The sequence below is a fragment of the Electrophorus electricus genome, chromosome 1, assembly GCF_013358815.1.
Source record: "Electrophorus electricus isolate fEleEle1 chromosome 1, fEleEle1.pri, whole genome shotgun sequence".
Lineage (NCBI taxonomy): Eukaryota > Metazoa > Chordata > Actinopteri > Gymnotiformes > Gymnotidae > Electrophorus > Electrophorus electricus.
In genome coordinates, this window is record NC_049535.1 from 27,275,933 (window position 1) to 27,348,021 (window position 72,089).

A 72,089-nucleotide genomic window follows, 5' to 3' on the forward strand; every position below is an offset into this window, starting at 1 on the left:
TAAATTAACTGTTAAAAATGACAGAGGACATACATCTTTTCTCTACCTTTTATAAAATAACAGAAACAATTTTTAAAAGTACACTGAAATTACTAAACGGCTGTGCAATAAAATGTTAGCAGCTACTTCCTTCGGCGACGTTTCCGCATAAAGACGTCCTATGGTTTTGGCTTTTTATACTATTTGGTGACGCAAGAACCCCCCCCCCCCCCAAAAAAAAAAAAAAAAAAAAAATGCTGGTATCCACCCACTTGCTGGTTTCCGGTCGGAGCTACATATTTCGGGGTACTAGCGCGGGAAATTAGCTGCCTTGTGAGGCAGTATGCCGCATGGAGCTCAAAGGGAGCAATATTTATTTATTTATTTATTTATTTATTGCGAGGTTTTTGCACAGACTAGTTAGATATAGTTGTTTTTATAACTGATGTTCTATCAGTATTGGAATTTTCGGCTGAATTTTGTTCATGAATGAAGTTTAGTGGACGTGAAGTGAGATGAAAGAAATGTAATATTGAAGGTAAGAACATGATGTTGTTAAACAAATAGTATGCGCTGGTTAGAATAAAACTGATGCAGTTAGAGAACTTGCTTTTGTACCATCGGAAATAGTATCTAGGTTACATCTGATACGCCTAATATAATTAGTACCAAGAACACACTCGATTATGTTGTGCCCATAGACGGGTAGTTTAGGACGGAGGTTTATCTTAACATGGAAGATATCAAGTGCTTCTCTGCACAGGTAACCAATTCTATGTAAAGGCACCTTTGATAGAATGATGTGCCCCGAAGATGGTATCTGCACATTTCTGTCTGAAATTACTTTACTTTATTTTAAATGTACCTTGCTAGGTACATGAGGTAGCTAGGACTTCCAGCCGTAGTTGTCGCCTGGGCAACACACCAAGCCTCATAATGATCTGGGTTTAAAGAGTAAGAGAGTCACTACATCAGTTTACAATCCTCTACCCGAGTCTTCATGGCATTTAATCGTGGGCTATTGTTATGACCAATCACTTCGCAAGTACGGCAATCACGTGGTTTGGAAGTATGGGCAGACTCAAAACGTCCGCGGGAATCTCATGCATAGACCGGAGTGGAATGCACTTTTTCGTGTACGCCATATTCTAACTGAGATGTCCGACTGTATAGGTGAGAAATTAGTTGTGATTGGCGTTCGAATGAAAACATTGTCAATGTTTGTATGGCAATGTAATTTAGTCACATTGTTTAGCTTTTGTAGCTGTAGTCAGTTTCCCGAAAATCTTAGTTAGCCAGCCAGCTATAACGTGGCTAGCCAGCTGGGTGCCTTGTATTATTTAGCTAACTGTTCGCTTGAAAGTCGATGTTGGAATTGTTTGGCTTGTTAGCTAGTGACATTGTGTAGCTAGTTACCTTACCCTACCGTAATAAGTCGTGCGTCCTCCATTTGATCGTGCTATTAAAGTGGTTAAAGGACTGACGTAACAATATCGTCGACATTCGTGCCATCACGCTTTGGCAAAACTTGAACGTCGGCGTTGGCTTGTTAAACGCAGCTTTTAAAACTACTAGATAAAATTTGGTTTCTTATTTCTTAAGGTCTTATTTGGTAATGGTGCTAATGCTAACAGCAGCATATACTCCACCTACAGCAACTATTGGTGTCAGTTGTAAGCTCATTTAAACATGTTGCTTATTTTAATAAACAGACTTGTGAAATTGCATTGTGAAAGTACTGGAAATAGTACGGATGTGCTTAGATTGTAGTTTTGCAGATGGAGTGTGCTGTTGACATGGCAAACAACTCCATATTCTACTGTATTCTACTGTTTTAATAAGAACATCTTTAAAGTCAAGGGGTAAGGGTTGAAATTGTGTGTGTTAATTTCATAAAGAATTACATTGTGTGCAAATTAATAATTAAATTATTAATTGTTAGTTTATAATTAAACTGTCATGTCCCATTACAGGTGTCTTGGCAGCTTGGCTTCGCAGAAGTCTCCAGGCTACCTGCAGGGTTTGTAGATGCTGTGGCTGGCATGCCTCAGGTAGGCGCAGTGGAAGAACTTCCTGTTTTCACAGCCGTTTAACACAGTGCTGCAGGTCACTATGGGCTGGGGTCAGCATCACAGGGTTGAGTGATTTTTATATTATTATTAAGGTACTAAATCGAGTTCCTTATGGGTAGGCTTGTAGTGTTCAAATGAAGAATTCTACCTGCTACTTGGTATTTAAATGTCATTAACATTGGCCTAAATTCCTGAAGATTCTCATGGTACCACTGAACTAGAACCTGTTCCTGTCAGCAAATGCTTAGCAAATTAAAGAGGAATCTGATGCATGATCAGCACTGTTAGTCTGAGAAGCTTCACTAATGTGGCCGATTATTCTTAGCCATTTTGCTTTACCATCACAGTTTGGTTGGTGTTGACCATGTCCACATTGTGTTAGCAGTGAACTATGACTTGAAAATTTCTGTGGCGGAAACGCATCCCCATCAGAGTTCTGTTCAACCCTGGAGTTTTCCCAAAGGGCAGAATGGGGAAATGTTTTTACACCATGTTCATCGCTTCATCAGAACAACCTAACCAGTGCACCATGTAACAGGCAATCAGGCAAGTTCCATTAATAAAGTTGTTTGCTTGTCATGCCTGCACTGCCTAACATTTGGGGCCATGCATTCAAACTTGTGCGGTTTTTTAATTTAATAGTGTCTCTCTCAGGGATAGCTCACACTGTTCTTGGACATACTCCCTGAAGAGTTTAGTTCCAACTGCATATTGGATCTGGCTAAGGAATGGAACGTCAGGGCAGCAGATCTCCAGGAACAGTTGTGCCATCTTGCTATTATTGGTACAAATGGCAGTTTGACTTTGATTCATAACTCTGGAACTTCAAGTATCTTGGAGAGTAAAACTTATTCAGTATAACAGTGGTTATGCAGTATGCTTTCTGTTTGAGCCAGTTATTGGGAAAAGGTTTAGATTGATGACACAGATCTCTCTCAGATGAAATAACTGATTTCAGTTTGCTCTCCAGAGCAAATACCTTTCAGTGTTACTTTATTTAGCTTTGTGCTCCTGCATTTTATGGTGTGTTTGTACTTGTAGTTTGGTTCCATTGGTCTGGACTAAACAAGAAATTATGTATTGATGCATTTTAGTCCTGGTTTGCTTAGCATTCACACACTCAAATTTACAATTGTACCAAAAGTATTTTTTTAAAAAAGGTGACGTGATGCACCTATGATGCAGTCTGTGCTTACTGCACTTATGGTTTTATATACCTGGTATATTTACCATCTGTAACACAGAGGTGGTGAAGTCAAAACTGTGCCAGAAATTACTCTGCTGAACATACCAAAAAGTACATTTGAAAAGAGAAGACAACATGCATTTCCGATACCTGTACCAGGCTGTAATGGAAAACATTTTTTGTTCTGTCATGCCACGTTTAGTCTCTCATCGTGTGACTTCAGGTCCACTTTTATTCGAACACAATAGGAAACAAAGAACCGCACCGTTTTGGTTTAGGAACAGACTGAGATCATCTGCTCAAGTGGTCTTGGGCTGCTTATTTGGTTCCCAGCAGAGTTCAAAGAAGTGTTCATGCTTAATCTAATGAACCACACTAACACAGCAATCACACCAAAGTTTGTTTTAATCATAGCAAAGCTACCAAGTCTAAACACAACCTTAAACTTGCACAGTAATTTCAGACTGAAAGACAGACTCCTCTTTTGATATAGAGAGTATTTCTTACTGAAACAGTTGTTGGATGATCTAGTTCAGAATTACAGCAATGTTTGATTACTGGTAATTTCTCCATTTGTTTTTCTGATATAGGTGGATTATATTCGATTAGGCCAGGAGCTTTTCATTGGCTGAAGAATTTTTATATTTTTATCCACCAGCTGTTATGTCTTGTCTGCTTTTTCTGTGTCTATGCACTGGTGTCAATGTATAACCAGTAAATAGTCCTTCATCTATTCAATCTAAACATTTCTGTTGCATGTCAAAGTGAAAGTCACTGGCACTGTTATTCTAATTTATGATAGTTTATGCATTTAGCAGGCACTCTTAGCCAGAGTAATAGTTAGAGGACTCTTAACGAGGACTCTTCTTGGTATAGTGTGGTGCTCTTGCTCAGATTGGGGGCTGGGGGTCAGCAGTTGCTTAGCATGGCACCCTGAAAACGAACACTGATGTCTGTCACAATAGCCTATCCATTTCAATGAATCAGGCTCTGTCTTCGAGGGTGTGCAGTGCTACAGGGTCCTAGCATCTTAATGACCTTGATTTTTGTGGCCAACACGTGTGTTGGTTGAGCATGCAATGGTCATGGAGAGTTCTGTGTCTGAGGTTGCACAAGTGCAGGTGTTTGGTATTTTTGGAAATGTTAAAGCAATAATTATTGAACCACCGTGGCAATGTGCTTCTCCAGCTCTCCTGGTATAGCACACTAGCAACAAATAATGACTAATTTCCATGTAGAGAGTTTTAGACAAAAGTGTCTGCTAAAGGCTGTAAATGCATTTGTTAATGGAACCAAACACTCGTGTGCTAGAAATGCACAGTAGTTGATCGTTTATTTACTGCCATAACTGTGATAGTTATGATATTGTTTTACAATTTCATTGCTCATACAGATAGAATGCTATATGCACTTAGAAGTGACAGCCTCTTAACTTTTCCCAGGACCTATCTGAACTCAAGACAATAACACTAGCCTGCTGGGTTCTGCTGTGGTCCTTCTGAAAGACTTAAATGGGGAATTCTCACTGCACTGTTTCCAGTCAGTTTAGGTTGATATGTTTCACTTGTATGCAACATCAGAAAACCACTGAGTAGGGTCTATATTATAAGATACTTCAGATCCTTTTCCTGCAATCAATAAAAGCCCCAAAATTGCTTTCCTATAGCTCTAACCCCTTTAGATATGGCCTCTAGCTTTGCTGACCAGTTTGTAGCTTCATTCATCCCTTTATTGATCAGATCCCTACAGTTCATCAGCCCTTCTCTGTTTGGTTAGCTTTGAGTTGTTGTTGGGCTGCTCTGACATATCTGACCAAGCTGATTCGGGGATGGTCCTAGTCAGGTTTTGCCTTTTGTAGCAAGTAAACCTAATCCTGCCCTCCCCTGGCCTTGATCTTGACCTTTCTCACAAGAGCTCCAAAATGTTGTGACTGCACTACCCAGTTGAGAGATGCAGTGTAGATTTTAATTTTAGTATTATTTAAAGTGATAATTTACAGCTAAATGGCATTACTGCTGTACTGTAGACATAGTGCTCTATTGTGCAGTGGGCTATGCATAAAGTAAATAACTTTTTTTTTTTTTTCCCCCTTATTTAAACTTTTTTTTTTCCTTAAATTTATTTTTTCCTGTGCTTGATTTTGTAGTACTGTGTAAGATTTGCCTTTATCATTTTCATGTTTTATTCAGAGCACAAAATATTCTAAAAATGTCAGATTTGCAATCACTGTTTTGGCATACATGTCTAGTACATAGGAATGACCGCCCACGCCCCCCAATTCCCCTAACTGTAAATATTTTATTGAATTGTCTACATTGTTTGGCTGACTGTATCTCTAAATAAATATCCACAACTTGGTTTCCTATTTCTTTCTTTTGACTTGGTCTTTTTTTGTGTGCTCTCGGCTAATGGTCTAAACCCCATCTTTTGTTTTACATCCTTCTGCTTAAAAGTTTGCTGTATTTGCTCATTTGTTTGTTGTTCCCCATCCAATAATAGTTTTGTAGTTTGGCCCAGTTTAAATCTGGTGCCAAAACCTACCCTGAGCCCAAGTCTTCCAGGAGGCAATTGTGTGTTCTGCAAGCTCACAAACACACAGTAGTATAACACATTCATCTTCAGTGACTACCTCCGTCCCACTACCTGTTCCTACCAGTGTGCATCACATGTTCCAGGTGTCCCTCATCCAGGGTTACACCCATACCCTTCACCTGGGGCTTCACACTGGGCTTCAAACCATCCCACAGCAGGGGAGGGCCTACTAATCATATGACCACTCCTACTGGTCTCTCAATATAATTTGACACCATTTGTAGCAAAGACAGAGAGTCACAGCCTAGCCTGGTCATCCATGTGGCAACCATATGTTCTGACCATCAAAACCAAAGTCAGCTCACTGGCATGGTAAGCAGAATCTCCTTGGTGATGGTGTGTCATACAGCATAGATGATGAGTGAGACACTCACTCACTCACTCACAACTAGCTAATCAGTGTACAGTCTTGGCCAAAGGTTTTGAGATGGACATTTTGGTTTTCAAAGATTCTTGTCAGATGTTTACATGGTATAATAAAGTACAATTATAAGCATTTCATAAGTTTTAACTTTTTGACATGCACCCAGTTTAAGCAAAGACTTAATATTTACATTGTTGCCTTTAAAAAAAAAAAAAAAAAAAAAAAAGACTTCTGCAATTCACCTTGGCATGCTGGATACCAGGTTCTGGGCAAAATCTTGACTGATGGCAACCCCTTCTTGCCTTATGAGTGCTTGGAGTTCATCAGTTTTTGGAGTTTTGTCCACCCTCTTTCTGAGGATTGAGCACAGGTTCTCAATCAGATTGAGATCTGACAAGTTTCCTAGCCATGGACCCCAAATTTCAATGTTTTATTCACCGGGTTACATGGTTATTACTTTTGCCTTGTGACATGGTGCTCTGTCATGCTGGAAAAAGCATTGTTCATTACCAAAGTGCTCCTGGATCACTGGGAGTAATTGCTCTTGGAGGATGTTTTGATACCATTCCTTATTCATGGCAGTGTGTGTGTGTGTTTTTTTTTTTTTTTATACCTCATCCCCTCCCCTCCCCTCCCCTCCCCTCCCCTCCCCTGCCATTTGTCCATATGTTCCAAACAGTGTGAAGGGGGCTTCATCAGAGAAAATAACTTTATCCCAGTCCTCTGCAGTCCAATCCCCATACTGCCTACAATTGTCAGTCTGTCCTTGATGGTTTGTTTTGGAGAGAAGTAGCTTCTTTGCTGCTCTTCTTGGCACCAAGCCAACCTCCAAAAGCTTTCATCTGAATGTGCATGTAGATGCACTCACACCTGCCTTCTGCCATTCCTGAGCAACTCTGCACTGGTGGTGACCCGATCCTGTAGCTGCATTCTCTTAGGGACAGTCCTGGAGCTTGCTTGAGTGTCCTGAAGCCTACTTCACTACAATTGATCCCCTCCTTGAAGTTTTTGATTCAAAAAATGGTTCATTTAGGTGCTATCTTCCAATGTCCTTGCCTGTGAAGCCCTTTTGATGCAATGCAAGGATGACTGCATGTGTTTCTTTTGAGGTAACAATGGTTAACAGAAGAAAATGTCAAGAACCACCACCCTTTTAAAGCAACCAGTCTGTCATGCTGATTAGAAGAGCAGAGTGATATCAGCTGCCTTGTTCTCGCTAACACTTTCTCCTGAGCTAACGATGATCACTGAAATGAGGTTAGCAGGCCATTTTGTGGCAGGGCTGAAATGTAGTGACTGGAATGCAGTATATATGTAATTAAGTTAATTTTCAGGGCAAGGAATGACTTTGCAATTCATCTGATCACTCTTCACAAGCTAGAGTTAATGCAAATTGTCACCATAAAAACTGAAGCAGTAAACTTTGTGAAAATCAAAATATGTGCTAGTCTCAACTGTACAGCTTCCAACTACAGCTGTACAGCTTCCAGTTTTAAATATTGTGGGACAATGAAAGAGCAACTTCCCCAATCCACCTCTAGAGGGTGACACATCCTTTCATGAGCGTATCTGGGATGGCCATATAAATCCCTCGTGCAGGAATGCTGTTGGATCTCTCCTGACCCCTTTGTTTTGATTCCTGTGCTTATACCAGTTGTTCAAGTGTATCCTGCAACATAATTAAATCACTCTATAGGTCTACATGAACCTCTCACTATAACATTAGCATATGTGAGGGGTTTTTTTGGGGGAGGGGGGTAAGTAAGTAGTGCAGTAGTAGTATGTTTGTTTGCATCACTGCAACTATAGCATCTCTACTTCTTGAGGAAATGTACCTTCAAATTTATAATTTCCTTCTACTGGCAATAGACAATTATAGAAATGAGTGACCATTGTCACACGAGGCAGCTTAAAGTAATTAGCAGGCTAAGGTACTGATTCTCATTCCTGTCCCACACCTCTGGAATAAACTAAATATACCTGTGCTGTTGCCATTTCTACACTAGAACAGCATGTTTCTTGCACAAAAAGTGCAAAAGATTATTATTACCTCCCACGGGAGAAATGTTTTCACTTAAATATACTTGAACTCTTATGTAGAGTGTCTAATAATTGACTGTGATGTAGGGGGATTAAATCCATCACCTCAACTTCAATTATAATGTACAGTTTACCTTGGAGAATGTCTATTTCATCTGAAAATATGCTTGCCATGCCATCTCAAATTAGTACAATGAGTATCTGTAAATGTACAATGTGTGGTGATATAATTGCTTTGTCTGAGTGCATTTTGAGAATGTTCCTGTGAAATAAAAAGTCTAACTCTCTCCAGTGGATGCACATGCAGAGCAGCAGGATGTACTGGCATTGTACAATGGTTATTCCTGGAAGAAAGTTTTTTGTTTTTTTGTGTGTGTGTGTGTGTGTGTGTAATGGCAAAATTTTAGTTCTAAAAATGTTTAAGATGTGGACTCTGCAAGTGCAGGCCCAGCACCCAACATTTGTGTGGGTCTGAGTTTCATAAGATCTTGTGGTGTTAGTGAAACAAACATGCTGTTGTGTCTGACGGCCACTAAATATAGAGGCTACCCACAGACTGCTCAAAACAAACAGCCTGTAAGGCTAAACCTGAAGACCATTTCTGTGGATTAAAACATTTCTCTCACAAGCTCTAAATAAATGTTGCTTGTAAGCTTGTGTTCCAGTGTTTAAATTGTTAATGTGTATTAAGAGCTTAAACCAACAAAACAAATCACCAAATTTGAACATGGGTTTTTTCTAAGCTCAGGTCTGCAGTATAGAAGTTAACCAACCAGCCTATTCCAGCTTTTTCAGTGTGTGTCCTGCACATGTATGGTGCATGTGAGGCTACACTATAGAATGAAAGCTTCACAGAAGAGTGTGATGCAGCTGAAACATCATTGCTCTATAAATGGCAAGTGGTGTGCTGGCCCAAGGCAGCAGACACACCCTTGGCTCCACACTTACCACCACCCCGCATCCTGTCACAACCAGCAGACCAACAGCTGGGCTCCTGATTTACCCTAACAGTGGGCAATCACTTTATTTTTTTTTGCTTAATTCATAAAACATACACACACAAATGGAATTCACAGAGCTGGGTGGCACCCCAAACAATGTGCCTCTTATTGTCCCTAAAATAAAGTGTCAAAAGTAAAATGCTACCCTGGAACAACTGGAATTGCACCATCCAGATTGTCAAGATCTTCTAAAGGGATTCTCGGCAGATTTATTTTGGCTATTCCTAAACTGCAATAAACCATACATACATAAATCTGTCAATATTTTGTTTAAAAGAAGAGACCCACTCAGATTGTATATTTACCTAAAAAAAAAAAAGTTTATTTTACATGTAAATTTTTATAAATATTGCAAATGGATACTTAACATATCAGTAACATTTATATAACACTGTTCCTCTGGCACATAAGGAAAAATAACATGGTCTTAAACATCACAAAATGTTTACATCACAAAAACCAATCTGTAATACCTGCTGCCAAATAGACAAGGCTAATGAGATGAGTGACGCCTCTGGTTCCATGTTATCAGAAAGAAAGTAATAGCTCTGACCAGAACAATTACACATTTTGAAACAAATGAGACTTTGGTTAATATATATATTTAAGAAATAATGTTATTTGTTCTAATCTGATGTATAGGTTTTGCAAATGTATGTTAAACATGGTTTGAGCTTTAAAAGGCTAAAAAGTCCCATCATCTTACAAATACAAGCTAGTCTGAGACTGAAGTAGACCAATGACTGCAAAGAGTCAATCACAGCTTTTCACCAAACCAAAGCCACGGTGCACTTAATGCAGATGACTGAAAGGTAAATATATACCTTAATAAACACTGATTTAAAAAAGTTACTTAGTATACATCTTTTCAACCAGAAGAGCGAATTGAGACTTCACCTTTGAAGGCAGTAAGAGCAGTTCTCAATTTGAAAACCCAGGTCTCAATTTGTTGGAGGAACCTTGCCACTAGAGTCTTTGGTAGATTTAAATGTCAACTGCTATCATCTTAAAGATAGACAGAATCTTAATATCAACTCAAACAGTATGCTGATATTAGGGAGAGACATTTTTCCCTTTGCTTTAGTACTCAGTACTTGCAGTGCCTATATCTGAGATCTTCACCTCAGAAGCCTAAAAGAAAATGACCAGATAATCCAGTTAGGAGGAACCCTCAGCATGCAGTCTTTACAGCTCTCCATTGCTTCAGCACCTGGCCGTGGAGCTCCTGCCACTGCTCCCGGCTTCGGTTTTGGCTACCAGAAATCGCAGGCAGTCTCCTGATGTCCAGATGATTTCCCTGCCACTGGGACAAATGAGGGGTTAGGGTTATGGGAGCATGGGAGGGATATTTTGGTCTGGATTGTGGTAACTGATCCACAGTGCCAAAATCTCCTGTCGCATCTCAACTGAGAAACCTCAAGCTTCTTCCTGTAGGCTTTTATTTTGGCCAAGGACAGGCCAGGCCAGGCCAGGCCAGAAGAGTACTCATTCATTCCTTCATTTATTTATTTCAAAAGGTTTCACTAGGTCAAATGGCAAAATAACTTAGCTGTGTTAAATGAAGCTGTATAACTTTCAAACTCACCAAAAATTATACCTCGAACTTACAGTACATAGTATAGTGACTAAATAAAAAGAACACCCTGAATAAACTCCCAACAAGGCCCTTTTATAAGGCTGATGCCTGTATTGACAGTTAGTGCTGCCTGAAACAGTATACTTACGTGTGGTAGTCCAAGCCCACAAGACTGATTCCATTCACAGCCAGGATACGATCACCTAGTCTGAGTTTTTGACACTGGCCGGCAGGCGACTCTGGCACCACTGACTTTATATAGATTCCACTCATCCTCAGAGGGGTTTTCTATATCCAGACAATACAAGCAGGCACCAAAATAAGGACCTTCAGTAGAGAGTAAATCTAAGCACCTCATATATGATCCTGCTTCTAGTTTCATCTGCCCTTAACAGCAAAGGAAAGCTAAAAAGGATCTATATAAACAGCTATATACTGTAAAAATTGTACCATCTGGTTTTTAAAAAAGTGCATCTGTAGACAAAATATAATGAGTAGCTTAAAACACTGTTTTATTGTCCTTTATTAATTAGTAGGTCATTAGAACAACGTATTCTTGTGTACCTCACTGTCTATATTAAATTACATTTATTAGAGGTTCTGGGAAAATCAGAGGACCACGTCACTCTCATTCATAATCTCAGTACAGCCACCATTAAAAGAACCTTGGTGAGGCCAAAGCAAAGCCATTACCACCCACTGAGCAATTTCCCATAAAACCTGCCACCACCATCAAACCCCCATACCATGCTCCTCAGTCAGCAACCACAAAGTGCTTAAAGGGCCACAGCAGGGGAGTGAAACAATGCAGCAATTTTTGTCTACACATACTTTACCAATGTACTGGCCCAACCTGCCATTATTTTTAGGTACAACAACTGCTGATTGGTCTAGTTTTGGAGTTATTAAGGTGTTGGTGATTGCTTGCAATCACAATCAGATGGGCTACACATAAGACTCAGACTGAAGCAAGGCATGTCCACAAAATTTGCAGACTGGCAGATGAACTACATTAATCACCATATTAAAACACAAAAGTAACCCATGTATGGTTTATTTATTTCTTTGCTTTCAAGCCACATAAAAAAATGGATTATTTATCTGAAAAGGAACACTAATAATGGTGAAAACATGTTTTATCTTTTCAAAACAAAAACATTCTCCTCACCAGTCCATCCACAAGTGCCAGGCCGAGGCCATGAGGTCCTCTCCTCAGCTCGATGGTGAACACCTCATCTTGTTCATCCTCATCTTCCTCTTCATGCTTTCTCCTGAGGTCTTCACTTTCTGTAAGAATGTTCCCCACTGAAGAAACAGCACACAAGAAGCAGCTAACTATGTGAACACACCATATTCCTTTATATGATTTGAAAATGTAATTATATATTTGAAATTTAAGTACAGTTGATTGACTAAAGATGTGGTCACCTGCCTTTAACAGTGTTGAGAGATCGAACTGAAAGATGATGAGGGTGTTTCCAATAAGGAACACATTATGCTTGTTTTGTAAAGACAGGTCAACAAAGTAGTTGACTGCCCCTTTGTATTTTCAAGGAAATCTCATAAGTCCTGTTTCATATTTTAAAACAAAGAACCCAACCAGCCTACAGAGAGCCTTTCCAAAAGCTCTGGTAATTTTCAAACCATCAGTCACACAAAGATGCACTGAATCAGGCCAACTGGAACACAGGGGGCCTAGTCTGCCCCACCCCTAACACTCCATCCGCTCCCCAAGCACAACAGCACCGTCAGCAACAGTAACACTCCACCACTGAAGTGTGTTCACACCCTACTACCTCTAACAATGCCTGTCCCATTAAGATTCCACCCAGCAACTCGACTGTAAAAGTCCCATGACGCTTTAACCACTGCTCTTTTCGCTCCTGACATCACCACCTTGCTGTAATTCTTACTCCAGATTATATGATTAGCCTAGCTACCAGAATAGTGTGATGTGTTATTAGGGTAAACCAATGTAGTTGAATGGGAGTCTCTGATACTGAAGGGGTGCAGACCTAGTCCACAGGGGGCTGTTGAGAGTTGGGAAAAAGTAAGATGAGTAACGTTCAGCTCTTTTCTGTGTACTTCTGGTTAACAAGTTGGAATGTCTAAGAAAACAGAGGGCAATTATTCGCCTTTAACGTCAATGAATTGGGGTCATAATCTTTTATAAAAGAAAATTGACCCATGACCTAGTTCAAGGGAAGTCCCCTGTGACCATACGTAATGGCTAATCCCCTCTAGTCATGTGCTGAGGGGAGCGGACATGTTGAGTCTGAACTATTTGGAAAGGCTTTCTATGCCAACTTTCCATGTGTTACCTAAATGTTTTCAACCTAGAGATTAAAGATGGCCATATATATATATATATATATATATATATATATATATATATATATATATATAAAAATATAGTGTGTGTTTATTCCAGATGCCTCCTGCTGAACAAAAAAAGATCTGTTCAGGTCCACATCCACACTGTTAATCATTCTTTAATGTGACAGAATGCACTGGTTCACAGAGGGGAGAGCTCAACCCATGGTGATATGAACTAATTAGGCCCTCTCTTCATGCTCTCAGCCTCCTCAATCATAACACCAGTCAGGCCAGAGCACACAAAACCCCACTTTCATATCTACCCTGCTGCACCCGCATGACCTCACTACTCTGGCTTCCAAAAACAACAGACCTGAGGAGGAAACGGCCCATCCTTTGAACTTGGGTAACAACCCACAGTGCGAGCATGCCTGAGGCACTCGCATCAAGTCCAGCTCGAAAGTGAAGAGAGAGCTGGCAGGGGTGTGGGAGACAGGCTCACGTTAACCATTAAGTCAGCAGTGGCCTGAGGTCAACTCCCTGTTCAGAGTGCTTCCCTAATGAGTTTCTGTGTAAGAAATCACCATAGCAGCTTTAATGACTCAGAGCAGTTATAGTGTTTTTGATCTGAACCTGGTGTAGATAGATCATGGGTCTTTGCATCCACACACATCACACGCAAAATTGACCAGGCTACCTTCCATGTGCTGGCCAGCCTGCAATGCTGCCTCCTCCAGCTCAGCTAGCTCCAGGCCCTGCGGTGTGTTGGGTGGGGTGAGCAGGCACGAGGGGTCCAAGGCCAAGCGCTTGTGGTAGCCCAGGTCCGTTTCCCCGGGCAGGCTGCTCTGGATCTCCAGGCTCTTCAGCTTCTGGGTCAACACTGCTTCGCATGAACTCAGGTCGCCATGGGACTCCCTGACCTGAGGGGGAGACCCAGACATGTACTGGGGCTCCTCAGTTTCACAACTAAGGTGAACAGTAGGTCCAGAGCTTGAGACCGGACTGTGCCACTCTGGTTCTGAGCCTGATGGAGAGGAGAGCGACTGCACATCCTTAGTAAGTCCACTGCTGGAGCCCTGATTGAAATGAGCACACACAAAAAGCACATTCAGAATACTGGTCCAAAGCCACCATCTATAACAAAACACTATAAATGTGGATCCCACAGATGGGGGAAGTTTTAGGAGTCAGCAGGGGGAGAAGGGCACCTGCACAGATTGTTCATTTTGTGCCTGGCTGTTGGCGGCAGCATAGATGAACTCCTGTAGGCACTGGAGCTGGGAGAAGAATGTGGGCTCAGTGATGGGCTTCCCCAGCTCCAAGTGAAAGTTGCTGTTGGGCAAGATGAGTGGAGGGTGGTTGTCGAAACTCTCCAGGATTTCAGCTAGAAGAGAACATGAGCTGCAGATTGGAATGGACACCGGGCTCCACATCACCAGGTTTGAGTTAAGGGGTGGCAGAGGGATGGTTTGACTGAGTCACTAGCTGCATTATAAAATGGTTTCTGTACAGGTCTTTACTGTTGATGACTATGACAAATTCTTATACAAGGTAGATTGAAAGATTACAGTAAAGAAAAATGATGCCTTGACAATAAATACACCAAGTGAGACATGTCCCCATGTAGATGAAGCTCACTGTGCAACCAAGAGGACAGTGAGAGGCTGGGTGTGAAGGATAAGAGAAAGAGAGAATGAATTAAAGAGTAAGATAAGAACAAGAGAGATTCTGTATGAAGTTCTGGCAGAAGCTCATGCCTCTACACAGTTTACACTGGCACAGATGTACGTGTGTATTTTGCACTACTCACAAGTTCGGAGCGCAGCGTCTGCATCCTCTGGGGAAGGGGTCCAGCAGGGCGGACATGCCCTGCCTGGGTTATATTCTCTAAGCATGTGATGAAGCTGTGCTGGGTTAAGGTGGATGAACTCGGCTCTGAGAGATGCCCAGGACGCCTACACATACACATGCACAGGCATACACACAAAAGAAAAACAGTAAGCAATGAACTACTCTTTCATTTGTTGATTTTAATACATGAATCTACCATGCAGTGACTATACACTCCAACACAACTTTCCACACATTCACGGATAAGGGATGAAAGGAAACAATATACCTACCCAAGCTATTTCTAACCAAACAAAACACTAAAATGCCACATATGAAACACTACCAGACAGCTCCAACAACAAAAGGCAGGGTGCAACAAATCTTTCTGCACTTTCACACTGTATTGTTACTTAAGGAAAGTAAATGACAGCGTACTTAGAATGAGTACTCTATCCACACTCACAACATAGCCTCATTATAATTATAATCTAACGGAACCCAAAACATCTTCCAGGACTAATCTGTAATCAAGCGGCCACTACATCCACAACCTAAAATCAGGTTGTCTGTGGTGCCTTTGCTGAGTGTTCAGAGGTCTATTCAGACCCTAACACAGTTTGACCTTAAACAGATAAGGTGATGACAGGGCAATTGATCAGAGGAGCAGGGCCACTGTAGGAAGACCCATCATGCTGCCTCCCAGTATATAAGTGTGGTTCATAAGTTCATAAGTGTGGAGGACTCCTCCTCGCTGGCCGTTAGAAGGGAGCCCTTTGAACACAGGCTTTTCCTGCCAAACACTTTCATGTGTGTCCATGGTGCATTAATGAGAAAATACCCGCATTACCTCTTCTTCAGATGAATTTATGTTTACACCTGACAACAGAGCATCCACAGGAGCTGTCCCTTTTCTGCTGACCTTAGAGCAGCTGTGAGCTTCCACTTATGTAGTTGAAGGTTGAGATTTGGGTAAAAAAAATACTACAGCCAGTGCACATGGACTAACCCTATGATAAGGATCAGATGGGCACTCTGGCTAAACCTCAGCGCATCACTGGCAGATGCCAAAAGAGGCAGCTTAAGGAGCTGAGCAAGGTGGGGCAAGAAATGGCAGCTGAGAAAAGAGGCAAGCACAAGTGGTTGAGCAAACCACAATGTGGGCCCTGGTGCCATGGGTGGAACACTTTATATAAGTCTCCTAGCAACTGCCCAACTCAGCTGGTATTAATTCTGAACTGAGCAAGCCAACTTGTGCTAAGATGCAGCAGGGTTCAACAATAGCGATTGCACGAATTTTGGGGGCAAGTAAAACGTGACGTTGGGACAGCAGCATGAAAAATCACTTGCCCGATTGGGCCAGTTCATTTTGGGTTGGGTGGCGCAATGTGTTAACAATGTGACTGACATAAAACTCAACTCAGTTGAAAATTGAACCCTTTGTATCTGTTGAAAATCTACGTAAGAGCGTGGTGTACAGGAAAATGGCAAAGTGCAAATATGAAACAAAGCGAGTCAGCAGCTTCAATTCCCCATGGTTCGATTTTGACCTCTGTACCCGAGTTGTTCTGCAAAGTAGGGAATATCCTAACAAGCCAGACAAGTCACTTTTCTTTTTGGTTGGAAATACAAATGTTTGCGTGTCTGGACATGCATACATAAGTTGAACAGCGAAACCGATTCTAAGTTGACAAAGTTAGTCACAAAAGCATATCACAGGGTTGAAAGAAAAATATGTTTCTTATGAAACTTTTAGTTGTAAATAAACAAAAGTAAGTAAGTTAAGTATATTGTCAGACTGTACACTTATTTAAGAATAAGTTAACCAACTCAACTAAATGTACTAACTGTGTGATTATTTATATATGAATAACACTAAAATACAAAGATTTGATTCGGGACAGTGAATTGGTCTGTCGCTTGCTCCAACAGGCAAGTTGGAAAGAAGTTAATGCTGAACCCTGACATGAGGCTGTACTGGGTAACATGATTTAGAACAACAGGTGACATTGCAATGAATAAATACACATATTGCAGTGCTCAGACCATTTTGTAAAAACGTGTACATTTGTAAAACAGGTGATGTTCTTATGTGGTAAATAAGTTCAAATGCCCAGACCCACATTTATTCCCACATCAGACATGCAAACTGACGTCCTCCTAGGAGGTAGCTAACTAGAGTTCACAACTGTTATTTTACAGTTGACAACTGTTTTTCAGAAGTTCTGGCCAATAGAAAGAGGATATCGGATTTGCTGAGCTAATGTCATAAGTCAGGGTCATTAACACCACAATATCTTTTACAGCACCTTTTTGCCTGAGTGCGTGTGAATAACAATGAAATGGCAACAGGTGGGGGCAAAAAAAAAAAATTTTTTAAAAGGACCAGCATCACTCCGTCTCACATCTGATGCCTCACTCTTACTGCCACCCACATTACTATATACCTGCCATAGCAGTGTTGCGTCAACTAGTACTGAAGTCAAACCTTAAAAAATACTCCTGTTTGACTGTAAATCTTCTACCAGTTCAGGATATGTCCTGATGACGTGTATTTTTTTATTTTTTTTTTTTACGGCCCTCTTAACGACCATATCCCACTGTGATGTCTGTTCTGTAGGGGTCATAAGTAAAGCAAAACTGCACAGGGTAACTTCAAGTGTGACAATTAAAACTGTCATCTTCCTGAGAATTTCAGGACTAAGAAAGGATTAATGGGGCTTTTCACCTTTTCCCATATTTGAGCTCACACACACACACACACACACACACACACACACACACACACACACACACACACACACACACACACACACACGCGCGTTTAGGTTCAAATGTCAAAAAAGGTGAACTTCCCCTTTAAGTGCTTCATTAGCTCCTCTGATATGCAGGTGATGAGTCCAGATGGTTTTTTCACCTTTATATTTTTTATTGCAGAGAAAGTCTGATGATTAAGGTGAATAAGCTGTGTTTTTAGTTACATCACATATAATCCTGGTCTAACACTTCATGGGGAACTACACAAGCTACATGACTCAGCATGCCCTGCTGATGTTTCACTCAGATGATACGAACTTGAATGGGTTGCCAGCTCTTAATTTTGGCACTTCCAGCATTCTGCATAAGTAAACCGCCCCACAGTGAACAAAGAAAGTGTTAAGAGTCACAGGCAAATAAATATGTATGGGCATTGTTATCTGATTAACTGGATTGTTCAGTCACATTATACTGAACTTGACACCCTGTGCCAACCTCTTTGTTGATGCAACAGGTTTGCTCAGCAGTGCCTGAGGCATTAGCCAACTTCTGTTTTCCTCAAAAGCTTCAAGGACTTTACACCGTTGTCATAGGATTATATATTAAACTAACCATAGGCCTGCCTGGACTCCCACAACCAGCTGAGTGGAAAACAGGCTACAATATGATAGACTATTCACTTATCAAAAAGCTGACATCTCATTATATGATTCAATTCCAATCACCGTATTCATAGATAGTTTGTGGAAACCAAGCGGAGTACATCAGGTGATATAAGGCAATTAGTGTGGCAGCAGTTTATGCAAGTGAAAACTCCAGAACAATACCCAAACTTCGAAAAAGTCTAACCTGTAGTAAGGTCTCCTTAGGGCTGGCCAGCAGATTGACAGCTGAGGAGAGTTTCTGGAAGAACTCCGCAGCCAGGTCACCCAGTCCAATGCTCTGGGTCCAGTCCATTAGCAGATCCAGGTTGGCCCGGATCTGCACCCCTCTGCACCACTGGTAGAACCCATCTCCAGAACCTTCACAAAGAAGCAAACTCACCCATCAACACTGTACACAGAAATCAGCAGTCACTTTGGTGGATTTCAGAAATGCTTAAGTGAGAAGCTATAATCTGTCCTACGATTTCATAGTTCAATAAGTGTGCCACAAATAACTGTATGCTAAAACTGTTGTTCAAAGTTTACTTGGCACATACATAGTCATACATGGTATAACTGGCAGTGAAATGTTTTTTGTAACTGCTCTGTTTGTGGCTGAGGAGAGATGCATGTTGTTCTAACTGGTCCCACTTTCTAGGACAGTATAGTGTGTGCCATAGTGCTGACCTCTCTCCATGAGGATGTTGAAGAGGGAGGCATTGGTGAAGAAGAAGAGGTAGGCCAGGAGCTGTGAGGAGATCTCTGCATGCACCTGAAAGGAGCTAAGTAGCTGTAGTGTCTCCTTCAGGACATCCAGGATGTTGCAGACTCCCCTGGGCATGCGCAGCTGCCCACTCTCAGAGAAAGGATTACTGTCCAGCAGTCCTGGCAGCACCACGTACAACCTCTGAGCACAGAGCACAAGACGCAGAGTGGCGGTTGTAGACTGCATGACGTGCGACACATTATAGGCATATAGCTATGCATAAGATGTAGATATAAATTATAAAGTATAAATTATTTACTCTCATTAAAAAACTGAAAACAAACAAACAAAACAACTTTGGCAAATGCATGTATGATCTGAATAAGATAAAAATACATCACAGTGACAGACGCACAACAGACAATTAACCGTATACTAGCAGGCTGACGTTCACAGCAGTGCAGTGTGACGCAACATTTGCAATGGAGCAGCTTCTCATGCTCTGCCTGGGCCCACAGGAAGCATGACCCAACCACTTCCTTTGCACAGAGATATACGTCTGGAAATGGATGCTGGAGAATGCATCAGCCATAACAGTTTATTGTTAACACTGCACTGAGAGTCCTGCGAATGGCCAAGATAAGACACTTCTCACCACAACACTTGCGTCCCGCTGATTTAATTACTGCATGCCCCATTGCTCACAAAACTGCAGTGATAACCAATAAAAGCTACAAAACCAGAGTGTAATCAGACTGGATCCTGGTGGCATCTTATCATAGACTAGCAGGGTTTTTCTAATATATGTGGGTTTAGTAAGGTTATTGTGAAAGAGGAAGATCCCAGAGTATACAGGAAACATGTCAGGAAGTTCTGTGTTTAAACACATGGCTATAGCCCACAGAAATGTGACCTAGAGCAAGACCCAAGAGTAAAAACCTGCAATCAAGAACTGCAGACGTTGCTTGCTGTTAGGCCACACATTTTAACATGAAAGTGGGAATTCACAGATTAGCGTGGGAGTGGAGCTTCTGCCACTAAGCATCTAGAAATAGGAGAGGAGTAAAAACACTCAGAGCTGCAAACACTCCACTGAAAATAAAACACTATTCACCGTATGCAAATGATGCATTTGGTTTTATTTAATATCTACCACTTTAGCTGCGAAGTTTTCAGACATCCTTGGGCCTCTACACACTGGCTACACTGGTGGCATTAGAGGTCAGCGGATAATCTGTCCTGGACAAAAGGTTCCATCCCACACCTTTCCCTCACTGACAAATTCCTCCACTTTTGTCCCAGACTGACATCACCACATCTCTTAGTCAGGTCTATGTAAGGGAAGCATTAAGAAGAAGAAGAACTCCTCAAAGGGCTCAATGACTCTTGGGAGTGTTTTGTGATCTAACCATTGAAATCACAATAACCACACATTCCTCTTGTCCCATGAGATATGGTGTACCACAGGCAATGTTTGGAGCTAACACACTAATTGCATTTCAGTACAAAAGAGAAATTAAAACGCTGATGGGAGACGTGGAAAAAAATGGTCACAATCATGAACTGGGGGGAGGGGGGTGCGTAGACATAGTGAAACAACTTCCTTAACTTTATAATCTGCATTTGAAGTACATACTACATGTGAAAGCATTTAAGCATTTTATATGAACACTAAATAATTTCTACTTCATCCCCAAAGTCTGGTGGTGAACACTGGCAGTTTTCTTTCTTTTTTGAAGGCCCATATGTCATTGAAGAAGTGTTTTTTTAAGCACATGATATTTAATGTTTCCAATTAACACAAAAATCCTCACTCACAATGATACAGGTCTTTAGTACTTTGGCACTGTCTTCAGCCAACACCAATGAGTCACTCTGCTCCTGGTTTATAACCTCCAGCCTCAGAGTTTTTATTTCAGGTAGTCACACACACCAGACACACCACATGGAAGGGGAAAACATACATTTTCAAGCTATGCTGACAATACACCTATGAGTTAAACATTTTCACCATGAAATCACCAATTCTTCAGTCATTTTAATCTCCCCAATGGACATTACGTGCATATTCCCCTGTACTGACTGGCTGTTGATGACAGCCACTTTCTTCCTGAGCAGGAAACAGTGTGTGGGCTTGGGGCGCAATTCCAGATCTGGGTCCGGAGGCCACAGCTGCTTCCCCACGAAGCGAAGAGCGCTGGGTCACTCTGTCCTTCCGGCTTCTTCTACTGTGAGCCCTTTCCACCCTCCCGTCATGCCTCACCAGTCAGGACAGACCAGGCCGACATGTTCGCAAACACATGCCAGAGCTACTTGAGAACCCTGTTTTAAGATTTTATAGTGCTGATGGTGTATAGAGTTACACCAACCGCACTATAAACTCCAACACATCTTCAACATCGTCCTCCTTGCTCGGTTGACAAGTTAATTTATGAGTATTTCAGTCAGCTTAAAGATTCTTAGGCTAAAATATCTGTAGGAGGCAGGTATTCAAGTTTAATCACTGAAGCTGTGAGGCAGTACCAGCATAGTAACCAAACTCCATCATCCTGTTAGGCGAGTGTTGCTCAGAGCAGGCGTGGCCAACTATATGCAACTCAGAATTGTGCACCCTTGAGTAAGAAATGTCATGATTCTAGGATCCCTCCCTGGTGCTTACTGTTTAGCCTGCAATTTAAGCAATAAACTAAAGGAAGCTCAATTCTCAAACAGTCAGCTACCCTAATTAAAATCACTGAGAGCACAGAGTAATATTTCTAATTGACAATGTGACCATGACTCTCACCATCTTCAAGTGAAAGGATTTTGCGCAGATCTGTACAAAGGCTGGGAAAATACAGAGAATATGTACTTGTTTTCGATTCCACAGAAGGAGAGGAACAAATACTTTCATACACCCACCCCAAGGAACTGAGGATGGGCCAATCCTTGCTTTTCTATTGCCTTATGACTATTCTCTGTAATTCTCACAATAAGTAAAGAACAGTGTATACACTCTGATGTCCTGTTTCAGATATTCTGTATACAGCCTCTTCTCCCATCAGGTCTACACATGAAGAGCTGTGGTGAATTTGGCTACAGGTTTGTGATTTACTGAGGTCAAAGATGAAGCAGGATTCGGGAAGAGAGGTTTGTGTGTGGGTGCGTGCATCTAGAGGAAAATGAGCTTACTTTGGTAAGGTAATAGACAGTTTGCTGGAAAGTGAACATGATGACTTCCTCTAGGACCGTCATGGCCTCTTCACTGGCAGTGCGAGTAGACAGGATCTGAGAATGTAACGATTCTACAAATAGAAACAAACATCATTGCTTCAGACACAAAAATCACATAAAACAACTAAATATCCCAGCATACATTAAAACCCAAATAGCCGTCAGCTGTTTTGTCTGCTGTTTACAAGAATAAACAGCAGACAAAAAGTGTGGGTCGAGGGCAAGAGGGGTTAAAAGGCTGGAGCACCTTTGGCCTGCTCCTCTTCCTGGCGCGTCCAGGGAAGGAGCAGCGGCACCTCGTGCTGGATGAAGTGCAGCAGCTCGATGGAGTTGGCCATCCACAGCACCAGTTGCTGCAGACTCCGAATCAGCTCAGCCGTGCTCGATGGACACAGCTCCTTTGCTTCCAGCTGCCTGTCCCCGGAGCCTCTGCAAGACAAAGGATCACATGCTTCATACAGTCTAGAAGACCCATACCACAATATCCACACATATAACAGTGGTAATGAACCCTGCAGACAAGAGGGACGTAGAAAAAGGAGCTGAAAAGCTTGTGGTTTTATTCTAGTACCCGTTTTACTTTCATAATAATTCATCCCACCCTTGAGACAATAGCAGGCCATTTGTTCATTGTGACAGGACAGTAAATATATCTAGAAAGAGTGCATACTGCTAGTCCATGGGACTGTGGTAAACAAAGAAAATGGGGTTGGGGAATGGGGTCCTTTTCTTACAAAAACCATATTAAACCAGTTAGATACTTTTGTTTCGACACTTTGATTTACATTAAAGCGCTTGCGCACACACACACAAAGCTGAATCAAGGGAAGTTAAAATCATAACACCACTGAAGTTCATTTTGCCCCGAGTGCTTCTGTTCCAACTGTTAGTGTTTTCACGTCAGCCGCAACATGGAGGGAAAATCAGGATGTACTGTGACTAGACAAAATGGCTGATAAAGTACCACCTATTGGCTCTCGTCCTCACATAGCATACGATGTGCTGCATCAGTAACAGCCGGAGCAGCTCTCAGCTGGTTCTGTGCTCCGAGCACACTAAATTACTATCGAGACAATCAGAGACAAGTGACACTGCATATGCCTGGGTCACAGCTCACATTTGTGAGCCTCAGTTAAGAAGCCATAGATTGGCTTACAAGGGACACTGGGGTACTTATATCATACTAGTAGCTTTTATTTAACTGTTATTTGAGTGGCATGTGAAATGAAAGGAGAGCTCACATGTCTGGCTGAAGCACAGCAAGTTCTTTTGTCCTCTCCTGTAAGGGAAAAGGAAAATAAACACGTAAAGATGGTGCTCAAAATTGTTACAGCTCATAACCACTTGAATGATATAGCCAAGAACAGAGAAAACAGACCCTAGGAATGCAGTCATCTTAAGCCTATGGAATGATAAAATATGCGCTTGGATTCTTGCTTCTATTTTCTAAATTCTCACTCACCCACATTGTGAGCTGGATCTGGTTGGCAATTTGCAGCAATAGCTTACGGAAGTGCTTCATCTCAAAGCTTGCAGCAGAGTGCTGGATGCATAGACAGAGCAGGAAGGCTGGAATGAGCTTGGGCTCCTGTCCCTCAGGATCTACCATGGTGAGGATCTTTTCCAAAACATGGTCCTCTTGCTCTAGTTCATAGGGAACGGAGAGTACCCTGCCCTCCTGGTCCCTCCAGCGGGCTGCCACTCTCCTGTGGCTCCTGGGCCTTCTTATGGAGGAATCACAGGTTTTACAGGGCGATGCTACTGCAGGACGGCACAGGTTGGCCATCCAGGAGGGTGTCTGCTGGGTGCTGGGGGCAGTGGGGTCCTTAAACATGAAGAGATAATGCTGACCAAGGCCCACTAGGTCACCTGGGAAAAGCTCGGCCTCGTCCTTTAACAGAACACCGTTGTGGGTGACTGGGGCTCCATGGAGGGGCTGTAGCAGGGTAAGAGTCCCCCTGCCACTGCTCTCGGTTGGGGGGTTGCCAGAGTCTAGGCGCCGCACGCAGCAATGCTGGGGCAGAATATCAGGGGCGTAGAGCAGCACATCCACTTTCAAGCTCTCCTCTTCCTCGCCGGGCTCCCCACTGCAGCCAAACACACAACTGTTCCCGTTCATAAGGTAGATGACAAAGTCCTAAGAGGAACAAAGGCACAAGACACTTTTATACAAACCTGTTTCAGGTGACACCAGATAAAGGGAACTGAACACAATCCGAACCGGCAACAGAAGCCAAAAACAAAAGACGACTCATTTTCCATCTCCACTATGGCATCTATGAATGGAGCAGGCTACTTTATGGCAACAAAACCATCTTGGACCCAACAGGGTACTCAGTTACTTCAGGTACATTGTAAATAATTGTGAACTAGAACAGAAAATGTTTGAAAAACAAATTTAGCTATTACCTGACTGATACTTTTTGCTGCTTGTGGCTGTGTCTTTTCAGAATTACACATTATAGAACTAATTAGCATATAGCTGTGTTAAATTCGTAATTTAAGGTAACCTCTCATGAATACCAGCTATGTCTTCATTATCTACTGATTGAGTTTTGCTTCACTCCTCATATTAGAAATAATTAAAATATGACACTATGATATTTCCAAATGAGAATTAAGGGACAAAGTAAACCTACCATCTCAAGGGAAAACAAAAGAAAAACAAAACAAAACAGTAGCAGAAACGGTTCACATGATTGACCTCAGCGTAAGTACACAAGGCAGAGGACTACCTGTACAAAATTACAGTAGCCAGGGCGGCCTTATACCTCTGGAATGTTAACTACTGTTTATAGTAACATGGGCCTTTAGACAATATTCATGGGCACATAATCATAACAACCAGCAGCCATGTTATTGCTTTCTCTGCTCAAAAATAGGCACAAATGATCAGGTGCATTCAACAGCAAGTTTAAAACAAATGCATCGCTGAGGAGAACGTGATATTGGCAAAGAGTGCCACTTTATCTCTGGGAATCCTTGCTGCAAGCCAGGTTGTGCACCCCCACCCATTCTCTCTCACACCCAAACGCTGGCCTGCACACTCAGCAGCATTCACAATGAATAACAAACAGCCCAGCGCCAACTTCCTGCTTCTGCAAATGGGCTTGGCCAGGCATCAGACTATCACACTTGGGCTTCGCTACAAAAAAGAGAGTTCTATAAACAAATGAATTACCAGGAAGACTGATGCCATCAACAAAGGAGTTTGAGCTCATAAAGTTACCCCAGTTTGTTTTCATTAAGAGAAAATAATGGAGAAGTGTATATGTAGCTATGGTGTACAAAATGTATTTGTGAAAATGCTTTTTGGCATCTGCCTGATTTCCCTCTCCAAAAACTTTAATCTTTTGTCTTGAGCTCCAACACATACAGGATGTTCTGTTTATGAGTTTTGTTGGAGGCCTGATGTGTGTACTGAGTTCATGGCAGTGGTGACTGAAGTGGAGCGCCCCACCCGAGACACGGGTCAAACCCAGAAGCCCTGCAGATCACCTGTGAACCTTACAGCATCTCATCTGCATTAATCTGCTCAATGTAGCTAATCCATCTGAAGCTCCTTCATTTCCACCATGCACTACAGCAGCTGGCTCACTGCTCCTACAGACACTATCAACTGGCTGAAACCTACAGGTCAAACATCATAATTTCAGTCAGCAACAGAGTAAATGTACAGGCAGTTTATGCTGTTGGGTAAGCTTGCTGGTTCACAACAGGTAAACCAATTACAGAATATCCCATTATAGGACATAAAAACAATCAGCAGAGACGAAGAAAATGGTGACAAAGCCCCATGCCCTTTGAATGGGATCCAGAAAACTAATCAAACTGTAAACAAGAGGCAGGGCTAAAAGACTACTAGACTGCGGTTAAGGTGGGCCTCGCTGAACACAGAGAACCTTACTTGTCTGTGGCTGTAGCCCTGCAGCAGGAGAAAGTAGGGGAAGTCAAACGGCAGGTGGACTGAGTACTGAGTTGTGTTGTCATCACTGCTCTCCGTCTCCTCCTTCTCCGTGCTGAGGCCACGTGTCTCCACATCTGGCTGCTCCTGCAGAACACCCCTGGGGATCTTGCAGGTCTCCTTGCCCAAGGCCGAAAGGTCCATGTCACTCAGGCTCCTCCAGATGCCTAGGCTATCCACCTCTCCATCATTGCCATCCACAAAAAGTGAGGTGACCCGTGGGTGCAATTTCTGAAACTTGCAAACCTGAGCATTGAGGCCTGGAGGAGAACAGAGCAGGGAGGTAAAGAAAGAGGCTACAGTACATGTAGGGAGAACTTATGTTTTCAGTCCAGGGAGAAACATCTCTGACTAATAATTATGGGTGGCTTGTGTTTGAAATGTCTGTGTTCAAGCAGATATTTTATATTGAGCAGAAACTAGTGAAATTCTTAGGTGGAAAAAGTGAGCTCATGTTGAACAATTAAAAGAAAAATGCCTATGCTTCAAGTTTCTTTCTGATAGCTTCACCTCTAATGTCATTCATTAGTGCACAAAGCTTGCTGCATTTCAAGAAACTCATGATTATGACCAGCTAATTTCTGAAATATAAGGAAATGGCAAGCACTTTCTCAGCATTTACAGCAAAGTGTTTACCTTCCCTTCATTCTGAAGGCCAACCTTTAACCGACATAGAGAGTCCAAGCCAATGAGAGAAGCTAAAACACACTCTAGGCTTTCATACAATACAGTATACATTTAAATGGAGTGCATATTAACAAATCCAGCTGCAATTTTGCCAGTATCGCTCTAAGGAACAGCATCCTGACCTGATTCTGTCTAGCATGACCGAGATGCAGAACAAAAGAGAAAAGGACAGGAAATCCAGAAATCCGGACAACACGAGTTGGTCACTTCCATCAGAAACTACCCATGGGGACTGAATTAAGATAAACCATTCATCTTAGCTCCAGCGCCATTAAGCACTGAAGAATGCTCTGATGACCAGCCCTCACACCCAGCGGCTGTAGGGGCGTTATCAGCTGTGGAAGCAGGTGTCCGTCCACATTGTTTAGTGCGTAAGCAGCCAGAGGCAGGACTGCTCGACTGAGGGACTCTGAGAAAGCCCACGGCCCTGCACCAAAGTCAACAGTACCAGCACATTCTTCAGAGTGCAGGAAACAAGTTCTGATGCAAAGAACAACAAGTTGGCACTGCAACATGCTGGAAGTACTCAGGCACAATGGGAAAAGTCCAGTGTGAGAGCTGATAAGACCAGCCCAATGAAACATGCCTGCAAAGGACCTCTGCGACCAAGCTCTTTCCGGGCAAGGCTTCAATCAAAACATGGCAAGACGTATAGAGTTGACTAAGCTTTAACTTAAAGTCTAGCCGCAACATTATTTCACTTGCATTACCTGCAGTGATTGTCTCTCTTTGTCTGGCACTACAATCTTCAACTGTGGTTCTTTTCTGGATCTCGAACCGTCTGGAGAAGCCTTCTTTGGGTTTCCACAGTGACTGCAGCATAAGGGGCCTCTCATTGTCACCAATGACCCGAAGGCATTCGGTCTTCCAGTTGTAGTTTGCTCCTGTCTGGCCAATCACATCACAGAGCACATATGCATCTGGATGTTCCTTTTCCAGGCAGTACCTTTAAACCACACAGCAAAAATCACTGCATTGACACCACAACCTGATCTGACATTGTGATACAGAAGCAACAAGCCCTTTCTACTGAGCCCAGCTAAAATCCCAGACATCAAAAGAAAACAAAGGAAAGGGACAGTAATACTCACCTCTCCAAGGCCTCTTTAACCAGCTGTTTGGCACTGGAATGAATCGTGGCCAGCACGCTCTTGTAATTGGCCCCTTGGCAGATATCACTGCCGAATATTTTGAGGATCCCTGGGGCAGAGAGCTGGCTGGACAGCTCTGCAGGGTCGTTGACTGTTTGCAGGCCCCCTAGATGGACTCTCCCACCCTGGTCTGGTCCACTGTCCTGCAGGAGGGGACTGCGGTTAAACACGTTGGCCAGCCGGTTGTTGTGGCGTCGGATCTTGCTCTTGGCTGGTTGCCTGACGCCAGTGCTCTCCGCAGATCGAGTGGTGCTATTGGACATGTTGGACCTCAGACACAGTGGAAGATAGAGGGATAAACTTTAGGGCTTGCCAGAGCAAGGCTCATCAGCACAGTGTCCACCAACAGGACAATAAGCACAGTATTCTTTTAAAAGCATTCCAAAGACAGTGAACCAAAGACAAATTCCTTGGAGTCAAGACTAGACACTTTATTGAAAGAGGATTTTGTTTTTCTAGCCAGTACTGAAAAAATACAATATCAGCCATAGGAGACAGCCAAGTTAGAGAGCTCACAAATGGTGAAGGGTACAGTTCACATATCTTATTAGGTAGCTGGATGAAGGAATTCATATGCCCATTCTATATTATATATGCTCATGTTTATTTAAGATAATTTCTGATTCTGTTCAGTTTGGCTGATATATACCTAAGGTTTATGCTATGTGCGCCTATAATTTTTCGAAATGCCTCTGTAAATCTGTTCCGTCATGATACCATGCGTCTCTGATACAGCTCCGTGTACAAATCTATCTAAGGTAAATAAAGCATAATGAAAATAAGCAAACATAGAAACTTGCATAGGGCCTTTACATTTTTACAAAAGGTTGTCCTCCAGAAAGAGCAATTACAGAGTTCCAGACAAACTCGCAATAGCTGACATAGTTGATGAAACACTTTTAAAATCTAGGATGTGGCTAATATGTAAAGCATTTTCGCATCTGACAGATATGACTAGGGTCATGTGATAGTAAATGAAGAAGTGTTGTAGTCAAACAAAATAAAAACAAGCCAGTAAGATAGCTAGTTCTCGCAAAGAAATCCTTAAAAAGTTATTGCTTTAAAACAAAGCTATCCAGTTAGCTAATGTTAACAGTTTTTAGCCATTTTTCTCAAAAAGCCGCTAGGTTAGGCTCGTTAGGATAACTTGACTACACTGCCTTACTGAGCGCTGTAGCCAACTAGTGGGAGCAAGTTTCCACTCTACACTACTGTAAGTTAGCATTATGTATATTCTTATAATCTTAATACTCAATCTCTATAACGCTAGTCTAAAGTTAAAATTACTTACTGTAGAGATCCATTACTTGGTTTTCTCCCCAAGTTTGCGAGGCGTCTTTTCGGTGACCGGATCAATAATCCAACGGGGAATCCAAGAGCTTGTTTGGTTAACTGGCTGCTTCCTTCTTCCGAAATCATTTTCCTCGCAACTGGAGAACGTTTCTCCTGGTGTGGCTACAGAATAAATTAATGTTTTAATTATAATTATGTTTACTGTTGATTTATACATCGACTTTTCCTTAATTCTTTTATCTAGCATACCTTACCTTGTATGTAGCTCTTACATTACCCGTAGAGTACAACAATTCGAAGATTAGTCTAGGTTATCCGCACTCCAGTGTTAAACACTGCCATTCATTTACATCGAAACACCATGATGTTTACTTCGAAAATATATTACATTCCGACTGCAAGTTCAAAATGTTAAACGCAGCCAGGGTAGGTTATCCTATCTAGCTAGCGACATCCTTGAAATTATTTAACCGTGGTCCACCGGCTCTGAGATTTTCCGTCACAAATGTAAGTTAATTTCGAGTTCAGACGAAGACGGTAAGGAGAAAAGAACAAAATTTCCTTTAGTATCTGCCCGTGAAAAAGCATCAAATCACTCTAGCTATCGCGTTTAGGCTTCAGTAATCATGAGAGCTTTCCGTTGACTGGCAGTCTTGAACATAGAGCGTGAACCTGTTTAAAAAAGTCGCGTGAACAGCGCCAACAGCAGGCTACATTCGTGACGTCATTCCGAGGGAGGGGCGTGTTTACAGGACGGTGTAAGTGAAATGCATATGAGATTTAGAAAGAACAGATGTCAGGGACCATTGGAGGCCAAACGAAACCACAGTAATTAAATACGAGTCCGTTTGTTTTGGAATATACAGTATTTCTATGGACATATGGACTGCATTTTTAAGTTAAAGGTTTTCAGTTAAATTTGATGCATGCTTGCGGAAAGGGGAAGGGTGGGAAAGGATATCCCTTGACCTGGGTGTGAGAGGATTTAACAAATACGAAGACATACCATCCTCGTTACTTACTCATAAACAAGGTCCCCACACTGAGTCCAAGATCCTAAATACTGGATGTTATATTGAAAGTGTATTAATTCTAGATTCTCAAAGTGGTAGAGTACACCATCTAAAAGGTAACGGTGAATTCATTTACTATTTAGTAAGGCAAGCATTATGCATTGTATAGCTATTAAGATAGCTGAACAAAATGCATTAGAAATAACTGAAAAACAAAATTAAAACTATCAGATAATAGATACATAATTTATTTCAGAAACTACTCTTGGTACTAGCTCAGACAAGCATGAAGACAAAGCAACTAGACATCAAAGCATTCATTCAAATTTCTCTTCCTAACTGGAGATTCTACCATTAATATAATGTAATTTATTGTATTACATGCATCTTAGTCAGTTAAATGTTATTAGGAAACAGCAAAGTTCAGGGGTAAAAATCGCCTGGGTTACTTGCAGATAAGCAGGGGTTAATGTAAGCCTTCTTTAGCAAGAGCAAAACCATTTCATTGTACTGTCAATCATTTAAAAGGAGCAGTTTGGCCAGTCACTTTTATAGCTATTGTCCTACTTTTCACAGGTCCAGCCTTCCAATATTGTTTTATCCACTGTGTTAAATGCCACCATGAAGCCAAGTAATATGTTTACATAAACAACTTCATAAAAGGCAAGGGTAGTCCATTTATAATTTAATGTGGGAAAGGGGAAATATAGTAATATACCCATTGCTTGAAGCTTTTGGTAACACACCCACCTCCTTGTGTGGAATAACATCAAGTCATCTCTCAAGGTAAGTGTTATTGTGGTTGTCCTAGATGGCTGCCCACAAAATGTGTTCCTAATCAGCTGTGCTGAAACTTTGGCCATTAAAAGATCACGTGTCCTAAACCACATTAACTAGTATGAACCATATTAGCAATATTAAGAACTGGATATGGTTTGAGTGAACTGTGTTAAGAATTTGGCATGTTTGCAGTGTAATGCTTCATGGCAACAATATGCTTCACTGTTAGCACTGCTAGAATAACCCAACCCAATTAAACACTTCACACTTTCCAATTAATTCATCTCAAGTTTTTTTGGTTTTTTTTTTATTCAAGACACATACAGGTTTTTAAAATCTGAACAAAATGAAAATGCATTTTTCTGAACTAAAACTGATCAAACATTTTGGATATAGCTTACAGAGAGGGGTGAAATGATGGAAAGCTAAGCGAAAGAGCCCAAATCTGGGTCTCAGTCCATACACTGTACATGACACTCCAAAACTACTCTTCAAATTCTAAAATGTGAAGTGAGACCCAACTGCACAAAGCAAACGTCACAGGTACTTTTCATTTTAACGCATACTAACAAAAATAAGAATGGACCTTCATTTACTTAAAGGCTTATGATCTCACAACAGTTAAGTATGAAGGAAAACAAAATTGATAAGGTCCTGTGAAAATGCTGAAAAGGGCAACAACCATTTTACATTTATTTATTTTATTTTATCTTAATTAGGCCACTACATCTGCGGTTCACCTTGTTTTAAGCAGCGGAGATTGTGTTTTGAAGGTTGGAGGTCTTCGGCTCTTCCTTACTCAGCTGTCCCAGCGCCCCCTGGTGTGCACAAATAGTCAAAGAAACACAATTAGTGGCTAAAATCTCATTTGCTCACAGCAGTCACATACTGTACAGAAAAAAAAAAAACCCAGGAAAAACCCTCCCTCTTTTTGGAGATCACTTCTGCCATTTCATCATTACAGCATTATACATGGAGGTATAAACATGTCACTACTGGCCAATCAAGCAGCAATTAGTACAAGGATGAGAAGTTGAATTGATGATAGACATTTTGCCATTTCGCCACTCTTCTTCTTGTCTAACCACTTAGGCCTTTGCTGTACTATGGACACAGTGACAACTGTCATTGGCTGTTCAGTTGAACAAGTACAAGCATTTAAAAGGTAAAAGCACACAAAACCTTGGGACCATGAAAACTACTTATGGTGGACTTTTTTTCCCCCTGGAAGAGTAACCCGCTTGATATCCCCTCGTCGGTACAGTTCAGATACACGCTGTTTTGCTGAAAACAAGAGATGGGGGAAAAGGTCTAACATCTTGTGTGGGAAAAAATAAAAACACGGGTGCACTAACTGTTCATCCAACAGCCTACATCAAATAATTGGCTTGAAATGTACTTCAGACCTTCTTCTACAGACTGAGTAACAAACAAACTGAAAGGAAAGTAACAGATGACTCAAATCTCATACACAAGACACATTTTCCATTGATCTGACCAGCAGGCAGGAACAGTGTAACCTGGCTTATGTGTTAATATTAACCTGTGACTCTGGGATATCAACCGGGTTTATCTGAGAAAGCCCAACATTTTGCTTCCAACTTGTTTCAAGTGCAGTAGGCATTTGACATTTCAAAACCAACAAAAAGAAATAAAACCTGAGGATAATTAGCCATATTTAAAACGGGAAAATAATCAAAAGAAACCAAAAACATCAAGCTCTGAAACACGTTCACAGGCAACAGCATTCAAATGGATGTGGGTAGAGAAAGGAGTACCTTGGGTGAGTACCTGCATAGTTTGACAGTATCCTTGATTTTTAATTTGGCTTTTCATGGGGTCGCTCACAACACCAACGCTGTGTGAGGTATGGAAGTCAGCTGCAATAATTCATTAACCCTACACTTCCATCATCCCAATGCTATCGGCTCTCGACTTTAAGAACAGACTGCATTAAAGTGCAAGGCAAGGAAGCACACATCCATGAAACTGGAGAACAGAATCAACACTGACTGCAGTTTTAATCAATAAAAAAGCTGCTCTCGAGAACACCTCAGACATTATAAGTACAGCTAAAACTGCGGTGTGCTTATATATGTTGATGCATACATAGGCACACAAATTTATAGGTTCAAAGTATGAATTAAACAAATACCACAGCATATTCTTACTGCGAGCATTGAGTTAACAGTTGAGGTTCAGATAGCACAGGTAGAGGCAGGGAAAAAAATTTTGGAAGACAACTTGTCTAAGAGACAAATGTGTATGACCGATACAAAACGAGGTACCTCCAGGCATGTTTTTCAGGACTACACTGGCTTTTCCCTCTGGGTTTGTGTTTCATTCTACCTTCTTCTGTTTCAGCCTCTAGTCCCATCTTCAGTGCATACTTACGATGCACTATTAAAAAACAGGAAGAAAAATCACAGACATAACTGAAAGAAAAAGGGGGGGGAGGGAGAGGGCAAGGGGAGGGCAAGCTGGTGGGGGAGAGTGCACTTACCTGGAGCTGATCTGAGGTCCTATCAGATCAGTTTTAATTGGACTGAGTGTCACCTTCAGAATGGAGGTCTTCAGTGGTGCCATTCACCTCTACTTGTGGAGGCTGGGCCTCCATGGGCTCGGGCTTCAGGGGCTCGCCGGAACGCTCGTCACCTGAGCCCTTCCCACTGCTTCTCTTCTCTTCTGTGTCCTTGTGCTCTGATGGCACAGCACAGACACCAAATGGAATACTTGCATATCAGGATTTTACAAAATTGAACAAATCAGGTTCTAAATATACTGCATATTGTGATATGGCAAAAATAACATTCCATAGCATCACCTAACAGTCGACATTATCTAATAATACAACCTGAGAACATGGTTAAAAATGACTGATTACAGTAATGCATTTTGTTTGAAAAAAAAAACAAAAAAACACAAAAACAAAAAACTCAGAAACCCCACAGAACTATGTGGACTATAAGGCCAAACATATGCGATGTCTGCACTGTTGAACTACTTCAGCATATGTGAAAATGAAAGCTTGCAGGAAAATATGCCATATGCAGGCTGTGTTACAATTAGTTACCTGAAAGCACCACACATCAAATGACAAAAACAAAGCTTTACTTTACTTTCCCCTTGAATATAACAAGTTCTTCAGGAGGAAGAAACGAATTAAAACAGAAAAGCAAATATTTAATCTACAACTAAGAGTGAACTGCTGTATTGACACACTGGGTCATACCTTTTTCTCTGGCAGTTTTGTCCTTCTCTCTGTCTTTGTCTCTGTCCCTGTCTCGGCTACGGCTGCGGTGCCGATGGCTCTTGTGCTCAGAGCTGCGGGACCTCCTCCTCTCTCGGCTGCGGGACCGTCTCTTCTTGTCCGAGCGCTCCCTGCTGCGCCGCCTCTCTCGGTCACGGCTCCTAAGCAACATCAGACAGGACCCCCATAGTTAGGCCATGCTCATGTAACAACACCCAGTATAGCTACAATACTAATTAGGGATATTTAGTACTGGCATAGCTGTTGTATACAGTCGAGTTTCTACAACTTCAACTGAGCTGAGGTGGATTTTAATATTATATTATGCTAATTTTCCCATTACCCCAAATAAAAGTCCATCGGCCAATAAACTGTGCTACGAACCATTGCTGCAAAACTCCTCTGAATATTGAAGCAAATGACTAATGAACCAATACTGCCAGTAGATGTGCTGATGCTGCCATCTCAGTAGCAGCCTGGCCACCCTAGATCCACTGGAGTAACTGAGGCTCCACAGCTACACTGGTCTACAACTACATGGTCTAAAAATAGTGTAATAAAGCATGGACTTGTTAATAGTTGGGCTGCCTAATAGAGGATGGGTTCCCTCGAGTCTTGGTCCTCCCAAGGTCTCTTTAATCCCTCCCAGGGAGATTTTCCTTACCACAGTCACCTTCAGCTTACTCATTTGGAATCTGGACCCATCCACTGTAAAGCTGCTTTGTGATGTGCCTTGTAAAAAGCAGTGGTAGCTCAGTGGTTTAGGTACTTGACTAGTAATCTGAAGGCTGCCAGTTCAAGCCCCACCACCAGGTTTCCACTGTTGGGTCCCTGAGGAATGCTCTTATCCCTCAATTGCTCAAGTTGCATTGAGTCATAATTGTAAGTCACTTTGGATAGAAGCGTTAGCTACATGCTGTAAATGTAAAAAGCACTATATTGATAACTGACTTTAAATGGGCTGTTTAATACACTATATGGAAAAAAGTACTGGGACACTTGCATATTTTGACATCCCATTCTAAATCCATATGCATTAATATAGAGTTGGGCCCCCTTTGTAACAGCTTCCACTCTTCTGGGAAAGCTTTTTACAAGACTTTGGAATGTGTATGTTGGCCAGACATTGATGTTGCACAAGGGGGGCCTTGATCATGTTGGAAGAGAAAAGGGCCTTCCACAGATCATTCACACAAAGCTGAAAGCATACAAATGTCCAAAATGTCTTGAAGCATTAAGACCTCCTTTCACTGAAACTAAGGGGCCTAGGCTGAGCCTTGAAAAACAACCCCATAGCATTATTCCTCCTCCACCAAACTTTACCTGCATGAATGCACTGTGCCAGCTGTAAAGTTCTACAGGCATTGGCCACACATCCATCATACTGCTAGATAGAGAAGCCACTCCACAAAACACGTTACCACTGCTCCAAAGTCCAGTGACGGGGCAACATGCATTACGCATCCATCTGACGCTTGTGTTTATTGATGCTTGGTGATGGCTTGCATGCAGCTGCTCGACTATGGAAACCCATGCCAGGAAGTTCCTTTGTGCTGATGTTAATGGGAAAGGTGGTTTGGAACCCTGCAGTTACTGAGTTAAGTGTTGGTGACTTTCACACTAAGCATCTCAGGAATTGGTAGCCACACTCTGTAAATTTATGTGGACTGAGTTACTGTAGTTCCTAAATACTTACAATTTTCAATAATACCATCAAGAGTTGGTTGTGTAATATCCAGCAGGGAAGACATTTTTGGAATTGACTTGCCAAGAGGGCATCTAATTGCAGTACCAAGGAATTCAGCGAGCTCTTTAGAATGACCCAACTTTCACAAATATTTGTAAAGGCATTCCACGTTTCTTGATTTTATACACCTGTGTCAATGAAGCTGAATGAAGCATCTGAATTCAAAAGGTTAAGAGGTGCCCCCCCAATACTTTGTCCATATAGCGTACTTCTTTCCTAAGCTCAAAGCTACATATGAATAAAGCTCTTGGTGACCATGTTTTGTTTATTGGAAAGAACATCTTGCTTTTGAAGCAGCCCCAACTCTTAAGATTAGTGTTAGGATGCTTTCTGTATTTTAAATGCAGTATATATGATCGGGAGATGACTGCGCAACAGATCCAGATGCCATTTCGCATTTTACATAAATCCAAACAATGACACCGCTACTCTACAGTGAGCTCAGGTTGGTGTACATACCTGCTGCGTTTCCTGTCCCGCTCCCTGCTCCTGCTGCTCCTCCTCCTGTCCCGTGAACGGCTCCGGCGGCGGTCCGACGCACGGCTGGAATGGCGGCTGTGCGAGTGACTCCGTCTGCCGCGCCTCTCACGTTCTCGTTCCCGGTCCCGTTCTCGTTCCCGCTCACGTTCCCTTTCCCTCTCCCGCTCTCTCTCACGCTCCCGCTCCCTCTCTCGAGCACGCTCCTTCTCCCTTTCTTTTTCCCGCTGCTCCTCCTCTTCCTTGCGCTTCTTTTCACGCTCCTCCCTCTCACGTTCCCTGTCCTCCCTCTCCCTCTCTCTCCTTCCCCGGTCATCTTTGTCCAGGTCTTCTGAACGCCGATGCAGTTTCTCCTGAACGATCACAAGCCACATATAAAGAAAGGAATAAAAACAGAGAAAATATAAAACAGGTTTTCAGGTGTCAGTGAAATTTTTCTTCAAAACACAATCAAAAACACATTGTTAAAAACCAGAGTGGATAACATATGGTGTTTACAGAGATCAGTCATTTACTCATACCATTCTTAGCTCCCAAGCCAAACACAGACTGTTTAGAACAAGAATGCACTACATGGTGAAAAAAAAGGTGCGGTAAAATGACAGTCTCCTCTGCTGCCTGATAGTAGCACTGTTCCTAACAAAGCTAAATTGTCACTTTAAATTGTCTTGAATTCTGGATGTGACGTGAACTAAGACACTGATACATGCAGTAGAAATAATAACACTGCAAATCTAGTTTTAGAAACACTTCAAAGCAACAAGCCATTAATGGAAATTCCACTTATTCACATGTTTTCCGCAAAACTAAATACCAATACAGCACAATTAATTTTCACAAAAAAATAAACCATGAATGAGCAAACAATTCACTCACCTTCAGCTCTTCAACAGTAGATTTGATTTTAGCATAGCCCATATGCTGTTTGCCCATTAGATGGTCGTCCACTCTGGACTGAGCGTCACCAACAATGAGGAAAGCACCACACACCTCACATACCTCCATCTGCTTCTCCTGAGCAGCGAAGCTCTCAATAGTCTAGGAGTTGAAAGAAAGCTGTTCAAAGCCAAAACTCAGCAATCAAACTAAAATTCTTTGGTAATGAGGGTTAATCCAGTCACACAGCCAGAAGTGGCAACGTTAAAGCTGGTATAGCATGAGATGTTAAAATGATGTAAAGATTTATGACTCACAGAAGGTGTTGAGCTGAGCTGCTCCCTTTCATCTTTCAATTGCTCCACCAGTTTCATCATGCCTTGAGCTTCTTCAACACGTCCCTCTGAGCCTAGCTCTTCAATCTGGAGAATCACCACATACAATCTGTCATACAGGCATTTACCTACATTTACCAGGCATGCTTATTTAATATCATTTAATATTTTTCTTGTTTAAATGTAATAAAAAGTATGCACTGTTAAGTGATTCAATAGCCTGCTGTCACAGAGCAATGCATTCAAACAGTGTCTATTTAGGAGGTTGAAGGTATGTGAGGAGGAAAGAAAAAGTAAAATGCAAAAACCCCTCTACCATGTCAACTTAAATATTCTGAGATTCCTTGTCCAAAATATTAAATGCTACTGTTGCTAGTGTCAATCTTGTAAATTACATTACAGACACTGTACTTGCATATCTTGCATTATTTATTATACTAACATACATAATTATACATAGATTTACAGAATTTATTAGCTGTAATAAAACTGCTTTTCAGACAAAATAACTTGTGGCTGTATGTGCATTTGTTGACCACAAGTGCTCTATAGTTCCATTATGAACCATCAAATATTCATCTATCATTATATAACAGTGGATAATTAATAATGTATTGATCCATTGCATCTTCAAAATATACCATAATGGAGATGGTTTACATCCTAGACAAATCACTAATCTCAAGCACAGCACATGGCACAGTCGTACCTGGACAACAAGTTCTTCAATCTTCTCTGTGAGCACCTGGGCCTTTTCCTCATTCTTCCCAGAGGGGCCAGGTCCCTGTGACCACAAGCAAAAACATACATCTTTGATTATTTGATGCTACCAATATCTATATCTCTCCATCTAAGTTTAGACACACACACACTTTGCTTGCACAGCTGATGACGGACCTCTGTTCCATGAAAATTATGCAATGATGTAAATTATGGAGGAGAAATAAAGGATGAACAATCACATACTCCAGAGTTCTGTTGGGCCTGTGACAATGCCAGTCTGGCATGGCCTCTCCGGATCCTGCGTTCTACCTCAGCCAGGAGACTCTGCAGGTACCTCAGGAAGTCACGCTCATAACCTTCCTTCATGAAACGGGAGCTCTTCTCATACCTGTCCCACACATTACCAGGTTATTTCAAGCCTTTGAAAAAGCCACTATAAAACATCTTTAAAGTACAATGGCATCTCACATTTTCCGCAGGTTTTCATCATGAATCTTTTCACAAGGACCTAGAAAAAGAAATTATTTATATAATTTAAGAATAACTAAGGTAAAATATTGTTGCATAATACTGATAAGTCATAGAAAATATATTCATACCCAAATCAGAGCGTGTGTTGGTGAACAGTTCAGCTGGGCAAAAGCCACATAGATAATACTTGCAGACCTGAGATAAGATGCAGAGAAAGGCGTTTAAACCCAATACCAAACAAAATCTCATCACCTTGATTTCAGGTGCAACATGGCAACACGGATTTATTATAAGATTTATATTTATTGAAGATTATAAATGTTGCTACCAATATGCTGATGCTGGTAAGAAAACAAGATGGCTAATCTGTGAAATAGCAAGATCAAATGTATGAAACAAGGGGCCTGGATGAAGCTACCGTAGGTTAACGTAGCGACCGTAATCTACTCCGTGTCAGAGTAGATATGCAAGATACTATGCAATCAACCGTTGCTAACCTAATCTACTTGACATTTAAGATTATGGATACACATCTATATTTAGTTGCGGATTATCTATATAAATATCTAGATAGATGGCTATGTAGACGGACACCTTACAACTGTCAATTGGCTAAAGCTAAATTAGTTAGCATTCGCTAACCAAGATGTTGCAACGTTCGCTAGCTAGTTCGTAAGTAATGGCCAACACCACCCACGCCACACACGCTTAGCTAGCTAGCTAGCTAAATGAACAAAGGTCGCAAATCCACGAGGACCTGATGACCATTCTCGCCAGTGAGTTCACGAATATGCATAATACAACTGGTTGGTTAAAAAAATCGAGATTGCAACTGCCTAATGTACAGACATATGCAAAGAAACTGTAGTTCTATGGAACTTGGCCTGATAGGTTAAGTAAGCTAACGTTAGCAAGCTGGCATGGTAGCGGTAGCCACCACGAAAGCCAGGCAGATATGCTCGTTAACTAGTCAACGCGACAGCATGTAAATCTAATGTTCGAGATATTATTTTACGCTGGCTTTTGGCCAATCTTGCATCATTTCAACTAAGGTTAAAACGCGAATATTTTTCGAAATATAACTAACTACTATTCCCGAGTTTGTACATGTTCCTACTGAATTTTAAAACATCTTAGCTAGACAGATAGCTAACCATCGCGACTGATTATTTAGGATAGTGGCGGGCTGGCTAGTCAGCTAACTAACAGTTCATTATCTGGCAACTTACAGTCTCGTGGTCCCATCGTACGTTAGAGCGCTTTTCATCCGGGGCCAAGTTTCTATCTCGACCCATTAACTCGTCGAGTAACTGGGCGGCGGAGAGCATTCTGCCTTGAAGTTAATTGCGATCAACTATAGTATTTTCTTATTATTCATTTACAAAAATGCCCGACGTTTTCGGGAGTGAACTGTACCGACAAAATGGCAGCAGTCCTTCACACAACAGATACTTCCCAGAAGTCTAAGTTACCACCCTACCGCATAAGCTAAACAAATGTTCAAGTGCGCCATCCATTGGTTAGGAGTTAAATATCACTCGCTTTACATTGCTTTACATTTAGCATTTTACCGTAAACAAATAGAGACCTCACCACCAAATCCCTTATATACCTTACATTTATTTTATCAGTATATTTTCTGAGAGTTAGTAATGAGACTTGCCAAACAGTTCCGGTGTCTAAGAGGCTCAAAAAGAAATGCATGTCAATTTAGCAATGAAATGCTACGATTTCTCCAGCTGTAGCAATATTTTTTAAAAACAATGTTTTAATGCAAACTGGCTAATAATAGCTTATTTTTGTGTTGTCATTTTTACCTCGACAACAGAAGGAATACCCTCCAGATCACTATAATACTCCTACTATTGGTTTAAAATGGATAAATGCTACTTATAATTATCAGCTGAGTATAAGATAAAATACGAGGTGACCACAAAATAGTACACTCCGAACAATGAAATTTCACATAAATTCAAGACCCCCAAGCCTAATGGAATGGTTAGCTAGCCTGCAGAAACACTTTGGGAATGTTGTATACCTCTGTAGATGCTTTGTATATAGTTTACAGAATACACACAATTGTCCATAGAAACATAAAATTACATTCCCACTGAAAAATGAAACGATTTAACTTGTCCTTTTTATGATTTTCATTGTTAGTTTAGATCCCTAAGGATTTCACTATCCTAACTGACACTTATCTATTTATTTTTTTTCATTACTTCTACTTTTACTGGCCCGTAAAAGTTCTGTTCTGAAGCCTTTTACTCACCAGTGAAAGTGTGTGCAGGTGCGTGCTGAAGTTATTTTGAGTGCTTATATCTGAAGTTCATATTTTCTTTTTATTTCTGAAAGGCAAAACTGCTGGCCAACTATAACAAGACTTAGAAAGCATTTTACATTTACATTTATGGAATTTAGTAGAAAGCATTTTAGATGTCTTAATTAGGCTTAAATGTAAGGGTGCCAACTATTAAACTTTCTCAATAAACACAAAGCCTAATGGGCTAAATGGCTTTCCAAATGGAGGTTTTTATGAAGCACACTCCAAATGGAATGTTATGAGAAATTTCTCAGAATGCCTTCTGAATCACAGTAAAATGCATGTGCAGTCAATCAAAGAAACCCACAAATATAAATATGCTCACTGTTAATAAAGATATGAATATTACAATAACCACTGTATTATTTAGGTTTAATGTTATTGCAATGCATTTTGGTCATTTTCTTCATGCATAAACAAATCTCTAGTATAATGCCAATGTCTCAGTGGCTAGCTAGCTAACTTTACATTATTATTGGTAATTTGTACATGACAATAATGTATTTTTACATATTTTCATGTCATATGAACTCATATCATATGATTCATATGAGAGGAAATCATATGACAGACAAAATTTAAATAAAGGTCTGCAGCAAGGTTGCTGCACTTTACTGCTCCTCTAATATCAATGCAGACTGACATAACCCCATACCCCTATTATAGTGTTAATTTTGTGCCAAAATGTTTAAGAGAAGATAATTATGTTTTGAAAAGAAATATTACACTTTGAGAGGACAACGATGCTTCTGCATAGTTAATGAACTTGAATGCAATTATCAGCACTGAATGTACAGTTAAATACCTTCAGGTTTGCTCAACAAAACATTAATTAAAAATTGAAAACCTCCTCAATAATGACATTCACATTAAAAAATTGTATGTGCACAACATTGTGTTTCATTAAAAACTTGAAAACTTACTCTAAATTGCTCTCCACATTTGAATCTCTTTATGTGCTAAAGAGCTAAGTTTACTCAACTTCACAAAGTTTCATTTCTGTTAAATGTTGGAATATTTGTGCTAAAACTCCAGCAAATCAGATTTCTAGTGACAGTTCCTAACATTGCACCAATCATGATATGATTTCTTAAGTGCCTTCATTTTAAATGTTATGTTTGTTCCCATGGCATTGAGTCTAGCATGATTGTAACCTTTCTGACATTAGCTAGCTAGGTAATTTTACACAGATCAGCCACAACATTAATAACATTCCCAGATGAAGTGAATAACATTGATTTTCTCGTAACAATGGCACATGTCAAGATATTTTAGATTCTAAAGCAAACAGCCAATTCTTGTAGACGATATGCTGGATGTTGGAGAGAAATATGCTTATAAAATGACAATGTTGTATTGACTATACTGAAAAAGAAATCCAAGTACATTAATAGGTCTACAGTAATTAGTGATCATTTACCTCGGGCACTAATACATATAGCAATGTGTAATATTTCCCGTATTTTCAGTTTGTATTTTAATAAAGAGACTGATTATATATGGTCATTATACTATAGCTAAAACAACAAATCTGGCCTAAATCAACAAATGGTAGGCTAAGACGTGTGTGTGTGTGTGTGTGTGTGTGTGTGTGTGTGTGTGTGTGTGTGTGTCACGATTGGACCCTCCTAGTGTCTCTGTTTCCATGGTTTCCCTGGCTTGTGTTTTTGTTTTGCTTCCGTGTTTCATTATCTCCGTCCATCATTTGTAGCACCTGTGTCTTGTTTAATGCTCGTTAAACAATGTATTTAAGCCCTGTGTTTGGGCTGTCTTGTTGCTGGTCGTTGTAATGTTTTCTTCTGTGGTAGTGGGGCACAGATGGTGCCTGTCCGTTTTATCGGTTTGCTTTGTTAGTATGTCTTCCCGTACTCTCCGTGTTGGCTCTATGACCCTGGACCATGCTGACGACTCTGATTTTCGGGTTTACCCCTAATAAATCTCGTACTAAATAATCGTTCTACTATATATATAAAACGCAGGACATTTTGTACTGAGGTCCTTCATATGTGCACATCCTTTGCGTTTTGTGTGTAATTTATGTAAACAAGATATCCAGCGCTAAAGCCAACCCCATGAATCCAAGCTGGGGTGTGAGCTATTGTCTGGCCATACAAATAAGCGTGCGGCTGCCCGCAGCCCAGCATTACCCAAATGCTAGCCGAGCGCCGTGTCTGCGCGGATCTGAAAACGCGACCATCACATTTCTCTTGTTTCCCTGCACGCATGAATTCGCATTTGCCTCTGTCTTCACTCATCATACTGTTCTGCTGCAGCAGACCTTCACGGCTTAGCGCTTGACATGTCTGAATCGTGGTTGCGCTCTGCAGGGGAAACAAAGGTAGAGCTAGATGATAAGAGGCGGATGAGACAGGTGGCGCTGGCTCCCCACACGGTCTGGCTGGTGGGCAGTAAGAACAGGCTATTCTGTAGCTGCCGATCCAAAATAGGCTAGTCTCTCACTTTTTCTCTTCAATCACACAGGGCAATAAAGCCAATACTTTGCAATTAGAATAGAAAGCAGCAGATTTTGCCACGTTGAGGACTTAAAATAGGTATCTTTCTTGAAATAACTAGAAAAGGCAATTAGCTAATGTTTACATTACATACACATTCACCTTCATTTCGAGATAACATGATCCTCTGCGGAACATCTGTGAATGCATATCTAAAATAATCATTTTTGTAGAGCATGAATTATAACTCAAACTTGTTGGCAAAATGGAATTTTTATTCCACACTTGCAGTGCAACTATAAACAAAAGAGAACATGTCCCAGTTGAGGTGACACTGCCTTAGTTTAGTGTTTGAGAAAATTCAAAAGAAAATTCAGTACCATTTTACTGAAGAAATTCCTGACTGTGGCTTTAAGATGTAGAGATGTTAATTTTATCTAGCATTATGAAATACAGTGAAAATTGAATACTGAATTCAGATAGAGAAGGGGAGATAAGGCTTGTAGATAAGGCTTGTTGTAAACTTGTAGATCCCTAGTGTAATGATGTTTGAAGTCTATCTAAAGCTGGACTGAAGTTGATTCAAATACTTATTCCATTTGATCCAGTCTTAAATGAAAATGGATAAGACCCTGAAAAGGGCAGAATGGCCCCTTGCCTTTATGAGTGGGTGGTGTACGCTGCAAAGGGCTTTTACCTACGCAAAAGAACAGAACATCCTCAGTTTGCTGGGAGATACAATATCTCTGTGAAAATGAATGTACATTTACTTGGAAACAACTACTTGTACACAACATTAATGTACATCCTCCACTGTATATACATATTATCAACAAATGCATATACATATGTAGAATAAATAAACACATTGTGCTGGTTAATCTAATGAAAATGTTATGATTACAAGTAGGAAGCCAACCTTGTTGTCCTGCTAGTTATTAAACCCCTAAATGACACAAACTGTGACTTGAACCTGAATCTTGGAAGTGGAACTGGCAGCACTTTTCTATGTGCCAGATTCTCCCATTCTGTCCATATGTACATTTTGACAGTGTTGTGGCTTGAACATCTCTCAGTAGCATGTTCTGTATTTACAGCATTTTTACCAGTCTCTGTGCCTGGGAATAGTAGACTGGCAGGACACGGTGTCCCTGCCATGACACTCTCTGGCAGCCTGGAAATCTCTGTGCTTCACGCTCATTTTCAATGTGGTGTAAAAATAATCCCTGCGCAGCCAATCCCTCCTTGTTCCTTTGGGTGGATGTCAGCGTGAGTCTCAGCCTCCATATAACGTGGATGCGTGACTGGATCTGGCGAATGGGGCCGCACCACACACACCAGGCCGGCTGACAATAAAGAAACGCCAGCAATGACACCACTGTCATGTGTGTCGTCTCGATCCCCCAGTCACTCGTGAGCACGACAAGCAGCTCCTCTGTCTGCAGGAGAAAGGCATGATTGTCCCTGTTGCTTTTTGGTCCTCCATCCATTCTCTGACAGCAGCACGTGGCTGGTGCGTATCAGATAGAGAACTGTTTTTAATGAAAGGCAGAAAGGAGGAGGGGCCCTGCTGTGTCCCCCCCCCCCCCCACACACACACACTAGCTTATATGCATATCACAGGCTCTGCATCTGTGCTCACCCAGTGCTCATACTGGGGGAGTGTCAGATCTGGCCCTGCAATAATGAGACAATATTAGTATTCTATCTGCTAAGCCTGAACAGTCAAAGGACTGGACTTGCAGTATCGGGGCCAGAAGAATGCAGACCTGCCAGTCTTCTTCTATTACAAGGTGCATTGCATTATCAAGGATAGCCACACTCACATACAGAAAGCTCTTTGTTTATGCTTGCTCAGATTTAGAGAAGCATGCCCACCCACACATACACTCAATTATGCTTACTTACTTTTGGCAGAGACATCTACACACATATGCACCCATCTAAAGGATTGAGCTGTACTGTACTGTGCACAGCAATAAAACAGTTTCAGTCCTTGGGCATATCCATCTGCCAATCTGTGATTTCACTGTGCAGTAGAGTCTGCTTTCTAGGTATGTTAAGACACTGTGGAGTAGAGTTTGATTTCTAGGTTGGTTAAGACTCACTGTAGAGTAGAGTATGCTCTCTAGGTGGGTTAAGTAATTGTAGCTCTCTCCTGCCTCACATGTGCAATGGTGTGTGGTGCTGGACACATGCAGCCTTTTCTCCCTATATCTCCCTCTCATACCAGCTCTCTGTTTCTCTCTGTCTGTCTGCCTCTCTCTCTCTCTCTCTCTCTCTCTCTCTCTCTCTCTCTCTCTTTCTCCCTCTATCTGCACCTAAACATGCAGCTCTTCCCACAATGCACTTTGACTCTGCACATATTTTCCATGCACTCAAAGAAGAGAGGGTCTGAGCCGTCTGCCATTCTCTTGCACGCCACTCTGCATTTCCAGTTGCTAATGGCCGAGACTGGGTCAGGACTGTAAGCAGCTTAGGTCAGTTATGTAACACACAGTTGCATTTCTCCTCTGCACCCAAGCTCAAACCCACAAAGCATTGCCAGCTTTCAAAACCACTGGCGGTGGAGACAGTTTTGGCCTGTGGGTCACGGGTTTTTCTGCATTCCCCTGGAGACATGAACACTGTTGAGATGTTTAAGTGTGTGTTTGTGTGTGTGCGTTTGTGTATAATCCACAGTCCCATATACCTGAGAGGAGACAAAGTTTTCCTGCTGCACTCTTCCAGTGTGGCTGTGTGCCAGCTAACCTTGTCCATTCTCCCAACAGGCAACCAGTGCCATGCTACATCTGTTTCTACCAAAACTATGGCCACAATATTGGCCATTGTGATTGTGACCTGCTGTGACTTGTCCTCCTGGTCAACACTAGCCATCAGGCAATTATGTATCTCCAGCTCTGTTTACTTAATTTTTTGTGAGCTGCGGGAGATAGCAGTAGGCAGTGAGGAATTAAGAGTAGTTATCTTTAACAACATGTTACTACTGTAAGTGGAGGTCAGCAAAGGTCATGGCAAGTGAAACAGGAAGGGGAACAGAGGGAAGGAATAGAAGCAGAAGGAAAGATTGTGGCAAAGAGGAGAGTGGAGAGAAGCTGAGAGCTCTCTTGACCGAAACAGCAGTGCAGCAAACAGATGTGTGGCGGATCAGAAAACGTATGGGTTAGAACTCCAGCTAGAAGGCTGTGTTGGTGAGCTGCGCACTGGGAGACCGGGCCTATAAATTCGATGGCTGGCTGGTGGCTCAGTGACAGTGATGCGCTTTGACTTACTTTCAGAACTGGGCTCAGAGCACAAGGCTTCGAGTCCTCATAATCCATGTGACAAGTAAAGGGCACCAGTTGCCTGCATGGTAACAGTCAGTGTTGTTTCCATGAGTGCAGCCATCATGGATTCTGCAGCAATGACTGGATACAGTATAGTTATACGGTATAGTTTCACCATGTAAGACTGTTCCTAATTGGTCGCATGGCTGATAGGGCTTGCATGCTGTTTGTCAGATTCAGAAGTAGAAGCTAGTCAATCCCACCTGCTACATCTCTGGAGAGATTAAACAGAAGTTGAAAGAGACAAACAGCATACAAGCACTATCAGCCATTCTACGAGTCACTGTGTTATATTCAGACATGGTAGACTCCAGAGAGGGAACCCAGTACACAGGTGTTCTGATGGCATGAGTTTGTGTGTGTGTGTGTGTGTGTGTGTGTGTGTGTGTGTGTGTGTGTGTGGTGCTGTTTGTCAGTTTAACCTCTGAGGACCAGAAGATCCCATTATTTAAATTTCAAGCTGACTGATCAAACAATGCATTCAAACAGAGAGCCAGATACATGTATTTTACTTTTTTTTTTTACTAATCTGCTGGCCCTGTATTTGAATAGATTTCTTAGAAAAAAATGAATGCAGAAAACATCAGTGCTACAGAATGATAAAATAATCAAGCTGCTTTATCAGGTAGGCCTATTAATCAAGCATCATTTTAACTAATTATAAAACATGATGTGTTAAGACTAAAATACATACCCTTTGTTATTCTCAGCTCAGCAGAGCCAAAAGAACTTGTCCAATGTTGCTTAAAGTAAATTCTGCTTGGGTGAGAAGCCCAGTGATCTGCAACAGGCCTGTGGACTCAGCAGAGTAGATAGTGAAGATTCAGAGTGCATTTGGCTGGAAGCAATGGGATGTTCACCAAAAAGGTTGCATGACTGAAGGAACAGTGTGTTTAGCCTAAATAAGAACTTGATGACAGAGCACCTTGGAATAAACACAGGTAGCATATGTTATAGTACACAATGACCTTTGTGAAGTTCATTGTAAGTAGACATAGGAAACAAGCACTCAACAGGGGAAACTCAGCACATATTGAATTCTACAATACTTGTACTGAGGAATCCTGGTTATCACTAAAGTGAACTGAATTGCTATCACTGTTTGGAGAACAAATAAATCAGGGGAGAGACTACTGTGTCTTGAGCAATGATTCTTTTAACCCAATGTTTAGGTCATACTGAACATTTTTTCTTTTGTATTTGCAAGATATAGTACTGCTTTGATGACCCTCTGCAGTACCTCTCCAGAAAGGTGCTATGAGACATCAGAAAGACTTCACAGTTTGTTGCACATATAAGGATTTGATGATTAGATGGCAAGTTAAATCTGTGCTGTTCTGTAGCTCTCAAGGACTGGCCAAAGGAAGGGAGGAGTCTTGTATGAGTCTTGTATGTGGGCAGTCACAGGAACTCCACCTTGAGCTGTTATCAATAAACAAGATTCCAGTTTACTGCTACATGATTTCATAAGAAGTAATTCGCTCTAATATACGTGTATGCCCATGGTCATATTGTTACAGAAAGACAGGTTAAATGACAGGTAAAACAACTAAACATTGACTAGGATTGATTTATTCCGTTAATTCATTCATCTTATTTTGTGTAATGAATGCAACCAATTCGCAATCGGAGCCATTTGCTAGAAATTATCATCTTAAGATTTCACTTATGTGTGTACGTATTTTATTTAATAAATAATTGTATCAAAGAGTGGACTTGATAGAATGTTTATCAAAAGTCAGCGGTGCAATGATGGAAATGATGCCTATAAATGTCTTTGTGAGCGTGTGTAGCAACGCAGCGGCCGCCACCTTGCAGATGCTCATTTTCCATGCGCAGAGCAAATGCTAAAAGAAATCTGTATGGAGACAGAACCCCACTAAGACAGACAGACTTGGCAGCGCTCTCAGTCTGAGCTACGATTGGCCGGTGGGTGCGGTGGGCTGGTGCTACGCTACCTCCCTGGCTGCCATTAGTCGCATCCACAGCAGCGAAGAGACAATAGGCCAGTCAATTCGGTCCTCCAGACGCACCAGCGCACGAGATACCCAAGGTGATTGTGTGCGCGACCGCGCAGTACTATCGCGTGCCCCAGTAACATAATAAAGAAATTGCATCTTTTAGTGATCAAAAGACACGAGGAAAGGTGGTTTACTACCGAATTCACGCCAATGGCCATATAATCAAAGTTTACCACGGAAGGCAATGACGGCGGAAGCTGTTGTATGCGGTGCGCTTTGAAAGGTAAGAAAACCAGCCTTAATATTAACATATCATTTGGAAACACAGATGCGCTTAATTAAATAGCTTTTGTTTTACTTTGCTTCGTTCATGGCGAATAAGCACGCTGTTCTCTATGGGATCAGTCCCGTAATCTCACATCCTTGGTTTCAAAAACAAACCTGCTTTTGTTGATCTCACCTCGGTCTGTAGCAATAGTAACGCAGCGCGCTGTCTGTTCTCAATAAATCGTTCTAGTGATGCTGCACAAATGCGTGCAATTGCACAGGAGTATCTGTAACAGTGCTCTTCGCTTTTATTGTTGACAAATATCCTCATTACGTTGTGAATTTAACATTATATTTGCATAGGAAGACTGATACACTGATAAGAACAATAGGTGAGCATCTTTTAGTGTATGTCAGCATTGTGTTCATTGTTTCAGGTGTCGAAACTGATTTAAATCTAAATGGCTCAAAAAGATTTTAATTTATCAATGTCACCGATGTCATGTAACAACGCATGTTTATTGTGGTTAATAGGATTATGAATATGTTGCATTTGAAGAGATATTACACAAATATGCACCCATGCACATGTGCAAGCATGAAAACACACTCACACAGGCATGCATGCATGCACGCATGCACACACACACACACACACACACACACACACACACACACACACACACACACACACACACACGGTCTCAAATATGGAAGGGGCTTCAGATGCTTACTGAATGGTGCTGTGATGATCAAGTAGCCATGCCTATTAAAACACTGACAGCTGGTCAATATAATGATTGAAAGCAGCCAGTTGCTTCATTTCCAAAGCCACTGACAGAGTTGCACAGAATATTGAACAAGTGATAAACCTCCAAATCCCCTTCTCTTTCTAAAGGGACACACTGGAGTGTGGAGATGATCTAAGCTTGAAAAATATGCACATCCTGTGCTCTCTGTTCCTCATGGAAAGAAAATGTTTTGTGAGCGAGCCTTATTTGAGCTCACAGCTCATCATTATTGCAGTTCTGACTTTAGCCAAGCATTTGGCTGAGAGGGAGGTGTTATACTTCTAGTGTGCTCTCAGTAGTTTGACTTTGCTACAGCGAGCTGCTGCACAGACCTGTCATAATGAGTTTGTTGCAGCTAGCTGCTGCATAGAGATGTCATAATGAGGTTCTTACAATGACCTCTTGCATAGAACTTCCATAATGAGGTTGTTACAACAATCCACTGACTAGGGCTGTCATAATGAGTTTGTTACAGTAACCTCCTGCATAGAGTTTCCATAACGAGGTTGTTACACTGACCCGTGGAGGAGGGCTGTCATTATGAGGTTGTTAAAGAGACCTGCTGTGTAGAGCTGCCAGAATATGGTCTGCAGAGGCATTTCTACAAAGCTCATATGCAAATGAGCTAGGTTGTGCATGGTCCTAGGCATGTGTGGAAAACAGAGATGCGTCTGGTGTGAGTGAAGATGAGAGTGGATGAACCACCACAGAGAGATGCAAAGGGCAAGTGCGCTGGTGACACTGGCCCTGCCTGGCCTGCTGCCTTTAATGTGCTCCAAGGCTCCATCAACACTGTGTGTGTGTGTGTGTGTACAGCAAGTAAACTTGCACTTAATATGGCTTCCATGGTCTGCCTTCAAGCTAAGAGAGGGAGCAATATATGATCAATATATGATCTTCAGCTCTGTGAATCACGACAATAGATATCATCAGTATTTGGCATTTTCACTGTAAAATAATTGGTAGTAAGGCTTCCGAACTTGTTTGATGCGAACATGTTTGATGCGAACATGCGAACATGCTTTTTCTGTGTATGGTTAATTTGGGTCACTCACCATAACCAAAGGGAATCACTGAAAATTCTGAAATGTAAATATACATTTAGAGTATACATTGCCATAACATGAATATGAATGGCTGTATCTTCACTGTCTATTACAGAGACTCCATATTTTCAGCCCCATAGCTCTGTAGTCTGAACATGTAGCAGGTGAGGTATCTATAATATTATGCTTAACTCAAGTGCACTAGTTTCACAGTAACAACTGGTGTTTTATGAGCTCTAGGCTTCAGAAAAGCTAGAGAGCCAATGAAAGATGATTGAAAGTCCTCATTATTACAAAATTAATTTCTAAAGTTTTTCTGAGCAAGCGGTGGATCACAAGCATGTTCTTCATTTGCTCAAGCACATTTCCTTATGGGCTAACAAAGGATGCAACTTTGAGGCTTGATTGTGTTGTTGAGAGCCAAGTGTTGTGAGCCTGTGGCTTTAGTTTGAGTCAGCAGGACTGCCTGGAGATGTCTGCTTGTTGCTGGATTAGCTGTTCAGTGGAGAGGGACTACTCATCCAAACAGACACAGACACAGACACAGACACAGACACACACTCACGCGCACGCGCACGCGCACGCACACGCACACGCACACGCACACACACACACACAGTCTGAGTCTATTATGTTCTACAGCAAAGAGGAGCTTGACTCAAGGCTTTAAAGGTTAAAGAATCAGCAAAGAGGAAGGCATAGCCACAGCTGTGGCATCATGAGCATTATAGACACTCCCATATATGTCCCTGCTATACAGAACACTGTAAAAACTGCAGAACGTTCCAGGTTTACTGGAACCTGATTGAATGTCACGACAACTACAAAAGATTTGAGGCAGAGAGAATATCACTTATAATTTCTAGATATTGTCCACTTATAATGTGATTACACTTGGACATCTTAACATTTAAGCTGGAGTGGCTGCACAGTCTTGTAAAACGCCACTATATTGATTAAGCTGTTACAAATTATTATAACCTTTAAAAGGCTACGCAGAGGATTCTGGTGGGCAGCAGTGATTTGTTACCCTAGAGATTCTTGAGGTCACTTTTTTTTTTTGTAGCAGTGGTGGGTGGTATGAGTAGTGTGGTGTTGGGGTGGACTGGTTGGGTGATATGAGTAGTGTAGTGTTGAAATGGTGTGGTGGTGTGTGATATGAGTGGTGTGGTGTTGGGTGGCATGAGTGATGTAATGTTGGGGTGGTGAGTGGTATGAGTGGCGTGGTGTTGGGTTATATGAATGATGTGGTGTTGGGGTGGTGGGTGGTATTAGTGGTATAGTGTTGGAATGGTGGGTGGAATGAGTGATGTAGTGTTGGGGTGGTGGGTTGTATGAGCAGTGTGGTGTTGGGGTGTTGGGTGGTATGCGTAGTGTGGTGTTGAGGTGGTGGGTGGTATGAGTGATGTAGTGTTGGGTGGAGGGTGGTATGCATGGTGTAGTGTTGGGGTGGAGGGTGGAAAGGAGGCAGAATTGCACAACAGATTTTTGCAAGTGAAGCTGGCATGAGGCAGGCTTATGTACTGGTTACAGTACACTCTGGAAGAGGCCAGCTTCTGACTGAACCTCAGAGCACAGCACTGTGCAGGCAAATAGAACATGTGCAACTGTTTGTCATAGAAGGATAGGCTGGCTATTTTTTAAGGCCATGCCTTATTGAAACTGTTCCCATGAGATATATTGAAAAGTATATTTGTCTTCTGTGAATCTCCCCACTGTTGCAAAGGAGCAGGATTGAGAAAGAGAAATACAGAGAGAGAGTAGTTAGCTTTGATACATGACACTGTGAGTGTGTGCATTTATGTGTGTCCCTTGCTCTATATGGGTGAAAGTGTAGTCATTTAGCATGACTGAATGGAATCTATCTTTTTCTCACTCAGACACACACGTGCACCCTCAGATGTCCACAGATGGCGTGTATGGACAAGATGTGCAATATCTAGCCTCATTCAACACATTTGTCTTCATTAGTGAGCACTGGCAGGCCATAGGTACTAAGTCTATTCAGTCATTCAGAAATCATGCTGCACTCTTGGCTGAGGGCAGGAATGGTGCAGAAACCTGTCAGCTGAGTACAGTCCAATAATATGTCATCAAACACTCTAGGTTATATTGTATAGACAAGCCCAACTGGGACTTTAGTAAAAGCAAAATGTTCATTATTGTTATGTAACGTGCAAAATCTTTTTTCCTCTGTGTGTCACAAAAGTAAACAGCAAGCAGCAAGGAATGATGTGTTGAAGAGATCTGAGAGGGGATTTTGACTTACTGTCAACTTGTCTTCCTTGTGTCTTGTATTTCTTGTGTTGTGTTCTGCTTCTTGCTTCTGCTCTGTAGAAAGCGCTTGTGCATAAAAGGCATTGCAGGCAGTGAATTTAGATCAGCATTTACTGCAGGATGCCAAAGTTTATATAATAAACTTGTTTGGTTTAGATACCAGCCTTCCCTGAACTTTGTCACTTTGAAATTCATGTTTGTGCATGTGTGTCTGTGTAGAGAATTGGATTAATTCTGTGATGAAGAAAGCACCAGAACAGACTAATAATCAGACTAATAAACTCTTTTGTGTCCCGGGTTATGGTATTCTCATCTCTTTCTGTTCTTTTCCCTGTTCTCATCTTAAGAGCTGCTGGTCAACACATCACCTGTGGTAACTGACCCCTCCAACTGGAAGAATGAGCTCCTGCCCCCTCGTGTCCCGTGATTCAATCGACATCCTGGAGGAGCTGCAGCTTATTGCAGCCCAGAACCTGGAGAAACTGGACATCAATAAGTACTATGAGGTTATCAGAGAACTGGGCAAGGGCACCTATGGCAAGGTGGATCTAGTTGTCCACAAGATCCGAGGTAGGCGTATGGCCTACCTCTGGCCTTCTTCTACTGTTTCTGCAAATAGAATTATGAATAATTATTGTTTCCTATTCTAGCATTCTACATTTTCTACAAAAAAATAGTTCTACAGTAAACAATACACACACTCACAGAAGTGTAGCTAGGGAACTTTACATACACATATAACACAACATGTTTCTTGTTGACTCATACACTTTCATGATTAATAAAATTTTCTGTGTTGACCTCTTAACCAATACCCCTTCATCTCATCCCTGACCTCTGGTGCTCAGCTTCCTTAATGCCCTGCTGCTTTTAGGCATCTTCTGTCAAATCTAAGTTCCATGCAGTGTAGTCTTTAGAGCTCAGCATTACAAAACAGCACAGGATCCAGACAGCTCATCCAAATGTTCTGTCCCTAGAACATTTGCCTAACCTGCCTGTGACAGTGGCCAGACTCTAGCCATCTGTTCCTGGCTGCAGTGTTAATGCCCTTTGATGAAAGCCTAAAGCAGGAGCAGCCCGGGTCACATGACACTGGTGTCTCTGCTGTGTCTTGTCAGTCCCTCCAGCCTGTAGAGCACAGGCTGCGGAGTTCTTGGGTCCTTAGGATTCTTAAAGGACCAACAGAGAAACACGCCATCTGTTGGCACCCCAAACCCCCAAGTTCAATTTTTTGCATAAAGAGGTGTTCTTAGGGGCTTGTGACATGAGAAAACTGCACAGATGGCCCTAAGCATCCACACTCCCACATCCCATATCAACAGGCAGCTCATGCACCCAAAGAAAACTGAGAGGGGTCTGTTCTATACGACTTGAATTTATGCAAATGAGGAGGAGACAATACAAAAAAAGACGGCTGCTCTGGGTACCACTGAAGTTCCCATTGGTTGCTGGGGCGTAGAATCCACTCTCAAACAGGGGCACAGCCAGTTAAAACACTTCCGCAAAGCTGTGAGGTGCTCCACTGCTGAAGATATTAAATGTTACAATGTTAATTATTTTGTCTTATGCAATTTAATGCAACACAATGATATACAATGGTGCACATCACAGGGGTCAGATTTTAATGTTTAAAACACAGACACACACACGTGCACAAGCATTTTCTGCTGCATGTATGATGTAAAATAATACAGCGCATGGCATAGAATGAAGCTCTCCTGTGTCTGAGAAATTGCTGTCATTCCATTACAGTTTCATAACCATGAGAGCCTGGAGTTTTCTGCACTATCATTAGTAGTCTGGTTTAAAGACACTGGTTATATACTTCCACATTCTGCTGAGTGTAGTAGATGTTAGAGAATAAAGTGCCATTCAGAAATAAGCAACATACAGACTAGGGGAGAGGGGATTAATCATTTCAGAATAAATATTTTAGAGGACTGAGAAGTAGTGCAGAAAAGAGATCTTAAGTCAGCATTGGTAAATTAACCTTTTTTATTTTTGTAATGGTGAGCAGTAAGGAGGTGGACACGTGTGGAGAAGAGCAAGATTTATTATGGGCAAATTGAAAATCAGAGTTGTTGTAGTAGTCCAGGGTCACAGAGTCAACATGGAAAGTACATGGATACATGAGCAAACAAACAAAACACACGAAGGCAAGAAGGGGAAGCAGGCTATGACAAAGACTAGGGAAAACTCGGGGCTAAGAAACACGAAGGCTAGGATACGCAGAGTACAAACTTACAGGTATACAGAGACGGGCTTTCAAAAACATTCACTAAACACATAAACGCACAGATTAAAATAAACACAACCATTCAAATAAACACAACCACTAAATTAAACAATGAACAGCCAAGACACAGGAAACACAGGGTTTGGAATGGAACTAAAATATACAAGACAGGGAAAACACAGAACACGGAATCTGGGAGGGACTAATTGTGACAATTCTGGTATTCACAATAAGTAATTCTCTACTTAGATTATTGCATCATCACTGAACATTTACTGAGTACTGTTTAAAGCAAATTCAGAATGAAGACACCTGACAGACAAAGGCTTTAATGTTGGCTTTCTTCACTCAAACAGTGTGCCAATTCTCGGGACACTGCTCCACTTATTTGCCTTTCAGATTCAGTGACACATCTGCACTAGACAGGTGTCAGTGTAGGGAAGGCACAGTAGCAGACAACGAGATGGCTCTTCTTGGCTTTTGTTTAGCCTTTTTTTGGTCCCTACTCTGATAGATGGGCCTGTGTCCTGATTTGTGCCATTTGCATTATGTAATAACAAAGAAGCGGCAATCCTCCCACAATTCAGGCCCTCCACATAAATTCCCAGCAGCTTTTTTCCAACAAAGCCCCAAAGGAATCTCGGTCTGTGGAGGATTTCAGAGTGGAGTCTGCCCTTCGAAGGTAAAAAGGTAGTGTCAGAGATAATGAAAATATCATAAGTCATTTGTAAGATGTTCTTAGTCCATCCAAGATTGTCCTCGACACGGATGGAAGGCACGCTGGACAGACTCAGAGCCATCTCCCAGCAGAACTGTTTAATGTAACTACAAGAGTTCTGCGAATTGCACAAGTTCTGTGTGCTTTGATCTCTGTAATAGTAGCATTGTCTTTAACATGTGTTTACATGTCTTTATATCTGACACACATATTTGGAGGCATTCTAACATTCATATGTGCCTATATTAAATACATATCTAATTCACAAATTAAATGTGATACAGTGCAATAAATGCTAATAATGAACAACTTAACTGAATTAAAGTATTTCATTTTGATGTATTTCTTTGGGAAGTTTGGATGTTTTACAGTAGCAATATGTATTTAGTTTTTTAAACATCAAAGGAATGTACATAATCTTTTTTTTTATTTTAATTTTTTTAAGAAAAACAATGTAGGAGATTATGACTAATTCTGTTCAAATAAACCTATTTAAAATAGGATATTATTCATCTTGGAACAGCTTCTTTAGGTGACACACAATTAGTTTTAAAAATATGACAGACTTCTTCCTTTGGAAATGTATCGACTCTGGCCAGAAAGATTCTCCTTCTTCTGAACTCCCAGACTCAGCCCGGAGTGTGGCTAGTTAGGTCACATTTAGTGATATTTCAGCTCCATGAGGCTGCAGAACAGACTATAGCACAGTAAAAGCGCAAGTCACCGTAACTCCCTGGCACCTCCTTCCCACAGGCACCAAGATGGCCTTGAAGTTCTTGCGGAAGAAGACGACAAAGCTGAAGAGCTTCCTGAGGGAGTACAGCATCTCTCTCTATCTTTCACCATGCCCCTTCATCATCAACATGTATGGCGTTGCCTTTGAGACAGACGAGTACTATATCTTTGCCCAAGAATATGCGCTAGCTGGAGACCTCTTTGATATCATTCCCCCACAGGTGAGTGTGATGAAGGTGACTCATCTTAGGACCAGAGGTGGGTAGAGTAGCCAAAGACTGTACTCAAGTAAAAATACTGTTACTTTAAAACAATAATTACTCAAGTAGAAGTAAAAGTAGTCATTTAAATTATTACTTAAGTAAAAGTATCTGTTTAAAAAAAACCAAAAAAAAATGTGGTCCTCATAGTTCTTTTTACACTGAATTCAATTCTGTTTTAAAGATGTCTCTCTCTGGCATAGTTTCTAAGTGAAAATTAAAATAAATACATATTCCTTATTCATAAATAAGTCTGTTATTACACATAAAAAAAATGTACAGTCTTGTACAAGTGTATGAATTTTGTGAATATTTGGCTTCAGAAATATCCCTCTTCAGTGTCCAGCAATAGTCTGCCAACACAGAGGTGCTCCACTTTCCTTGGTACCGATTTTCCATAGGCCTACTATACATATTAATATGTGAGTGTAATCTGTTCTATACTATTTGTTTTAAGTAGACAGTTAAAAGGACTTTGGTAGATCACGTCTGCTAAATGCCATGCAAATGTAGATGCAAATATAATGGGTTTAAAAAACAACAACCCTGAAAACATATTTGAATTCAGCGTGCAAAAATACATAACTGTTTTCTTTGCTCTGGGTCTGTCCTACTTATTTTGTGTTTGTTTTCATAGCGGCTAAACATTGTGCATATAATATAAACCACAAGCATCGCACTGGATTTGGTAATCACTTTGCGATTAGTAGCTACAGTCTGTGGGAATATTTCGAGCTCTTGCCAAAGGCATTTTACTACATTTTACAGCTCGTTATATTTAACTTGCAATTAGAAGAACGATTAGCCAGACCGACTGGCTGGCTAGATATGCTACGGTGCTTAGCTAACAATTGCGCCTGTAGTCGAAAAAATATAAATATATAAAATCAATAGCAAACCTTTTAATAACCTTGAAACCTTTATAATTTTGAAAATGGGCCTCAAAATGGGGTGTGCATTGCTGCACGCCATGAGTTCAGTTCAGCTGCTTTTTCTGATGCTTGTAGTTTAGCTACGTAGGTTAGGTAGCTAGCCATTTTCTTTCTCAGAATATTATTGATGTCATCCATATATTCTCATATATCGGACCACACATTACTTTTATATTACATTAATAATGCACATTAGAAAAATGTGAGCTATTTTTCCCACGCCGGAAAATGTGCCTGTTCGTTATGTCGGTCTACTGAAGTGTCTAGTTGTCGAACGTACTGAAGCAAAGCGGTGACACTCGGTCATCTTTACAGATTTAACTCATTGATAATATTTAGTGATTTCACCAACCTTCCCACACTTGACAGGTTACGAACAAAACGTACAAGATGTAAAAAACAAACAAACAAAAAAAACATTTTAAATGTAACGGGAGGAACGTTGACGAATTAAGGGAGTAAAAGTACAGTTCTGACCTCGCAAATGGACTCGAGTAAGAGTATACAGTATACTATTTTAAAACAGCTCTTAAAGTATAATTTGTTCAAAAATGTACTTAAGTAAATGTAACGGAGTAAATGTAGCACGTTATTTCCCTCCTATCCTTAGGACTCATGAAAGAGCTCCAAACGAGCTAAAGCAGCATAGACGTGAATGCCATCCTGAGGCTGGCATGCCATGTGGGGCTGGCACCGCTTATGTCATGATTTTAATCAACCTCGTCTCAGTCGTTTGTGCTGTTTAATTTTTCATTTGTATTTTTCACTGCTATAATTTCTGAGATGTAAAACTTTGTTTACATGGGTATGTGATTAGCATAAAGTTGGCACCCCATATATGTCTCAGATTTTAAACATACTGCTCGCAATCGCTTTGCGCCGGTTTGTTTGTGCTTCTTTATTTATTTATTTTTTTGTATGTTTCTTTACATTGATTATGTCACCAGCATTACGGGGTGCAGATTACACACCTATACACCTATATAAACAAATTTGGATTTATATCTCAAAAACCAAAGTAGCACAAACAAAAAAACCAAAACATTAAATGGCACAAAATGATATAAGTGTTACACAAAGCATTGAGACTGGGTTAAAATCTGAGACATATGATTTGCAACTTCAAGCAGGTCATGCGAACCCTATCTCTGAATTAACAAAATATGACAAAGGGCCTCTGCCCATATTGCTAAGCAGTGGAACCAATGGAAAAGATGTGACTCATTTTGAAGACAAGGTGCCCAACAGTTTAAGAAATTATACCTAAAAAAATTTACATTATTAGCATTATTGTAGTTTATTATAGTTGTATCTTATTATAGTTTTATTTAAGCCTTCTGTCTGAAGTGTGTGTGTGTATATAATTTTATTTTTTTCTCTTCAGTGATACATTAATCAGTATTTCATTTTAATTATAGCAGAGGTCTTTACAATGAAATAAAATGAGAAAATCAGACCTCTAAATCCTCAGATTTCAAGTTTGAACAATTATTATGTTTTCTTAGTGTAATGTTTATTCCTGAAACCTCCTGAGATATTTATAGCAGGTGTTTTGACAAATATCAACTCCAAGTTGCAGGTAGCATTTAATGAGTATAACATGTTCCATGGAGTCTTGCTGGCATGGTACAGTGAGTCCCTGGCTTACTGTGGATGGGGATTGCTGATGCGGGGGCTCCAATAGCTCCAGTCCTGGCCGCCAGTGTAGATTCTGATACTGTTATTGGGTAACAGTTTGTTGTGTCCCATTGAGCCGCTCATTCCATCTGCCTGGCTCATCTTCCTGTGCAGGTGGGGCTCCCGGAGAGTGTGGCCAAGCGCTGTGTGCACCAGGTGGCCATCGCCTTGGACTACCTGCATGGCAAGAAGCTGGTGCACCGTGATATCAAGCCCGAGAACATCCTCATCTTCGACCGGGAGTGTCGCAAGGTGAAGCTGTCCGACTTTGGAATGACACGGAGGGCTGGCTCGCCAGTGAAACGTGTGAGCGGCACCATCCCGTACACGGCACCCGAGCTGTGCGATGCAGGGCGGCAGGAGGGCTTCTGCGTGGACTACAGCACAGACGTGTGGGCCTTCGGCGTGCTGCTCTTCTGCATGCTCACAGGAAACTTCCCATGGGAGAAAGCTATGCCGTGTGACACCTTCTACGAGGAATTTGTGCGCTGGCAGCAGCGGCGGCGACGGTTGGGTGCTGTGCCGTCTCAGTGGCGTCGCTTCACCGGCGAGGCGCTGCGCATGTTCCGCCGCTTGCTGGCCATCGCCCCAGAGCGCCGCTGCTCCGTCAAGGACGTGTTTGGTTACTTTGGTCACTGCTGGATGCTGGATACCGAGAATGGCAATGCGGCTGTGTCACCTGGAGCCGCCACCAACACCAATGGTGGTGCAGTGGTCAACGGGCACCTGGCCGAGCTCAGCTCCTCTTCTTCAGAAGAGGACGAGCTGGCGGACCGCCTGAAGCAGCAGAGCCTGTCGCCTGGGTGTGCTGGCACCAAGAACGGCATTGTTATGGAGCCTGTGGCAGCACACTATTCTACCATGTCCACAAATGGCTCTCCCTCCTCCACCAGTGGCTATGAGCGTGTTGCTCGTGACAGCAACGGCAATGGTGGTCGCATCCTGGTGGCCACACCTATTGAAATCTGCGTGTAGAGGAGAGAGGAGCCGATGCACTTTAGATGTACTCACACACTGAGAACGAGCGGGCCAGACAGAGCACTCGAGTCCTCAAATGGAGGAACCGTAAGCAGGAAATGTTCTGTAGCCCATGATGAGTGCAGGACACTGTGAAAGCATTCTACAGAGGGTTCCAGGCAGAGTTCCCTTGTTGTTTTTGTAATTGTTCCTTATGATGAAGATCTCTGAGGGAACGACCTGGGTGGAAGACAATCCCGTCCCACTGACTGTATAGCTGAGGATTTGTACCACATATTTCCACATGTAATCAGTCTACCATGGTGCAAAAAAAGGTGTTCTTTTCTGGTGAAAAATCATCAGATCATCATAAAGCAATATGTTAAATATTTTGCAAAAAAGTGGTCAAAATAGATCAGAAACAAAAACTAGAATGTGGAAGAGACTGATCTCAAAACTGACTGAAAATCTGATTTTTGGAAGTGGTACTTTTCTGTTCAGTGGGTTAATACTAAAAATGTAGTTTCTCTTTGTTATTTTGTTGCATTATTTATTTTGGTCCTGTACTTTTGACATTTTGCTATTTATTTTATAATGTAGCATTATGGAGTTATAATAATACCCAGTTGCTTTTGCAGTGAGTTGCATTGTAAAAACTGTTTACTTCCTCTAAACCAAAACTTTGTAGATCAGAACATCACCAAGACCTCATCTTAATGTCTTTGAAGAGTAGATGCATGTCACTATCTCTGTGTTGCAGTGTGGTGCATTTGTGAGTCAGCAGATTTTGTTTTCAATTGGTCTTCTCACGGTGAGCAAGGTTTGGGCTGCATGGGTGATGTCGATGTGATCACAGTGCACACACATGCCTGTTGTCACCCCGCGCACACAGAGGGTTTAGACCATTTAAAAATAGAGCTGTGTTCCCCAACCAAGTGATTCAGAAACAGTGGTACCATTGTGCTTCAGAACCACTTGATTATGGTTTGAGAAGTAGTAGAATGCTGTCACTTGACTGTTTTTTGAGTAAAGATGGAACATTCCGAATGGATCCTGCTGACTTGAAGGTGTTTTTATGGATTTCTCAGGTATATGAAAGGCCTATACTGTGTAATATCTCCAAACAACCAAGTTTGAGTCTTGTAATTTAAAGAGAATGAAGGACTGCAGATTATCTGTTATAGGTTACTGAAATGCATACTAAGACAAAAGGACAGAGACCGATAACGCATGAAAGTGCTGCGTTGTTTATAATTCCAAGGTTCTAATTAAAAATAATAAAAAGGTTAACAAAAGAAGCAAAATCACACTTAGAACTCAAACTGATAGCTGTTATTACTCACAGCAGGCAATTCATTTGGTTCTAAAGCTAGATATAAAAAGATCTGAAGGTTCCAGTTGACACTCCATATCATCTGCCTAATTTTGACTGAATTACACAGCTTTTTAAAACACTAATAATCTAAAACAAGATTTATTTTAATGGAAGATCTAATTCATATACAAACCTTGACTTCTGCTATGTCATGATTTGAACAGAGATTTTTTTATAGCATGGTTTTAGACTCTTGGTTTAGGGCTTTGAATGAGTTTATGTTCTCTGTTTTGATAAAGACAGTAGCAGTGTTTTTTAAATCAAGTTCAGAGATTGGCAACAAATATTTGTCAAAAGGGGACATTTTTGAAATCGCATGGATATAAAACCTATGTGAAAGGGGATTTTAACTGTGCTACATTTTAGATTTGTGAGAATAATTGTTGTGATATTTTGCTGTAGCACAAGTTTGCCTAGATTGATCTATTGATGGAATTGAAAATGAGCTAAATTAAAAAAAAACTAGGATTTCTCTTATGCTCTCTGTGCTATAGGCCTACATGCATCCTAAATCAAAGTTACAGAGTGTTAGATAACAATTTCTTGGCCATGTTGTGCCCTCAGACTGTTGTTGAACCTCAGTAAATTCAACTATCTTGCACAGAAAATCTGTTTTTTGTTCTGAAAAAAGAAAATATTGCCAAACATTATCCTCCACAAAATTGTTGAAATTGTGTATTGTGACTTCCAGAAATATTTGCATGTTTTAATATTGTTCTGGAAAGACCTTGTGGAAATAAATACATATGCTATAGAAGAGTTTTGTTTTTGAGTTAAAGTCACAAGTATTTGAATGTGACTCATTATTTAGATCTTATCCAAGATGTTCTCCCCATTCATGGAACCTACAGACATAGAAGAAATTTTATTTTTCCTTCACTTGATAAAAGAGTCGATTTGAGAAATAACTGTGCTATTTTGTCCTTATAAAAAATAAACGCACGCACGCACGCACGCACACACACACACACACACACACACACACACACACAAAAGCAAAGACATGTCACTAAGCTCACATCCTGTTAACTGTATAATGGTGTTCCTGTTGTTCCTCTGTGTCTTGGTGACAACCTAGTTGTACCTGCTGTGACCCAGTGGATTTGCTGCAGGGTTTAAGTCACTGAATGAGGCCTTGTTGACTTTTCATGCCTAATGTGAGGCTTCGGCAGAAGCAAACCTGTGAGTTCTGCCCTTTCCGGCACATTCTGAACGGAAAAAGGGCAGTAAGAGTGCTATCTCGGCTTCTTCTATCTGTCTGAAGGGTTAGAGTGGAGTGGAAGGCTGGGAGGAGGGAGGAGATCTCCTGCCCCTGAAAATGAGCTATCGCAACATCCCAGGAAATTGTTACTAAATATTTCATAAACAATTCCATGAATGGTCATAAACCTGGGGTAAACTCATAACATATATATACTATAAAGGAACTCAGTGAACAACTTGATTAGGTATTGTGTAAAGCTGCACATCAGTGACTCAATGAATGTTTAAACATATTTAACGTGATACATTACTACTTCAACATGTCAGATAGTACTGTCAAATGCACCTCTTCCTACAGCAAAAAGCTTGAAAATGGTCTAGAAACAGATGAAGCACAGTACATTGGACCAGGTCTCAAAAAGCCTCAAAAGTTTAGTATGAACATGCCTCAAATTCAAATGTGAAATTCTTTGCAAACTACACATTCTAATATGAATTAATGAATAAATAAAGTTACAATTAAATAGTGCCATTCTCAGAACCCAAGGATGCTTTACAATAGACATACAGTTTTTACATCCAGTCAACATACTGGTGAGATATTTATGTAATAAGAATAGTTTTTATATATGAAAAAAATCACAAATTACACAGCTTTAATCTTACTAATCTATACAGACGTCTGTATGGATAATGTAAAACAGGACTTTATAGAGCAGTAGTCAACAGTAGCAGTTTAAATGAAAAGTGGCTAGTAAACCTTTGCTAAACCCCATGCCATAGGTTAGGGCAAAGTGAACCCACAGGGTATAGAGGACAGTTTATGCAAATACAGATACAGGTGTTCTGAAATGTACAATATTACTTGGTGGTGTTTTTCAGAGAAATGAAAGTTACATGTACCTGCAAGGCCACATGATAGTATTCAACTCTTAACCCCATGCATGAAGAGATGGAAGGGACATTGCTAGTGAACACTAAAGGAGAATTAAATTTATGTGTGAAGATGGACAAATGACATTTTGGGTTGGGTTCAAAGGTCAACAATCAGGCAAAGAGACTTTCATTTGAGGTGCATTGAAATCTTCAGAAAAGCCACAAAAGTGGCTGGATGCATCCAAAACATAATAAATGTTCTCTACTGCAACAAGACATTTAGCACATTTAATAATAATTTAAGAGAAAAAGTTTGATGTCAATGTCTGCATGGAGTAGACACATTTACTACCTCCTGCTGTCTGAAACTCTGTTTCATCCATTATGTATTATATATAAAACTGACATTCACTTTAAACATGGGACATCCTAAGTGACATTAACCAAAATGTCAGTGGCATCTTGTCACCTTTACACATCTCATGAATATTAAGATGTCATGCCCTAATTAGAGAAACTAGTCAAAAACACCGCTTCATAACATTCTAACTGCATCTAGAGAGATGATGTGAGAACATAGTCTGGCAGTGGATAAAGACATCCTTTAAGAGTAATGTGTGAGTACATGCTGTTAATTGAGATGCCAGACGGGTTTGCCCTCTGAGATACAGCTCTCCAAGGACAGGAACTGCTATTTCAACATGGAGCTGAGTGCACAAGCTTAGAAAGGCTGCATGTGCAACAGAATCATGATAAGACCACTGAAAGCAGCCATCTGCTATTAGGCTACAATGGATTCTGGTTTGAGACAACATAATGACAGCTTTCTTGGGAGTCTTGAATAGACTCCTGGAGAATATGTGCCACAAATGCAATGAGTACTATTCATCATGAGACTGTGATGTGGGCCGTTTACACGCAATAGCGTATGTTTGATAGCATATGATTCATCACAGGCACGTGGTAGGCCGTGCTGATTGACGGCCTTATTAAGAGCCCGATCCAAAAAGCTTTCCACACTCATTTATGTGTAGACTTTGCCAAAGCACCATTCTCATACCAGGCAGACCCTATTGACTTGCAAGTTAAGCATGCAGTTACTGTTAAAGGACTGTTGTTAAAGGATCTATATTGTCATCCTGAATATGCACTCATATCATCTTTGTAAAAAGTTGCTATTCTCTCTAAAAGAAAGAGAGACAGAAGAAGAAAAAAAAATCACTCGAACAATCCAGAGCTAAAGTGATGTGAATTACACTTGTGATGGGGTCAAATTAGCATTTGTGAGAGCTGAGATAACGTTAGCATACAGAACTAGAGAAGCCTACGACAACCGCTGCAGGCATCAACACCATTATATACCAACCTTGAACATGCATGACTGAGATACAGCCCCCTCCTCCCCATCTCACCATAGTTTATGGGTGAAATAAGCAAGAAGAATTATTCATGCCTAAGTACACCATGGAAAATGGCATATAGAGGTAGAACTTTACTTGAGAAACTGTCATGCACACTGTTCAGAGGAAGGGCAGTGTACTGTTGAATGAGCTGTTAATATTTGAGGTTTTACTTGCTGCTCCAAATGTTAGTTTCCTTGGTCAATTAGCAGCTCAGACAAGAACCACTTTCTTTTGTCCAAAGGTATTTGAGTTTAAATTCCACTTTAACTAGTGCTTTAGGAGGCATTTCATCTGGAGCGCAAGTTGATTTAAGGACTTAGAAATGTGCTTAAAAATACTATCATCTAAATGTAGTTTACCAATAAAATGAATGTGTCATTTACAGACTACTGTAAAAACTATGCTGGTTTCCCAAAAGCATCATAACACAAAGATCATCATTAAATGGTAGAGTAAGTATGACACGGAACACTGGCTCTTTCATTTAAGATAATCTTAACACTATGAAGCGTTTGGTACATGAAGCCCTGGTCTGCTTCTAAACATAGTCTGCTTGCTGAATAGTTGAACTTTTCAGAAGGGAATTTCCCATGAATGCACAAAGCTGAATTACACTGTTAATTCAGCTTTGTGCATTCATGGGAAATTCCCTTCATTCAGAAATTCCCTTCTGAAAAGTCATGTTCCTTTGCAGCATAACTTTGTCACTCTGTTTATTTTCCCTTTGTTCGTGGCTTGGCACTTTGCATCTCTACAATTGACGATGTCCTAAGAATGCCTCAGGCAACCACCCATGGCAGGGACCAGTCCCTGCATCTCTACTTGGAGTGCAATGTGGCATATAAAATACATCAATTAATTGATGGAGTGAGTGCGCATATCTTGCCAGTCTTCACACATCATAAGAACGAAGCTGAATATATCCACTCAAGCACAGCCAGGAAATGCACCACCTGTTCCCAAAGGCAACAGTGCCAAACATCTGCTGCTAAAAATGAACATGATGAAGTATAGGCAACCCCCCTGCAAAAACTACAACCACACACACACACACACACACACACACACACACACACACACACACACACACACACACACACACACACACACACACACACACGAAACACCTTGAATCCTCTGCTTTAGTCAGGGGAGAGATACTCTACTCTGAGCTCAACAAGATGATGAGACAGTAGAGGGGAAGCTGGCCATGCTATGCTATAGGTCAGAGTGACACCACCACTGCTATTGGGTTGCTCACAGAGCGCTGAAAGACAAAGCATTTTTTTTTTTTTTTTTGCCTCCTCACACTAGCTATGTGGAGTTTCTAAAAGGAAAGATTCCAGCAGATACCTTAGCAACCTAGCATGAAACTGATTTGGGTAGAGATTGCACACTGTCATTGATTTTTCATTCCACTAATGACACCACCAGCATGCACTTTGGCATTCTAATGATTTATTTTAATCCACGACACTCCTGCCTTCACAGGAAATGTAGCTAACTCACTTTGGTATAATTAGACTAGGCAAGTAGTCCAGCTACTTCCATGTTTAAAAACCGTTGTTTACGCACAAATTTCAAAAATATATAGCACTCTCTCAAATTCACTGTCTAGTGATAACTAGTTGCTGGGCTAATACATTGCTAGCGCTTCTGATCCAGCCAGACCATTAGGTCTCTTCAAATAAGATATGCAGGAGTTATCAACACCTCAGCAATGCAGCAATGCAGTGACATGAAGTGGCCACTTTCTCTGTAAAATGGAGAAGCAGGCTGAGTGTAGAAACACAATGGCCTACAGTGGCGTTCCACCCTGATTTATTGCCTGCTTCCTTCCTTCAAACATTTACAGGGAACTTATACTGGAATTCCTCAGCTTACATTGTAGGCCAAACTGATGGAGACTAGGTGCTAACTCTAGGTTAGTCAGTGTCATTGTGTGTCATACTCTGTCACAGTGTGTAAGTGCTAGTACAGGTTAATCACAGTATCGATCACAATGTATCGATGCTAGGTCTACATTAGTCATAGTGTCATAATCTATCATACCCTATTATTATACATCATTATGTGTGAATGCTAAATCTAATTTGGTATTTAGTTATAGTGTCATAGTTTGGTATACTGTTAAAGTGTTTATGTGCTAGCACTAGTAGTACACTGTGACAGACTTTGACACACAATGACACTGACTAACTTAGACCTAGCACCTAGTCTCCATACACACACACACACACACACACACACACACACACACACACACACACACACACATAAATGGATTAGATGCATCAAGACAGCGTTGAATTATTGAAATAAGTTAGGATTTCAGTTGAAATATTGAAACAACTGTCAAATTCAGATAAAGCACCTTTGTAAGTGACTCCGGATAACAGCGTGTACCAAATGCCGTAAATGTAAACGAAAATAAAGAATTCTGTAAAATATACTATAATTCAAAGACTGGTCTACAGCTCCCTCTCCTGGATAACATTAAATGGAATTTCCACCCTCCATAATTAATCCCATTTCATTATAATAAATTACAGAAGATAAATAAATAACAGGAACTTAGTGCAGATATTACTGGTATCTACAGATTACTGTTAAACAAAGTTGCTTCAGTCAAAGGCTAATACCAGTTCTGTAGATATCTACACAAGTGCAGCTGTGCAGATTAGGTGGAGTTTTTAAATATTCTCTTCTGATACTTCTTCCATGGGATACACAAGAACATGATTATGCAAAACCAATTGCCTTTAGTTTATATATTATCCAGCAGAAGTGAAACTTGTTCATTAATATGCCCTGAGTGTTCCAATACGGAGAATCAAGGGCAGATACTGAATGAATTCATATGCAGTTTCTATAGATCTTATATGCTTGTGTTGATTTGTGGTTGTTTCTGATTTTGTTTTATGTTAAGTTTGCTATGTGCTTCTATACATCTTCTGAATGCCTGTGTGACTTTTCTCTGTGGCATAGTGAGATGTGCATAATAAGGGTTGAGCTGAATCTGTATATGGTATTCGGAAAAGCACAAATAATGGCTTTATTTATTGCATACATTTTTTTTTTAACTATTTGTTTTTGGGAAGAAAAAACAATGACAAATGGCTAGTGTTTTCTCATGACTGCCATGGTGGGCGTCTGTCTTCCACCTCCTAGTGCTGATGTAACATGAACAGGACATTGAAGGGGAAAGAGAGCACAGACTGACAAGGAACAGTGCAGCCTGATTAAACTCCAGGCAAAACATAGTACATTGTTATGCCTCTTTTGTGTTTCTGATGGACTTGCAATATGTGAAGAGAAGTATGGAAGAGATTAGCCTACATTATGTAGTTCACCTACATACTCCACCGACCCCCCCCCCCCCAGATGTAGCAGAGCTTTTTGAAGTTAGCAAGAACTAGTTAGCTCCATTGTTAGCTCTGTTGTCTTCTAGTTAGTTACCGTCATAGTTTGGCCACTCTCCCTTTTTGAAGACTAGTTCTATAGTTCCTTTCACAGCAGTGTATTTTTGTATTGTATTCATTTTCTGTCCCCCCAGCCCCTACCCCATTTTCCAACATGGACACCCTTTTATTCGAACACAAATATAAATAATTTTGCTGCCTGAACTAATAAAAATACTGGGCTCTCTGCACATCAGTGCACTGTGAAAGAACACACCAAGGTTAAGAACTGATAACATCCTCAGAGTTGAGGCCTCTAAGGCTTCCTACACCCATTCCCCATCTATCCACCCCTCTCCTCTCTCCTGTTCTCTCTCTGTACAGAAGTCTGTTCCCTGTCCTGTGTATATTGGCTGATGTTAGACTAAATACCTTCCTTCTAGATGTCTGCACCCTTTTCAAGATTTCTGCTCTTTTGATAGCTACTTGATGGCTATAAAGATCATGCACTCAATTTCTGCAGCTCAAGACTTGTTTAGCAAGCGAAGCCTAGCTAGCTAAAGTGTTTTGCTGGGGAACTTTTGCGAAAGGTGTTAATGGAGTTTTTGCTGCAATAAACTTTCCTATCCCAAGATTTTTGCCATTTTGATAGGTAAGGGGGCTATAAACATAAAAATTAAATTTCCTTAGCTCAGATAAGCTTTAATTACATTATCCTTAACAAAGATAAAGAACCATGTGATTGTAAAAGTTACCGACTGAATTCTTTAATGCCAGTAATATCAAAATTCTTTCCAAGAGCCAAGCAAAGAGAATGAGTCAGGTAATTACATCACTTATACATACTTACCAGGTTGGTTTTATTCAGCCCATCATATGATAATATTAGGCGATGTGTAAATGTGTTCAGTAGCAGATACACTTAGCATAGCTGCCATTTCTCTAGAGGCTTTAATGCCATTTGATATCGTGGACTAGGGTTAATTACTTGAAGAGTTTGGCTTTGGGATCATGTTTAGAAAGTGGATCCAGGTATTATATAATAAACCAGAAGTGGCACTACAAACTAATGTGCAAGTCTAAGCATATTTCAGTCTTGGTAGAGGGACATGACATCAGGATCAGCACTCTCCCTTTTACTATTTTGCCTAGCCCTGGAACCCTTAGCAGCTGCTATAAGAGAGCATGTTTTGCCTGGGGTTTTAGTTGGAGGGTTGGTTCATAAACTGAAATTATATGCAGGTGACATTCTATTGCTTGTCTCTGAACCAAGCAAATTGGTGCACTGCTCAGACCTGTTAATGCATTCTCTACATTTTCAGGTTAGAAGGGTAATTGGGTAAATCTGAGGCTTCTCCCTTGACAGATTTCTGCCCAACACAATATTTCATCCTGGCCCATTTCAATGGTGTAAGTAGGGTAGTAAGAAGCTTTGTATTTTATTTCCACCCAAGCTAACTGATTTGGTGAAAGTGAATTTGGATCCATTATTTAAAAAATTAATGGGACATGGAAAGGTCTACTCTATTACAGGAAAGGTGAATGACTTGAAGATTAATTGTATACCATAGATTCATTATATATTTCAGTAACTTCCATTAAAAGTCTTGGCATCTTTTAAGCAATTTGATATAAAAATCAAGACTTTCTCTTGGAATGGTAAAAGACAACTAGGTAAACTACATACACCAACTGTGAAAGGTTGACTGGGATTGCCAAAATGTGCATTATTATTATGCTTTTACTCTGAGACACCTGGAACTTTGGTCTCTCCCCCCAGAAAGCGCTCACCCTTGGCATGGTATGGAACTCATACTCCACTTTCACTCCAGTGTATTTCTGCTAAGCTTTCTCAGCAACTGAAAATTCCCCCTGTTATCACCCATCTACACTCAACATTGAGGAAAAGTATAAGACTGTTTAACTTAAATCCCTGTCTCAATATGACTTCAAGTGTCTTGTAAATCCAAAGTAAGTCCCCATTTTTATGGAAGTACTGGTCAAATAAGGGTATTTGAATACTGGACAATCTCTATGAACAAAACAGACTGAAGACATTTGAGGTGCTCGTCACAGTTTCTCACAGTGTATCTAGGTTCCACTTCTGGAGATATATGCAACTGTGTCATTTGTTGTATACAGCTTTTGGTTTGGGCCAGCACGCTTACCATCCTGCTGATATTTTTGGTTTGAGTTACTCAAGGTGTTATAGCAGAGGGTGTGAAGCCTCAATTTACTATTCCATGTTAGTGAAACACTTTGGTAATGGAGCATGCTCTGTACTGGGAGAGAGAATTAGGGGAAAAAAACAAACGGGTTGGAATATGCCACAATTCTAAAGCATTATCTAGAGACCACAGAGTGCATCTTATTCAATGTAACATTTTGCACAGGTATTACTGGGCACTAAAGGACTCTGCAGTTTGCTGGCAATGTTAATTATAGGAAGGGAATCTTATACATGCATTGTGGGTCTATTGTACATCAAGACTTTTGGTCTGCAATACTTAAATACATTTTTTGATGTCTTGGGGACTCACATTTCCTTTTGCCCCTTTATATTTTTAAAGTGATCCCTCAATCCTACCTTTTGAGGATAAACATTATGAGAAGTGGGTATTAATTAGCATTATTATTGGTTGACAAATATTTTTCAGAGGGTGGAAGGTAGCAGGAACTCCCTCCTTTCAAGAATGGAATGCAGAAATGGGGAGGGTGGCAGCAATTGAAAAAACAACAACAGTTGTTTAGGAGACTGGAAGTCTATAGGCATAAATATAGTGGATGCTGAGGTGCATAGTGCGCAGAGGTCGCCAACTTTCTGCAAAG

At 41.1% G+C, this 72,089-nt stretch overlaps 3 protein-coding genes and 1 long non-coding RNA gene across 6 annotated transcripts; 2 read left to right on the forward strand and 2 right to left on the reverse strand.

Annotated features, from left to right (window-relative positions):
- Positions 1-300: 300 nt before the first annotated feature.
- LOC113573204 lies at positions 301-2,596 on the forward strand. Of its 2 annotated transcripts, none has more exons than XR_003410188.2 (3): positions 301-517; positions 1,953-2,030; positions 2,434-2,596. It is a non-coding gene; the product is annotated as an uncharacterized LOC113573204 (long non-coding RNA). The 2 variants fall into 2 exon arrangements; XR_003410187.2 differs by having other exon boundaries at positions 2,437-2,596.
- Positions 2,597-9,565: 6,969 nt separating this feature from the next.
- si:ch73-281f12.4 (RA_Radil_like and Myo5p-like_CBD_Rasip1 domain-containing protein) lies at positions 9,566-30,035 on the reverse strand. Of its 2 annotated transcripts, XM_027003354.2 has the most exons (18): positions 29,626-30,035; positions 29,370-29,533; positions 28,019-28,348; positions 27,638-27,873; positions 26,184-26,500; positions 23,739-24,413; positions 23,518-23,555; positions 22,524-22,705; positions 22,235-22,347; positions 19,045-19,264; positions 18,563-18,735; positions 14,937-15,081; positions 14,713-14,790; positions 14,335-14,510; positions 13,824-14,202; positions 11,979-12,115; positions 10,959-11,098; positions 9,566-10,537 (listed from the first exon to the last, which is right to left on the reverse strand). In XM_027003354.2, the coding sequence occupies exons 2-18, from the start codon at positions 29,495-29,497 to the stop codon at positions 10,438-10,440; spliced, it is 3,567 nt and encodes a 1,188-aa protein (XP_026859155.2). In that variant the 5' UTR covers positions 29,498-29,533; positions 29,626-30,035; the 3' UTR covers positions 9,566-10,437. The 2 variants fall into 2 exon arrangements, with proteins under 2 accessions (XP_026859155.2, XP_026859156.2); XM_027003355.2 differs by lacking the exon at positions 14,713-14,790.
- Positions 30,036-31,454: 1,419 nt separating this feature from the next.
- On the reverse strand, positions 31,455-40,484 carry luc7l3 (LUC7-like 3 pre-mRNA splicing factor). The gene is made up of 11 exons (XM_027003386.2): positions 40,273-40,484; positions 39,172-39,238; positions 39,041-39,080; positions 38,816-38,960; positions 38,559-38,633; positions 37,832-37,936; positions 37,515-37,676; positions 36,621-36,991; positions 34,397-34,575; positions 33,668-33,864; positions 31,455-31,982 (listed from the first exon to the last, which is right to left on the reverse strand). Exons 1-10 carry the CDS (start codon positions 40,369-40,371, stop codon positions 33,701-33,703), a joined length of 1,407 nt encoding a protein of 468 aa, XP_026859187.1. The 5' UTR covers positions 40,372-40,484; the 3' UTR covers positions 31,455-31,982; positions 33,668-33,700.
- Positions 40,485-49,146: 8,662 nt separating this feature from the next.
- On the forward strand, positions 49,147-63,131 carry unm_sa1261 (un-named sa1261). Its single transcript, XM_027003336.2, has 4 exons — positions 49,147-49,389; positions 53,835-54,057; positions 57,195-57,397; positions 60,160-63,131. Exons 2-4 carry the CDS (start codon positions 53,886-53,888, stop codon positions 61,018-61,020), a joined length of 1,236 nt encoding a protein of 411 aa, XP_026859137.1. The 5' UTR covers positions 49,147-49,389; positions 53,835-53,885; the 3' UTR covers positions 61,021-63,131.
- Positions 63,132-72,089: the final 8,958 nt, after the last annotated feature.

Bases quoted from the DNA above. Each gene is read 5' to 3' on its own strand.
- unm_sa1261 (XM_027003336.2), top strand. From the start codon at position 53,886: ATGAGCTCCTGCCCCCTCGTGTCCCGTGATTCAATCGACATCCTGGAG. The intron at 54,058-57,194 runs GTAGGCGTATGG...TCCTTCCCACAG, and splicing joins AGTTGTCCACAAGATCCGAG to GCACCAAGATGGCCTTGAAG. The intron at 57,398-60,159 runs GTGAGTGTGATG...CTTCCTGTGCAG, and splicing joins TTGATATCATTCCCCCACAG to GTGGGGCTCCCGGAGAGTGT.
- si:ch73-281f12.4 (XM_027003354.2), bottom strand. From the start codon at position 29,497: ATGATTTCGGAAGAAGGAAGCAGCCAGTTAACCAAACAAGCTCTTGGA. The intron at 27,874-28,018 runs GTGAGTATTACT...TGTGGTTTAAAG, and splicing joins GTTAAAGAGGCCTTGGAGAG to GTACTGCCTGGAAAAGGAAC. The intron at 14,203-14,334 runs GTGCCCTTCTCC...CATTTCAATCAG, and splicing joins AAAATGAACAATCTGTGCAG to GGCTCCAGCAGTGGACTTAC.
- luc7l3 (XM_027003386.2), bottom strand. From the start codon at position 40,371: ATGCTCTCCGCCGCCCAGTTACTCGACGAGTTAATGGGTCGAGATAGA. The intron at 39,081-39,171 runs GTATGAATATAT...TTCTTTTTCTAG, and splicing joins CAACACACGCTCTGATTTGG to GTCCTTGTGAAAAGATTCAT. The intron at 34,576-36,620 runs GTATGTACACCA...GATGTTGCTTAG, and splicing joins CGGGACAGGAAACGCAGCAG to GAGCCGTGACCGAGAGAGGC.